Source organism: Primulina eburnea, chromosome 13 (genome assembly GCF_022965805.1).
Source record: "Primulina eburnea isolate SZY01 chromosome 13, ASM2296580v1, whole genome shotgun sequence".
In the NCBI taxonomy this organism is placed as follows: Eukaryota; Viridiplantae; Streptophyta; class Magnoliopsida; order Lamiales; family Gesneriaceae; genus Primulina; species Primulina eburnea.
In genome coordinates, this window is record NC_133113.1 from 21211203 (window position 1) to 21274299 (window position 63097).

At 35.6% G+C, this 63097-nt stretch overlaps 3 protein-coding genes, 1 long non-coding RNA gene and 1 pseudogene across 5 annotated transcripts; 1 reads left to right on the top strand and 4 right to left on the bottom strand.

Annotated features, from left to right (window-relative positions):
• Positions 1-22308: 22308 nt before the first annotated feature.
• On the bottom strand, positions 22309-22908 carry LOC140810350 (uncharacterized). The gene has a single exon (XM_073168223.1). It carries the CDS (start codon positions 22906-22908, stop codon positions 22309-22311), a length of 600 nt encoding a protein of 199 aa, XP_073024324.1.
• Positions 22909-24294: 1386 nt separating this feature from the next.
• On the bottom strand, positions 24295-25125 carry LOC140810795 (uncharacterized). Its single transcript, XR_012113300.1, has 3 exons — positions 24811-25125; positions 24605-24686; positions 24295-24361 (listed from the first exon to the last, which is right to left on the bottom strand). It is a non-coding gene; the product is annotated as an uncharacterized lncRNA (long non-coding RNA).
• Positions 25126-37523: 12398 nt separating this feature from the next.
• LOC140810141 (THO complex subunit 5B-like) lies at positions 37524-39695 on the top strand. 2 transcript variants are annotated; one of them, XM_073167970.1, is made up of 4 exons: positions 37524-37894; positions 38066-38402; positions 38742-39082; positions 39165-39695. In XM_073167970.1, the coding sequence occupies exons 1-4, from the start codon at positions 37703-37705 to the stop codon at positions 39426-39428; spliced, it is 1134 nt and encodes a 377-aa protein (XP_073024071.1). In that variant the 5' UTR covers positions 37524-37702; the 3' UTR covers positions 39429-39695. The 2 variants fall into 2 exon arrangements, with proteins under 2 accessions (XP_073024071.1, XP_073024072.1); XM_073167971.1 differs by having other exon boundaries at positions 38760-39082.
• A 1106-nt stretch (positions 39696-40801) lies between these two features.
• Positions 40802-43482, bottom strand: LOC140810143 (protein DCL, chloroplastic-like). Its single transcript, XM_073167972.1, is given in 4 exon segments — positions 40802-41191; positions 41963-42077; positions 42960-43135; positions 43138-43482. Coding segments are annotated over 4 exon segments (645 nt in total). The 5' UTR covers positions 43315-43482; the 3' UTR covers positions 40802-41014.
• Positions 43483-47627: 4145 nt separating this feature from the next.
• On the bottom strand, positions 47628-48673 carry LOC140810351 (BRI1 kinase inhibitor 1-like; annotated as a pseudogene).
• Between the last annotated feature and the right edge of the window lie 14424 nt (positions 48674-63097).

Sequence of the window (63097 nt, forward strand, 5' to 3'; positions counted from 1 at the left end):
AAGCTTTGGCTCCCTCCAGAAGTACCCTCTCTGGCCTCCTGAAATCCTGGAGTACCTGCCATTGTCCACACACAAAGACAACAACAGCCCCCCTTGGGGGTGAGCAAAGCTCCGTATGGAACAACCAATCATATATACCACAGATATCTAAACAATGATATATGGTATGCAATGCATGTATGTCGTGGAGGTATCAGGTCAAATGCCCTTCCACTGAGCACATGTCAGAATCAATCGAATCGCTATCAAATCAAATCAATGCTCGAGCTGGCACACCGGCCGATATGGGAATACACATATGACAACGTCGACGAAGCGTCGTCAATCCCACATCTCATATCCAATCATATGGGGCCACAATTGTCTATGCTTTACGGGTCATATAATACCGGCATAGCGATTGTGTTCACAAACCCCGGAATCCAATCAAATCATATCAGGGTATCCAAGGATCATAGCTCAACGTGCATGTCATGTATCGATGTATGCATAAAATGATGTGTGTTAACAAAACATTTATTTTATACATCGATACTCAAATCTCAATGTCATGTATGCCACATCAAATCATCAAATAGGCACATAGACATGTATTCCAATCCAATCCAATCAAATCAATCCAATCATATATCATATAATACAGATACCTGTCGTATGTTACCCGGTCGCAACATACCTCAATTCTTCGTTCCAATTGATGTAGCCTGAAGATACTGATATAATACTTGATCTACATCAATAACATATTCATTCCAATCAATAACACGCTTCAAAACCATTAATATGAGTTTCAAATATTATTTGAAACTTCAAAAATTCATATCAAATCAAAATCATATCATAATTCAAGTTCGACTTCGAATACGAGTTTATTGTCGGATATTCTACTACATATCAGAAATTCAACTTCAAATACATAATATTCCAGCACCTTGATATTTAAAGCTGATGGAACTGGAAGAAAATTACCTCAGTCAGAAGCCCTCAACGCGCAGATCACAAATATATAATTTGTTTCGCGTTTAGACAGCGTTTCGAAGTCGAATCAGACGAAAGAAAATGAAAATCTCTCGTGTTCTCTCGAAGCTACGTAAATGAAATGAAGAATTCGAACAGCAGAAATCATTCTTATCTTGCCACCGCTCTCGCGCTCGGGCGGTAGAATTCTTGCGCCCGAGCGCGAGACATTCTGTCCCCGAGTTTCATTTGTGCCGCGCTCGAGCGGTCGAAAGTTACCGCTCGGGCGCCGCATGTTCTGCCCGAACATCACCTTCCAGATATCCTGGCGCTCGGGCGGTAATTTTCTACCGCTCGGGCGCCACACGTTCTGTACAAAAGATTGGTTTTGTATTAAATTGGCGTCCGGCCTCTCAAATCAATTCATACCACCTCAATTCATATACAATATTCGTTTTTCAATCTCATTTCTCAATTCATTGTCACGATATACATCAATATACATAATCCATGACAATTTCATTAATTATCGATAATCATACAAGATTTGCGATAATACAATACACGGTCCTTACATGCTGCCTGTGGAGGAATAACTGAACTTTGTTCTTGCTCTTTTGAGTGAGTGAGCAACTGACTTTCTTCATGTTCAGCAGTTTCTTGGTCTGCTGGTTTTGCTTGTTCGTCAGTTTGAACAACTTGTTCAGCAGAACTTTCTGACTGAACAGGTGCATCAGTTTGAGCTTTTTCTGCTGCAGTTATTTCTTTTTCTGATTTTTGGGTTGGTACTTCAGTTTGGTCTTCTGTTTGAGCAGATATAAATGTTTCATCAACGAGTGATTCAGTTGGTGCTTCAGACGATATCTTAATATCTTGCTGTGGTTGTTCAGCTGAATGAGCAACTGAGTCATACTGAGCTTCTAAGGCAACAACTTGACTGATTTCATCGATGTTTGCCAAGGATAGTTCTTCTTCAGAGTATAACTGATGTTCTGTCTGAGAGGATTTAGGTATTTCCTGAACTGGCTTTTCAGTTGAACGTTGTGGAGATGGTTCTTTTTGTGGAGAGAAGGATAAATCTTTTTCAGTATTTGATTTGAAGGGTTTTTCATGAATAACTAGTTCCTGATCTTCTTCCCAAAATCTTATTTCCCTTTGTAGGCTACTAAGATCAGCGTCCAGTTGAGTGAACACAGCTCTATCATTGTATACAGTTGGACTTGTTGGATGGTAGTTGGACTTCAGCTGTGCTACCATTTTTGCTAGCTTTTTGACCCGAATCTGATCGAAGAAGTATTTTTGCCTTTCCAATGCTTGTGAAATTGTAGCAGCTTTGACTACTTTCATCACGATTGCTTCTAGTTTGATGAGCTTTTTCAGTTGAGATCTATGCTTCAGTTCTTTGGCAAAGATTTTTGTTCTGAAGCTTTTCCAACAGTCAAAAGATTTTAATTGTGATGTGGCAAATGCATTGACCTGTTCCCAAACAAGGTCAATGTGTGTTTGAATGGCATTGGATGGTCGGGTTTCTTCAACTAGCTGTCCTTTGCCTTTGTCAGTTGAAAGAGTGTGAAGAAGATCCATTCCTGAGTGTGTTGATTGCACTGGTTCCCTTAATATTATACCTTTAGATCTGGCCCTATGCAAGATGGTAGGATGATTTACAAGGGTTAATGGGGCTTCAACCTTAGCTGTTGTCTTGGCTTTGGTAACTGGTTCATCAGGTGAGAGTATCTGCAACGGTATGGCTTGAATGGGTTGTTGATCAGCTGATTGGATAACTTCCATTGTTGTTGTTGTTTTAGTTCTTTTAGTCCTTGGTCTTTTGACAAGCCTAGGTGAAGGAGTTTTCTCTGCATCTGATTCACTGAGAATCAGTTTCCTTTTTGCTGTTTTGACCTTCTTGACTGGTGATGACTCAACTTCCAGTTTGGCTTTTGATTGCAAGATGTTTTTGGCAGTAAAGACTTTGAATTTTGATGATATTTCAGCATTTTCAGCTACTAAACCCTTCAGTTTTAACAGATAACTGATTTGTATAGCAAAACCACATGATTGTTTGGATGACTTGAGCATATTCTTCAAGATGTTAAACAGAATATATCTTCAATTTACTTTCTTTTCACTCATGATTATGGTCATTAACTGGAATTTTTCGAGTGTAAGAGCAGCATAAGAACCGGCTTTTGCTAATATTCCCTTTGCTATGATATCAGCTAGCAACTGATTTTCTGGTTTCAGTTCCTTCTTTGGATCGGAAACCTTGATTTTTCGTCCATCAGCAGATAATCGAGACTGCATTTCTTCAATGTCCTGAGTTTTTACTTCAGAAAAATTTACATAACCTTCAGTTGATAAGGAAAAGATTTCTCCGAAAGATTCCTCAGAAAGACGTAGCAGCTGATCATTGATAGTCACGGATACAGTATCATTATTAGTGATAAATCCTTTTCTGTAGAATTCATTGACCTCCTTGAGATATATCTTCTGAGAAGATTGTCCTAAGAACATCCTGAGACCTGTCGACTCAAGCTTTAGAAATACATTCTTAACATCTGCTTCTTGAATCGATAGAACCGAGTTAAAATCGATGACCATTGCATTTAATATGTGAGCAGGAGTTTGAGTCGCCATTGAAAGCTGAATGATTTCCTGTAGAAACGAAAAATATAGATTTCCTTTGAACAGTGAGGATAATCGTGATTGTAAGGAAGACGAACTGAATCAAAGCGGGTAAAGTACTTTTGTTTGTGACTGTTTGAATTATCGGACACGTGTCAGTCCAGGAAAATTTTGAGGAAAAAAAATTTGTGTACGTGTGCTGTAAGCGTGTGTACAATTTTGAGCGGTTAAAAATGTGTCCACGTTATAAACTGAAATTCATCATGATTTGGCAGACAGTCATGTCATTTGATTTGGAATATGATAGGTTTAATTAGGTAACTTACATGAGAAGATTAGTGGAATTAGCAACTGAACGTTCAGTTAGTGAGGCTGAGTTCTTTCAGTTGAAAATACACGAATAACTGTCTTCTCAGTTAACCTTTTAAACCACCATTCCCCATAAATAGATGTGTTATTAAAAACATAAAGTCGATTAAATAAGATAATCCTGAGGCTTAGTAGAGTAATCATCACTTAAGAAAGTGTCCTTTCATTTTCCCGACTTGGCCTATAAATAAAAATAAAGGAGTTAGTCACAAGTATCAGTAAAAATAATGGAAGGAGCAAGTAGTTCAAACGTCTCTCCACTTTCGCTTGAAGCTCAAAAGACTGCCATTGAGGACAAGATTTTTTATGCCAGTCTTTCCTATTGGGAAGAGTTACAGGAGCTGGAGCTTCTGTACAACTCTGGGAGGGTTACCACTTTCAGGCGGATGGCCCAGCTGAGAGAAGTGCGAAGGCACTTAAACATTGCTGTAGAGGTGGATGCTTTCAAGGAGGGCCATCTCTATGAGCTGATGCTTCGCAAGGAGCTGGAGATTCTTAATGGCATTGCTTCTTCCCACAGCTTCTGCAAAACTTCTTCCTCAGATCTAGCTGTTTGGATGAGGATGTGGATAGCTAGTGTAGAAGAAATTTATGAAAATGTAGTTCTCTCCAAAATTTAAGGATAAATAAAATCTTTATTTTGATAATGCGTCGTTTTTCTTTGTTTCTGCACACAATGATCTGTATGAGATTTAAACACATGGAGTAATGACACACTAAGAAACATCAGTTGTGATAAGTAATCAAATGAACTGTTGAGAAACTAATTATCATAAGTTGATGATAAACTGATACTATTTAAACAGCTGTTAAGAACAATCAAACTGGTGTCAGTTGATAATGAACAACTGATAACTTAAAAGTCCTCGGTATATGTGAAATACTCTTTAATTGACTTGAGACTCTTCAGCTTCTCCATTGTCATTTTCCTATAAATAGGATGATAGTGATAAAACATGTGTTTTAATATCAGTTCAAAAATATTTCAATATGTCCGTTTCTGATGCATGCAGCAGCACTCATGTCCATGTGACTGAGCAATCAACCCCTCGTTTAATAAATATCAAAAGAAAGATGGAGATATATGTCCTACAGAAAGTGTTGTCAACATGGGAGAAGATTCATGAATTGAAGATGATTAGTGACAGTGATGCTGTTCCTACTCGTGCTCAGGAGGCAAGAGCATTGAAGTATCTTGAACGTTTTGAAGTTAGGCATGTTAGAGATTTGGTGGAGGACAACTATCTTTTGGAGGCATTGCTGTGGAAAGAGTGGCATGTTGTTGATAAGATTTCGAAATCTAGGGCATTTTCTAGAGTTCGAATTTATGAGTTAAATGATTGGGTTAGAGCATGGCTAGATTCAGTTGATGCCATGATATCTTCTGTAAAATGAGAACGTTGGTATTCATAATAAAGTGTTATTTTCTATTTGTTGTGTTCTTATTTTCTGTATATGATTCTGTTAGTATAACAATATTACTAAAAATTTCTAAGATAAGTCGATTAAACCAAGAATATTTCGAAAATAAGAAAACTTAGCCTCAGGTAATGGTTTTGTGAAGATGTCAGCTGCTTGCTGTTCAGTTGAGATATATTCTAGCCGAATATCCTTTTTTAATGCATGATCCCTGATGAAGTGATGCCTGACATCTATATGTTTGGTCCTTGAGTGAAGAACTGGATTGTAGGTGATGGCAATTGTGCTAGTATTATCACAAAATATGGGTGATTCTGTTGATGTTACTCCATAATCCTTCAGTTGTTGCTGAATCCAAATCAGTTGTGCACAACAGCTACCAGCAGCAAGATATTATGCTTCTGTTGTTGAGGTAGCTATGGATGTTTGCTTCTTGTTGAACCAAGAGATCAGTCTATCTCCTAAGAATTGACAAGATCCACTTGTACTTTTACGATCAAGCTTACATCCTGCATAATCTGCATCTGAGTATCCAACTAAATTGAAGGTGGAGTCTTTGGAATACCATAGTCCAACATTTTGTGTATCCTTAAGATATCTCAGAATTCTTTTGGCAGCTGAGAAATGTGATTGCTTAGGGTTTGCTTGAAATCTGACACACATACAGACAACAAAAACAATATCAGGGCGACTAGCTGTTAGGTATAACAGTGAACCTATTAACCCTCTGTATAATGTCGCCTCTACTGATATTCCCCCTTCGTCAGTGTCTAATTTAACGGATGAGCTCATGGGAGTTGTTGCAGCTGAACATGATTCCATACCAAATTTCTTTAGCAGCTCATTTGTATATTTTGTTTGACTAATGAATATGCCAGTTTCCAGTTGCTTCACTTGCAGTCCAAGAAAGAATGTCAGTTCACCCATCATACTCATTTCAAACTTATCCTGCATTAACTTAGCAAACCTTTCACACAATTTGGGGTTAGTTGACCCAAAAATTATGTCATCAACATAAATCTGAACTAATAAGATATGATTATTTTTAGTAAATTTGAATAAGGTCTTATCAACTGATCCAACTGAAAAGTCATGATCAGTTAGGAATTTTGAAAGAGTTTCGTACCAAGCCCTGGGAGCTTGTTTAAGACCATATAATGCTTTGTTCAAATAGTACACATGATCAGGAAATTTGTGGTTTACAAAACCTGGAGGTTGTTCGACATATACTTCTTCTTGTAACTGACCATTTAGGAATGCACTTTTCACATCCATCTGATAAACTTTGAAGTTTTTGTGAGATGCATAAGCAAGAAATATTCTGATTACTTCCAATCTTGCAACTGGAGCATACGTCTCATCGTAGTCAATTCCTTCTTCTTGCTTATATCCTTGTGCTACTAGTCTAGCTTTGTTGCGTATAACTGAGCCATCCTCATTTAGCTTATTCCTGTACACCCATTTTGTTCCTATAATGGTTTTTGAAGTTGGTCTTGGAACTAAGTTCCAGACGTTATTGTGAGTGAACTGATTCAGCTCTTCTTGCATAGCATTTACCCAGTTAAGATCAGCAAGAGCTTCATCAGTTTTTCTTTGGTTCCAGTTGTGAGACGAAGGCTGAGTGAATAAATAAATTTAACATTTGATTGTGAGTTCTTACAGGATCAGATGGATTTCCTATTACTAGATGAGGTGGATGTGACTTTTTCCATCTGTATTCTGTATTTGTTGCATCAGCAACTTCTTCAGTTAACATCTGAGTGCAATTTTCAGCTTCAGTTAATGTCTCAACAGCTGGTATTTGAGTGTTATCAGTTTCCTTTAATAACTGATTGTTGTCATTGACTTCCTGATCATTTAATTGATCTAAAATCTCTGGTTCTGGTGTTTGGAAGATGTCTTGATTGTTATGACTTTCATCTTTATCATCATCGTCCAAACTTATATCTGTCAATCGATCAGCTAGCTCAACTTGATCATTTGGCTTATCAGTTAGTACAGTTTCATCAAAATTAACATGCGCGGATTCTTCAACATTTAAAGTTTTCTTATTAAAGATTCTATAAGCTATACTAACTGATGAATATCCATGGAAAATTCCTTCTGCAGATTTGGCATCAAATGCCTTTAAGTAATTTTTACCATTATCATGAATAAAGCATCTACATCCAAATATTTTGAAATAGGTGCTTATACTTTTTCTTCCATACCAGATCTAATATGGTGTTTTCATATGATTCTTATTAATCATCGATCTGTTCTGAGTATAACACGCAGTGTTTACTGTCTCTGCCCAAAATCTTTGAGAAAATCCCAGAATCAGCAAGCATTGTTCTAGCAGCTTCTTTTAGGGTCCGATTTCTTCTCTCAGCTACACCGTTTTGCTGAGGAGTTCTTGCTGCTGAGAGCTCATGCTTGATTCCAGTATTTTCTAGAAAATTTGAAAGTGTTTGATTGATGAATTCAGTTCCTCGATCAGATCTGATTCGATCAATCCCAACTGATTTTTCATTTAAAAGTCTTTTGAAGAGTTTAATCAGTTGTGCAGCCGTATGGTCTTTGGATTTTAGAAATATAACCCAAGTAAATCTTGAAAAATCATCTACGACCACCATGGTGTATTTCATTCCCCCTAAGCTCATGACTGGAATTGGACCAAAGAGATCCATGTGCAATAGTTCTAAGCATCGGGATGAAGATTTACAGCCCTTGTTTTTGAAAGAAGATCGTACTTGTTTTCCATACTGACATGCTGAGCAAAGTTTTTCTTTTGAAAAATTTATTTTGGGCAAACCAGTTACAAGTTCATGTTTACTCAGATAAGCAATGGATTTAAAGTTTAAATTATTTTAATCTTTTATGCCATCACCAGTTTTGAGATGAATTTGAAGCAATGAAGCAAACTGGTGCATGAGGCTGTTCATTCCAACTGACTTTATATGTGTTTCCACATCGTTTGCCAGTTAGTATGATTTCATCAGTTGATGTTTTAACTGAGCATGATTTTTTATCAAATTGTACCAAAAATCCATTGTCGCATAACTGACTTCTACTAATCAAGTTATATTTTAGATTTTCTACCAATAAAACATCTTTAATAGTAAAGTTACCATGGATAATCTTACCCTTACCCACGGTTTTACCTTTGGAATTATCTCCGAAACTGATGTTTGGACCACTATATTTGGTCAGTTGAGATAGCATACTTGCATCTCCTGTCATATGTCGTGAGCAACCGCTGTCCAAATACCATATTGAATTTTTATCTGTACCTGTTACCTGCAAGCACATACATAATATGATTTGGTACCGATATCTATTTGGGTCCACGACTTATTAGTCCCTTTGGAATCCATACTTGGATTAGTCTAACTGTCTTTCCAGTAGCTATGTTCCAAATTGTTTTTCTCGGCTTCTGTGTGTTAGGTGTGTGTTGTACAGATGACACAGTATGCATTTTGATTTGGTTCGACTGATTGTTTAGTCTGTATCTTTTCTGGACTGGTTTGCAGTTGTGATAATTCGAATAGTTATTTGAACGATTCCTTCCAAAAATTTTTGATGACTGACTTACTGAGTCAGTAGAGATTTTTGGACTGTAACCAACTCCATGTCTTTTGCCCTTATACATATTCTCAATGGATTGTTCATTCATTTTGCTAGGCTCAAATTTTTCTTGATCTACTGTTGATCTGACAAATTGAATGTACTTTCCTTGTTTACTGTCAACTGTGGTTGTGTATCTTTTGAAAGTGTTTCTCCTTGATTACTGAACCCTAAACCAGTTTTGTCAGAAACTGATTTTTGAGAATTATGCATCTCATTCAATGCAGTAGACGACTTATTCCAAGATTGAATGAGTTCAGTCTGTTTTGAATTTTCAAGGATCAATTTCTGGATCAGTGACTGATCTTTCTTTTTCTCCGCTTTTAGCTCAGCAATTTCCCTTCTTAGACTCAACTCATCAACTGATTCATCAGTTTGGTTTTGTTGTCTATGGGATCATTTTGCTTTGATTTCATTTCCTCAAATGATGATGCAAGTTTCTGGTACTCATTTACCATATCATGCAATGTCAAAATGAGTTATTCTCTTGTAAAATCAATTGAACTAAAATCAAATACCTGTTGACTTGTAGATTCTGCTTCAGCATCATTTGCCATTAGACATTTGACTTCCTCTTCATCACTTGAGCTATATGAGCTTTCTGGTTCTGATTCATCACTATCAGTTTATGCCCATTTGGATTTGTTCACTTCTGCTAATAGAACTTCGTATTTCTTTCTGTTGGTTTTCTTATCATCTCTGGGCCTTCTCTTATGCTCATATGGTTTTTTTCTTTTGTCAGTTGATCCTTGTAGAACTCATCTACTAATCAGATTGATTTTTGAGTGTCTTAGATTCTCAATTTGCACACCTTTGACATTAAATCTTCAGGGAGAGATCTCAAGACTTTGTTCCCAATCTTTCATTGGGCATGGGATCTCAAGGACTGTGAGCTATCCTAGAAAGTTGTTGTCTCAAGCCGGCTATTACTCAGAAGAATAGACTCCTTGTGCCCCCTACCTTCAGTTTCACATTTTGATGTCCACCATCCTTTACTAGTTTTACGCCGCTTCAGATTCCTTCCAATGTTTCTTGCAGCATTCCAATGCCTCTTTAGCACAGACACCAATTGGTGATAAGATTGACATCTCTTGTGTCAATGACAAATATAGCATTGAGAGCCTTGGAATTGAAAATTTGAATTTGGCACTTCAGCATTGTCCATGTACTTTCGGGGTTTTTGAGCGGGTCTCCATCAGCATCTCAGATCTTAGTGGACATCCAACCATCAAGTACACGTAGCAAGCTTTTCTTCAATGGATTTTAAAGACCCCGTCATCTTTACTTTCCCAATGATCGTTGTCCATCACAACCGGAGGGTCTCAAACACAGTATTTGATGATGCTTCCATAATACTTGTTCACTGGAAACAAAAACAAACAAAAAACAGGATCGCATTAGTATGTCAAGCGTAGGCTCTGATACACCAATTGAAGTTTCGTGTTCACTAGACTGAATGAATGACCGCACGTGGTGTGAAGTGATTGTGTATCAAGATATTAGGTGTTGGGAGTAGTGTTGTACACCCACAACAACCACTGCAGCGGAATTATCTCATTTTAAGATACCAACAACACAATTGGACTATAACAGAGCTGCAAGGATAAACTGCACAAGTAAAGTACTGTGCGGTTCCTCAGAGGCAAAAAATTCCACTAGAAACTTTGTAAGTTACAAAAATCATCTAGGGAAAGAAGTAAAACAAACCCCTTCATCAAGGGCGTTAGAGGTAAATGCCATTCCAAAACTTCTACAACCAAGGTGTATGACCGGTATCCAAGAGCATTACCACGAGAAGGAACAAAGTCTCACAAATAAACAACTCAACACAATGATTAGGTGTGGCGTCAAGGATGTAGCACTTCTCGGCAACAATAGTACGATTTGTGCTCCATTGCAAATCTTCCGACCACCATTTATTCTATGTTAATCCCTTTGATGTCCATCTCTAATAACTTCCACTCTCTTACGCCGCCCGCGTTTTGTGCTTGCGCGTCCTATTTAACTTCGCTAGACAAAAAGCAATTTCATTAGGAAAAACAAACTTTTAAAAAATACGGATAATATCTTAAAGATATTGTGAGATCATATCATGAAAGATGTTAAATATCATATCAAACTCTAGGAAGGCAAAATATTAAAGATATCATGATAGTGTTTCCGGAAAAATCCTCAGGCAACGATCGGTCAAGCCTCCTGCAGGTAGATTCAAACTTCTCAATTTCTGGACTAGGAAACAATAAATTGTATTTCTTGGTCTGAATTCGGTATCTAAAGGACTTTCGGCAAGTATTTCTTATCGGATGGTCATGCTGCACACATTGTGGGAAGATCTCAAAGAAAAGATTTCACGCAAAAGTAATGACAAGCATATTTTTCACATTAAGGCGTGATTTATCCATCTGCTCAAGAACCAATTCCATGGGTTGTCTATTTCCCGCAACTCTAAAGCGATCTGAGAAGATAATTGATGAATTCGTAGTACACTCTGTATGTAGTGTGGAAATTCACTTGTGAAGGAGTTAGGGAAAATGGATGATACTTCCGAGGATTACATCATGAATCTTTTCTCATGGTTAAATGAATCTTTTGCTCAAATTCGAATGTCAAATGTTAATACTTGATCCCCTTCCTTCCATCCAAATCGTGTGTTCGCTGGTGTTCCAAAGAGCGTCAGGCGAGCAATGGCTCACGTACTTCGTCCATAATCATTCGAGGAGACATGTCATTTGCTCTCCCAAAACTGATCTATTGAAGATCTCAGTTGTTCATAATTTTTTCATAGATGAAGACCCTCTTTTTTCCATTTCACATAGACAATGATCAAAAGTTAATTCAATATATCTCATTGCGATGTATTAAGCATAATGGCCCATCATTTCGCGTGATTCCCGAGTGTTTGTGTGTAAGTGGGTGAGACATGAGACAAAATATATCATGTTCGGTTTGTGTTATACATTTTTTTTTTATCGTCAAATGAATCAAACGAAAATTTTCTAGCTATTAAAAAATGATGATGCGTTGAGCTTTACCATCAAACGAGTGAAGAAGTAAAATCTTGAAATACCTTCTAGTTTTCTTATTGCAGCTTGCGTTTGCTTTTGTAAAGTTCTCCCCTGCAGTAATTCTGTTCTTCCCTCCGCAGTTCTGAATGTGGTAGCACACATAAAATTACATATGCACTGGCATCCTTTGCCTATTGATCAGATATATTTATAAGCCATACTTGTAATTGTGACGAGCAAAATAGAAAAGGGAATAGTTTGAAGAAGTACGCCGAAAACTATAGAAGTTCTCCATTTACACTTCCCAAGTAGCAGAGCCAACGTTTACAGCTTTTCTTTTCCAGGATTATAGATCACAGCTGCTCTCAGAATTCTTACTCTTATTCTTTTTGGACCCACTCTTGTCATGGTGACTGGTTCATCAACCGGCACATCCCTTGATCTCCAGTTTGGAGGCGTGCATGCTTTCAAATTCTGACAAGGGGTGATAGAAGGAAGTCGAAGAGAGAAGACGATTTCCTCTCGGATGAGGACGTGGGATTTACTACTCTCTGGACTCATTTGGGGGGCCATGTCCCGCCTTTCGAAAATAACAACGATCAGTTTAAACTAGAATAGTTGCGGAAAGTAATATGAATTGAAAGCTTAGAATACGAAAAACTGAAAGAATATGCAAAGAGTTGTTCTGGTGTCGGAGAATTTAATTATCCTACGTCACCCTTCTTATAACAAGGATAGGCATATCCACTATAAAGACTTGATCAAGTACAACACTTGTACAGACCCACTTCATTTTGGACTTACAAAACTGCCAAAACTGACTATTAGTTTACACAATATTTTCAGTAGTAACTGATATTAGCATCAATGATTCGAAACAGCTTTTAGATAGTGCTAATAAGCTGAGAGATTGTAGCCTTGATTGCATCGAATAATTCAAATGAGATTGAGCTGGCTGAGATTTTGACAAGATAAAGCAAGCTTATCGCTCTACTTATATCTGCTGTTTCTTCAGTTATATTATACTCATTTTAACGGTAACTTTGGATAGTATTTGAATTAGTATCCGTTTGACTTGTCCACTTCTCATTCTCTTGGGCAATGGTTCTCTTCATGAATTGTGATTCGGCGTCTTAATTGCAATCGCCGAAACACATTGTTCTATGCTGTTGAATGATTGTTTGAGGTGCCGAAGTTCTTGTAATCTGTTATGACTCCTTTGTTCTTTCCCGAGAGTCTCAGTGAGAAATGATAGAGTTGTATCAGTTTGCATTATGATCATTGTATCAACTTGCTTCAGTTGCCGGAATTGCTTGTGACGCATTAGTTTGATTCCATATTTGTTAATCGATTGATTTATGTTTGTCCAAACTCAGAATCTAGTTTCCAACAAATTTCCCCATTTATGGTGTTTTGACAAGAAACTAAGTGATTTAGATCAATAACTGAGTCCTTTGTAGATTCGCAACTGACTTATAAAAAAACTGGGCAACTGTAGGATAACATAACATTGAGAATATAATTCTGGACTCCTTTGAGTATAATATAAAATCTGACGCAATAATATTGGATGCCTTGAGATAATATAAAAAAGATCGTAAAATATTCTGATTAAATCCTCTTTCAGTGCTTTGTCTTCCCCCTTTTTTCAAATACTCCATTTTGTCTGAAGCCTTCGGGACGTAAATGGATAGAAGTTTTACAGGCTAGGGCTTGCGATGGGACGTGAGGGACGGGATGAATGTTTTTGTGAATGATGCTATTCGATTGAAACAGAGGTTTCCAGCGCTCAACTCCTACTCTGTACATTCTGAGTTGTTGCAGAATGAGTAATAGCCCATTCTTCTTTTCTTGTACTAGGTCCTGCGAAGGGTCCATGTGTGCTTGAATTGTTTCGTTTTGCCTGAGTTCAAATTCAATCGACAGACATCCAATTGACAGTATGCAAAACGCTGTTCGAGTTGGATTTTCTGAATTTCAGCTAGCATTGCTGCATACTGTCTGTATGTTTCTGAATTTCTCAAGAACAGTACCATTTTGTGGATGAATTGGAGCTGCTGGCTGGCGTTTCTGATAGGCTTCGATGATTGTCAACCGAACTTAAGCTTGATGGTCCAGTTCCAACCGTAGACTGATGCTGGGTGGGAATGGTTTCTATTTGAGATATGTTGGTTTGATTTTGATCAAATAATGTCTGTTGGCTGTGAATGATGGAGATGGGTTGTGTTAGCTAGATGCTGCCTGTGGAGGAATAACTAACTTTGTTCTTGCTCTTTGAGTGAGTGAGCAACTGACTTTCTTCATGTTCAGCAGTTCTTGGTCTGCTGGTTTGCTTGTTCGTAGTTGAACAACTTGTTCAGCAGAACTTTCTGACTGAACAGGTGCATCAGTTTGAGCTTTTTCTGTGCAGTTATTTTCTTTTCTGATTTGGGTTGGTACTTCAGTTTGGTCTTCTGTTTGAGCAGATATAAATGTTTTCATCAAAGAGTGATTCAGTTGGTGCTTCAGACGATATCTTAATATCTTGCTGTGGGTTGTTCAGCTTAATGAGCAACTGAGTCATACTGAGCTTCTAAGGCAACAACTTGACTGATTTCATCGAGTGTGCCAAGGATAGTTCTTCTTCAGAGTATAACTGATGTTCTGTCTGAGAGGATTTAGGTATTTCCTGAACTGGCTTTTCAGTTGAACGTGTGGAGATGGTCTTTTTGTGGAGAGAGAAGGATAAATCTTTTTCAGTATTTGATTTGAAGGGTTTTTCATGAATAACTAGTTCCTGATCTTCTTCCCAAAATCTTATTTCCCTTTGTAGGCTACTAAGATCAGCGTCCAGTTGATGCAACACTAGATAGACTGAGGGATGGGGAGGGAGTTGACTAGCTGTGCTACCATTTTTGCTAGCTTTTTGACCCGAATCTGATCGAAGAAGTATTTTTGCCTTTCCAATGCTTGTGAAATTGTAGCCAGCTTTGACTACTTTCATCACGATTGCTTCTAGTTTGATGAACTTTTTCAGTTGAGATCTATGCTTCAGTTTTTGGCAAAGATTTTGTTTGAAGCTTTTCCAAAGTCAAAAGATTTTAATTGTGAAGTGGCAAATGCATTGACCTGTTCCAAACAAGGTCAATGTGTGTTTGAATGGCATGGATGGCGGTTTCTTCAACTAGTGTCCTTTGCCTTGTCAGTTGAAAGAGTGTGAAGAAAGATCCATTCCTGAGTGTGTTGATTGCACTGGTTCCCTTAATATTATACTTTAGATCTGGCCCTATGCAGATGGTAGGATGATTTACAAGGGTTAATGGGGCTTCAACTTAGCTGTTGTCTTGGCTTTGGTAACTGGTTCATCAGGTGAGAGGTATCTGCAACGGGATGGCTTGAATGGGTTGTTGATCAGCTGATTGGATAACTTCATTGTTGTTGTTGTTTTAGTTCTTTTAGTCCTTGGTCTTTTGACAAGCCTAGGTGAAGGAGTTTCTTGCATCTGATTCACTGAGAATCAGTTTCCTTTTTGCTGTTTTGACCTTCTTGATGTGTGATGACTCAACTCCAGTTTGGCTTTGTTGCAAGATGTTTTTGGCAGTAAAGACTTTGAATTTTGATGATATTTCAGCATTTTCAGCTACTAAACCCTTCAGTTTTAACATATACTGATTTGGATAGCAAAACCACATGATTGTTTGGATGACTTGAGCATATTTCTTCAAGATGTTAAACAGAATATATCTTCAATTTACTTTCTTTTCACTCATGATATGGTCATTAACTGGAATTTTCGAGTGTAAGAGCAGCATAAGAACCGGCTTTTGCTAATATTCCCTTTGCTAGATATCAGCTAGCAACTGAATCTGGTTCAGTTCCTTTTTGGATCGGAAACCTTGATTTTTCGTCCATAGCAAGATAATCGAGATCATTTCTTCAATGTCCTGAGTTTTTACTTCAGAAAAATTTACATAACCTTCAGTTGATAAGGAAAAGATTTCTCCGAAAGATTCCTCAGAAAGACGTAGCAGCTGATCATTGATAGTCACGGATAAGTATCATTATTAGTGATAAATCCTTTTCTGTAGAATTCATTGACTCCTTGAGATATATCTTCTGAGAAGATTGTCCTAAGAACATCCTGAGACCTGTCGACTCAAGCTTTAGAAATACATTCTTAACATCTGCTTCTTGAATCGATAGAACCGAGTTAAAATCGATGACCATTGCATTTAAATGTGAGCAGGAGTTTGAGTCGCCATTGAAAGCGTGATATGATTTCTGTAGAACGAAAAATATAGATTTCCTTTGAACAGTGAGGATAATCGTGATTTGTAGGAAGACGAACGAATCAAAGCGGGTAAAGTACTTTTGTTTGTGACTGTTTGAATTATCGGACACGTGTCAGTCCAGGAAAATTTTGAGGAAAAAAAATTGTGTACGTGTGTGTAAGCGTGTGGACAATTTGAGCGGTTTTAAAATGTGTCCACGTTATAAACTGAATTCATCATGATTGGCAGACAGTCAGTCATTTGATTTGGAATATGATAGGTTTAATAGGTAACTTACATGAGAAGATTAGTGGAATTAGCAACTGAACGTTCAGTTAGTGAGGTGAGTTCTTTCAGTTGAAAATACACGAATAACTGTCTTTCAGTTAACCTTTTAAACCACCATCCCCATAAATGAGTGGATTAAACATGTGTATGATTAAACTTAATATTAAACAATGAAAGTCCCTCGACCTTAAATAAAATAAGTTGCCCCCCACATCTTAGAAGGTCCTTAATTTCCCGACTTGGCTATAATAAAAAAAAGGAGTTCACAAGATCAGTAAAAATAATGGAAGGAGCAAGTAGTTCAAACGTCTCTCCACTTTCCTTGAAGCTCAAAAGACTGCATTGAGGACAAGATTTTTTATGCAGTCTTTCCTATTGGGAAGAGTTACAGGATGGAGCTTGCTGTACAACTCTGGGGGGTTACCACTTTCGGCGGATGGCCCAGCTGAGAAAGTGCGAAGGCACTTAACATGTGTAGAGGTGTGACTTTCAAGGAGGGCCATCTCTATGAGCTGATGTTCGCAAGGAGCTGGAGATTCTTAATGGCATTGCTTCTTCCCACAGCTTCTGCAAAACTTTCCTCAGATCTAGCTGTTTGGATGAGGATGTGGATAGCTAGTGTAGAGAAATTTATGAAAATGTAGTTCTCTCCAAAATTAAGATAAATAAAATCTTTATTTGATAATGCGTCGTTTTCTTTGTTTCTGCCACACAATGATCTGTATGAGATTTAAACACATAGTATAGTAGTAATGACAACTAAGAAACATCAGTTGTGATAAGTAATCAAATGAACGTTTGAGAAACTAATATCATAAGTTGATGATAAACTGATACTATTTAAACAGCTGTTAAGAACAATCAAACTGGTGTCAGTTGATAATGAAAACTGATAACTTAAAGTCTCGGTATATGTGAAATAATCTTTAATTGACTTGAGGCTCTTCAGCTTCTCCATTGTCATTTCCTATAATAGGATGATAGTGATAAAACATGGTTTTAATATCAGTTCAAAAATATTTCAATGTCGTCGTTTCTGATGCATGCAGCAGCACTCATGTCCATGTGACTGAGCAATCAACCCCTCGTTTAATAATATCAAAAGAAAGAGTGGAGATATATGTCCTACAGAAAGTGTTGTCAACATGGGAGAAGATTCATGAATGAAGATGATTAGTGACAGTGATGTGTTCCTACTCGTTGCTCAGGAGGCAAGAGCATTGAGTATCTTGAACGTTTTGAAGTTAGGCATGTTAGAGATTTGGTGGAGGACAACTATCTTTTGGAGGCATTGCTGTGGAAAGAGTGGCATGTTGTTGATAAGATTTCGAAATCTAGGGCATTTTCTAGAGTTCGAATTTATGAGTTAAATGATTGGGTTAGAGCATGGCTAGATTCAGTGATGCCATGATATCTTCTGTAAAAATGAACGTTGGTATTCATTAATAAGTGTTATTTTCTATTTGTTGTGTTCTTATTTTCTGATATGATTCGTTAGTATAACAATATTACTAAAATTTCTAAGATAAGTCGAATTAAACCAAGAATATTTCGAAAATAAAGAAAACTTAGCCTCAGGTATGGTTTTGTGAAGATGTCAGCTCTTGCTGTTCAGTTGAGATTATCTAGCCGAATTATTTTTTAATGCATGATCCCTGATGAAGTGATGCCTGACATCTATAGTTTGGTCTTGAGTGAAGAACTGGATGTAGGTGATGGCAATTGTGCTAGTATTATCACAAAATATGGGTGATTCTGTTGATGTTACTCCATATCCTTCAGTTGTTGCTGAATCCAAATCAGTTGTGCACAACAGCTACCAGCAGCAAGATATTAGCTTCTGTTGTTGAGGTAGCTATGGATGTTTTTCTTCTTGTGAACCAAGAGATCAGTCTATCTCCTAAGAATTGACAAGATCACTTGTACTTTTACGATCAAGCTTACATCCTGCATAATCTGCATCTGAGTATCCAACTAAATTGAAGGTTGAGTCTTTGGATACCATAGTCCAACATTTGTGTATCCTTAGATATCTCAGAATTCTTTTGGCAGCTGAGAAATGTGATTGCTTAGGGTTGTTGGAAATCTGACACACAATACAGACAACAAAAACATATCAGGGCGACTAGCTGTAGGTATAACAGTGAACCTATTAACCCTCTGTATAATGTCGCCTCTACTGATATTCCCCCTTCGTCAGTGTCTAATTTAACGGATGAGCTCATGGGAGTTGTTGCAGCTGAACATGATTCCATACCAAATTTCTTTAGCAGCTCATTTGTATATTTGTTTGACTAATGAATTGCCAGTTTCCAGTTGCTTCACTTGCAGTCCAAGAAAGAATGTCAGTTCACCCATCATACTCATTTTAAACTTATCCTGCATTAACTTAGCAAACCTTTCACCAATTGGGGGTAGTTGACCAAAATTATATCCAACATAAATCTTGAACTAATAAGATATGATATTTTTAGTAAATTGGAATAAGGTCTTATCAACTGATCCAACTGAAAATCATGATCAGTTGGAATTTTGAAAGAGTTTCGTACCAAGCCCTGGGAGGGTTTAAGACCATATAATGCTTGTTCAAATAGTACACATGATCAGGAAATTTGTGGTTTACAAAACTGGAGGTTGTTCGACATAACTCTTCTTGTAACTGACCATTAGGAATGCACTTTTCACATCCATCTGATAAACTTTGAAGTTTTTGTGAGATGCATAAGCAAGAAATATTCTGATTACTTCCATTTGCAACTGGAGCCTACGTCTATCGTAGTCAATTCTTCTTCTTGCTTATATCCTGTGCTACTAGTCTAGCTTTTGTTGCGATAACTGAGCCATCCTCATTTAGCTTATCCTGTACACCCATTTTGTTCTATAATTGTTTTGAAGTTGGTCTTGGAACTAAGTTCCAGACGTTATTGTGAGTGAACTGATTCAGCTCTTCTTGCATAGCATTTACCCAGTTAAGATCAGCAAGAGCTTCATCAGTTTTCTTTGGTTCCAGTTGTGAGACGAAGGCTGAGTGAATAAATAAATTTAACATTTGATTGTGAGTTTCTTAAGGATCAGATGGATTTCCTATTACTAGATGAGGTGGATGTGACTTTTTCCATCTGTATTCTGTATTTGTTTGCATCAGCAACTTCTTCAGTTACATCTGAGTGCAATTTTCAGCTTCAGTTAATGTCAAACAGCTGGTATTTGAGTGTTATCAGTTTCTTTTAATAACTGATTGTGTCATTGACTTCCTGATCATTTAATTGATCTAAATCTCTGGTTTCTTGTTCTCAGATTATACATGCGATATGCACGACTATTGATGAATAACCAAGGAATAAACATTTGTCACTTTTAGAGTCAAACTTTGCAAGATGGTCTCGGTCATTCAAAACATAACATACACACCCAAAAACATGAAAATACTTAGGTTCGGCCTCTTTCCCATGATGATTTCATAGGATGTCATAGTAGAACCACTCCTTAAGTACACACGATTTGAAATATGACATGCTGTGTTTAAGGCCTCGGCCCAAAATCTCTTTGAAATATTCTTTGAACTCATGACCCTAGCCATTTCTTGCAGTGTCCTATTCTTCCTTTCGGCTATTCCATTTTGTTGAGGAGTCTTAGGGGCTGAAAATTCATGAGTTATCCCCTCTTTTCACAGAATGATATAAAATGTGAGTTTTCAAATTCTTTACCATGGTCGGTCCTTATCTTACCAACCTCAGATATGTAGATTAGTAATCTTAGCATGTAATTTCTTAAAACATCAAATGTATCGGATTTTTCTCTAAGAAAACTTACCCATGTAAAGCGAGAGAAATCATCCACACAGACACATGTATATTTCTTACCTCCAAGACTTTCCACTTCCATTGGACCCATAAGATCCTGTGCAAGAGTTCGAGACACCGTGTTGTCCCAAAGTGTTGCAACACTTGATGGGGAACACGTGTTTGCTTACCCTTTTGACATGCACCAAAAACATACGGAATTCCAGAGATAAATCCAGGCATACCTCTCACAGCATCGTACATACCAAGATTCTTTAATGTCTTGAAGTTTGCATGTCCCAATTTTTGATGCCACAGGTTCAGTTCACTCACCTTTGAATGATTGCCACATCAGGTCTTCTCCAAGTTGTAACAATTGTCAGCAGACCTTGTTGCCTATCAAAATGCGCGTATTAGCATTATCAAACACTTCACAATTGTCTTTATCAAACTTAACATGCAAACCATCATCACAAAGTTGACTTATGCTTATTAAGTTTGAGTTAAGGCCTTCGACGTAAAGCACATTGTGTAGATTAGGCAGTCCATCAACATTCAAGGTTCCTTTGCCAGCAATTTTTTCCTTTTGCACCTCCACCATATGTCACATGACCATTCCGTAGTTCAACATAGTCAACAAATGGTCCTTAGAGCCTGTCATGTGGCTGTGAACAGCCACTGTCAAAGTACCATATTCCTGCAATGTTAGTCTTTAACGAAGTATAGATAACAGAACATTGAATACTAGCCTTGGGTACCCAAACCTTTTTACCGATGGCTTTCTGTTGGCAGTGTTGCGCCGAGTGTTTGTACAACACCTGTGGCAACACCTGTTCAGATTCCCATCTTTTGTAGTCATCTCTAAGTTTAAAACAGTAGGGTTTGATGTGACCAGGTCTAAAACAGTAGTGACAGATGAAGTGACGTTTCCTAGACTTGGACTTCTTGGTAGATAATTGCCTCTTTGAAGGAGCACCTTTACCAGTGTGTGGATCATTCGGAGTTCAGCCTTTTCCTTGACAAAGACAGTTGGCTTTCTTTCAATATTGGATGATTCTCCAATTTCAAACAGGCTATTTGAATAACCTAGTCCAGCTTTGTCATTCTTTCCATTCATCAGAAGTGAATCAAGTTTAGATGTACTTGTATTAAGCTTAGCAAGAATTTGAGTTGCTTTTTCAAGCTCCTCCTTGACTTTGCATAACTCCAGATCTTTCTTGCTCAAGATTACTTCAAGTCGTGATACTTGAGACTTCAACTCAGTGTTCTCTTTGGATAGAATTGTATTCACTTTATTTCGTTTGATTCAGTCTTCATACAATTCCTCATACATTGTCTGCACACATTCCAGAGTGATCTCATCATCATCTACTTCCTGATTTTCAGACTGACTTGTTTCATCAAGGGTTGTAGAATTAAGACACAATGAATTTGGAGAGATGTTGCGGCCAGGTATTGCAACACCGGTGGCAACACCCAAAGGATTGATTGCAATGAACGCTTCTCCTTGATCACAGCAGACAACGATGTTTGATTTTCAGATTCATTTGATCCTTGATCATCATCAGACTCTTCATCACTCAAGGTGACAGTCATGCCTTTGTTTCTTCGAAGTCGATTGGCACATTCATTGGCATAGTGTCCATATCCCGAACACTCTCTACATTGCACTGAGTCCAGATTTTTGACATTTGAATGGATCTGCAATTCAGTTTTTGGTCGAAATTGTCCTTTCATAGGAGCAAATTTTTGAGCTTTTGTAGAAGTGGTGATATTTGACAACACTGATTTTTGGTCCAAGTTTCTTCTTTTCTCTCATAGTCTTCAAGTAGTCACCAAATTTCTTAGTAAACAGATAAATTGATTCTTCACCTAAATCAGATTCATCCACCTCTTTAGACAGTTGAAGGAATTCATCATAAAATTCAATTGAGGCTTCAAGGGCTATTGTCTTCCCTTTATCCTTCCTTTGTAAATCAAGATTCATCTCAAAGGTTCTGAGAGAACTCATTAACTCATCAGATTGATTTTTGAAGTGTCTTTAGATTCTTCAATTGCACACACTTTGACATTAAATCTCTCAGGGAGAGATCTCAAGACTTTGTTCACCAATCTTTCATTGGGCATGGGATCTCCAAGACTGTGAGCTTCATTAGAAAGTTGTCTCAGCCGGCTATCGTACTCAAGAATAGACTCCTTGTCCTCCATCCTCAAGCTTTCAAATTTTGATGTCACCATCCTTAGCCTAGTTTTACGCACGCTCTCAGATCCTTCACAATGTTTCTGAAGTATATCCCATGCTTCTTTAGCACAGACACAATTGGTGATAAGATTGAACATCCTTGTGTCAACTGAAGAAAATATAGCATTGAGAGCCTTGGAATTAAAATTTGAAGTTTGCACTTCATCAATTGTCCATGTACTTTCGGGTTTGAGCCGAGGGTCTCCATCAGCATCCTCAATCTTTAGTGGACTCCAACCATCAAGTACACGTAGCCAAGCTCTTTCTTCAATGGATTTTATAAAGACCCTCATCTTTACTTTCCACAATGAATAGTTTGATCCATCCAACACAGGAGGTCTAAACACAGTATTTGATGATGCTTCCATAATACTTGTTCACCTGGAAACAAAACAAAAAAAAACAGGATCTCACTTAGTAATGTCAAGCGTAGGCTCTGATACCAATTGAAAGTTTCGTTTCCCTAGAATGAATGCGACGTGGGTGAATGTTGAGTGTATCAGATATTAGGTGTTGGGAGTAGGTGTTGTAACACCCACAACAACACTGCAGCGGAAATTATTATTTTAAGATACCAACACACAACTTTGGACTATAACACGAGATGCAGGATATAAATCATGCACAAGTACAAAGTACTTGTGCGGTGCCTCAGGGCAAAATAATTCACTAGAAAAACTTGTAAGTTTACAAAAATCAATACTAGTGAAAGAATAAAACAACTCCCTTATAAAGGCGAGTAAATTGCATCCAAAACTTCTAACCAAGCGTATGACCGGTATACAAGGGATGCATTAACCGAGAAGGAAAAAGTCTTCAAAAATCAACACACTCAACACAATGATTAGGTGTTGGCGTCATAGGATGTAAGCACTTCTCGGCAACAATAGTACGATTTGGCTTCCATCTGCAAACTCTTCGACCACCTTTTATTCTATGTTAATCCCTTTGCTCGTCCTCTCTAATAATCCACTCTCTTACGCCGCCCCGCGTTTTGTTGCTTGGAGTCCTATTTAACCTAGACAAAAGAGCAATTTCATTAGGAAACAAACTCTTTAAAAATAAGGATAATATCTTAAAGATATTGTGAGATCATATCATAAAGATATTATAATATCATATCAAAATCTAGAAAGGCAAAATATTAAAGATAATCATGGATAGTATTTCACGGAATAAAATTCCTTTCAGGAACGATCGTCAAGCCTCCTGAGGTAGATTCAAATCTTCTCAATTTCTGGACTAGAAACAATAATATTGTAATTTCTTGGATTCTGAATTCGGTATCTAAAGATATTTCGGCAAGTATTCTTTTCTCGGAGTCTGCTGCACACATTTGGGAAGATCTCAAAGAAAGATTTCAGCAAAGTAATGGACCAAGAATTTTTCAATTAAGGCGTGATTTAATCCATCTGCGTCAAGAACAACAATCCATGGTGTCTATTTCACGAAACTTAAAGCGATCTGAGAATAATTGATTAACTTTCGTACACTCTGTAGTTGTGGAAAATTCACTTGTGAAGGAGTTAGGAAAATGGATGCATACTTCCAGATGGATTACATCATGACTTTTCTCATGGGTCTTAATGAATCTTTTGCTCAAATTCGAAGTCAAATTTTAATACTTGATCCCCTTCCTCCCATCAATCGTGTGTTCTCGCTGGTTGTTCAAGAAGAGCGTCAGAGAGCAATTGGCTCACGTACTTCAGTCCATAATCATGCAGGAGACATGTCATTTGCTCTCAAAACTGATCTCTGTGAAGATCTCAGTTTGTTCATAATTTTTTCCATAGAAGATGACCTCTTTTTCTCCAATTTCACCTAGACAATGATCAAAAGTTAATTCATAGATATCTATGCTGATGTAAAGCATAATGGCCATCATTTCGCGATCCCAGTGATTTGTGTGCTTAAGTGGGTGAGAATTGAGAAAAATATATATGTTCGGTTCTGTTTATAAATTTTTTTTTCTCGTCAATGAATCAAACGAAAATTTCTAGCTATTAAAAAATGATGCGTTGAGCTTTACCATAGCAAACGAGTGAAGTAAAATCTTGAAAGTACCTCTAGTTTTCTTATTGCAGCTTCAGCTTTTGCTTTTTGTAAAGTCTCCCATGCAGTAATTCTAGCTTCTTCCCTCCGAGTTCTGAAAGTGGTAGCAACAATAAAATTACATATGCACTGAGCATCCTTTGCTATGATAGATATATTTATAAGCATACTTGTAATTGTGACGAGCAAAATAAAAGGGAATAGTTGAATTAAGTTACGCCGAAATACTATTAGAAGTCTCCATTTACACTTCCCAAGTAGCAGAGCCAACGTTTACAGCTTTTCTTTTCCAGTCATTTATATATCCACCGCTTCTCTCAGAATTCTTACTCTTATTCTTTTTGGACCACCTTGTCATGGTGACTGGTTCATCAACCGGCACATCCCTGATCTCCAGTTTGGAGGCGTGCATGCTTTCAAATTCTACAAGGGGTAGAATAGAAGGAGTCGCAAGAGAGAAGGACGATTTCCTCTCGGATGAGGACTGGATACTACTCTCTGGACTCATTTGAGTGGCCATGTCCCGCCTCGAAATAACAATCAGTTAAACTAGAATAGTTGCGGAAAGTAACTGATTGAAAGATAGAATACGAAACTGAAAGAAATATGCAAGAGTTGTTTCTGGATGTTCGGAGAATTTAATTACTCCTACGTCACCCCTTCTATCACAAGGATAGGATATTCACTAAAAGACTTTGATCAAGTACAACACTTGTACAGACCCACTTCAGTTTGGACTTACAACTGCCAAAACTGAAACTCTTAGTTCTACACAATATTTTCAGTACGTAACTGATATTAGCACAATTGATTCTAACAGCTTTTAGATAGTGCTAATAAGCTCAGATTGTAGCCTTGATTGCTACGAATAATTCAAATGAGAGTGAGCTGAGATTTTGACAGAGTAACAGCAAGCTTATCGTCTCTACTTTATCTGCTGTTCTTCAGTTATATTTATACTTCATTTTCAACGGTAACTTTGATATGTATTTGAATTCTAGTATCCGTTGATTGTCACTTCATCATTCCTTGGGCAATGTTCTCTTCATTGATTGTGATACGGCGTCTTAATTGCAATAGCCGAAACACATTGTTCTATGCTGTAATGATTGAAGTGCGAAGTTCTTGTAATCTGTTATGTCTCCTTTGTTCTTTCCCGAGACGTCTTCAGTTGAGAAACTGATCAGTTGATCAGTTTGCCTTATATCATTGTATCAACTTGCTTCAGTTGCCGAATTTGCTTGTGCGCATCAGTTGATTCATATTTTGTTAATCGATTGATTTATGTTTTGTCAAACTCCAGAATCTAGTTTCCAACAATTTCCCCATTTATGGTGTTTGACAAAACTAAGTGATTTAAGATCAAATAACTGAGCTCTTTGTAGATTACGCAACTGAATTATAAAATAACTGGGTAACTTGTAGATAACATAACATCTGAGAATATAATATCTGGATTCCTTGTAGATAATATAAAATCTGAGAATATAATATCTGGATTCCTTGTAGATAATATAAAAACTGATCATATAAATATTCTGATTAAATCTTCTTCAGCTGCTTTGTCCTTCCCCCTTTTTGTCAAATACCTCCATTTTGTCTGACAGCTTTCGGACGTCAATGGATAGAAGTTTTACATCTGCTGAGAGGCTTGAGGCGACAGTTGTGAAGGAAGTTTGAACTGATGCTATTCGATTAGAAACAGAGGTTTCCAGTCGCTCAACTCTCTGACTGATTACATTCTGAGTTGTGCAGAATGAGCTAACTAGCCCATTCTTCATTTCTTGTACAGTCCTGCTAAGAGAGTCCATGTTGGCTTGAAGATTGTTTAGTTTTGCTGAGTCAAATTCAATCGAAGAATCCAATTTGACAGTATGCAACAGCTGTTCGAGTTGAATTTTCTTGATTTCAGCTAGCATCTGCTGCATACTGTACTGTATGTTCTGAATTTCTTCAAGAACAGTATCCATTTCTGTGGATTGAATTGGAGATTGCTGGCTGGGCGTTTCTGAATGCTTCGATGATTGTCCAAAAAGAACTAATGCTTGATTGGTTTCCATTGTTCCAACCGTAGACTGAGCTGGAATGGTTTCTTTAATTTGAGATGATGATGGTTGATTTTGATCAAATAATTGTCTGTCTGGCTGAATGATGGAGATGGGTTGTTTATGCATAGATGCTGCCTGTGGAGGAATAACTGAACTTTGTTCTTGCTCTTTTGAGTGAGTGAGCAACTGACTTTCTTCATGTTCAGCAGTTTCTTGGTCTGCTGGTTTTGCTTGTTCGTTAGTTTGAACAACTTGTTCAGCAGAACTTTCTGACTGAACAGGTGCATCAGTTTGAGCTTTTTCTGCTGCAGTTATTTCTTTTTCTGATTTTTGGGTTGGTACTTCAGTTTGGTCTTCTGTTTGAGCAGATATAAATGTTTCATCAACGAGTGATTCAGTTGGTGCTTCAGACGATATCTTAATATCTTGCTGTGGTTGTTCAGCTGAATGAGCAACTGAGTCATACTGAGCTTCTAAGGCAACAACTTGACTGATTTCATCGATGTTTGCCAAGGATAGTTCTTCTTCAGAGTATAACTGATGTTCTGTCTGAGAGGATTTAGGTATTTCCTGAACTGGCTTTTCAGTTGAACGTTGTGGAGATGGTTCTTTTTGTGGAGAGAAGGATAAATCTTTTTCAGTATTTGATTTGAAGGGTTTTTCATGAATAACTAGTTCCTGATCTTCTTCCCAAAATCTTATTTCCCTTTGTAGGCTACTAAGATCAGCGTCCAGTTGAGTGAACACAACTCTATCATTGTATACAGTTGGACTTGTTGGATGGTAGTTGGACTTCAGCTGTGCTACCATTTTTGCTAGCTTTTTGACCCGAATCTGATCGAAGAAGTATTTTTGCCTTTCCAATGCTTGTGAAATTGTAGCAGCTTTGACTACTTTCATCACGATTGCTTCTAGTTTGATGAACTTTTTCAGTTGAGATCTATGCTTCAGTTCTTTGGCAAAGATTTTTGTTCTGAAGCTTTTCCAATAGTCAAAAGATTTTAATTGTGATGTGGCAAATGCATTGACCTGTTCCCAAACAAGGTCAATGTGTGTTTGAATGGCATTGGATGGCCGGGTTTCTTCAACTAGCTTGTCCTTTGCCTTTGTCAGTTGAAAGAGTGTGAAGAAGATCCATTCCTGAGTGTGTTGATTGCACTGGTTCCCTTAATATTATACCTTTAGATCTGGCCCTATGCAAGATGGTAGGATGATTTACAAGGGTTAATGGGGCTTCAACCTTAGCTGTTGTCTTGGCTTTGGTAACTGGTTCATCAGGTGAGAGTATCTGCAACGGTATGGCTTGAATGGGTTGTTGATCAGCTGATTGGATAACTTCCATTGTTGTTGTTGTTTTAGTTCTTTTAGTCCTTGGTCTTTTGACAAGCCTAGGTGAAGGAGTTTTCTCTGCATCTGATTCACTGAGAATCAGTTTCCTTTTTGCTGTTTTGACCTTCTTGACTGGTGATGACTCAACTTCCAGTTTGGCTTTTGATTGCAAGATGTTTTTGGCAGTAAAGACTTTGAATTTTGATGATATTTCAGCATTTTCAGCTACTAAACCCTTCAGTTTTAACAGATAACTGATTTGGATAGCAAAACCACATGATTGTTTGGATGACTTGAGCATATTCTTCAAGATGTTAAACAAAATATATCTTCAATTTACTTTCTTTTCACTCATGATTATGGTCATTACCTGGAATTTTTCGAGTGTAAGAGCAGCATAAGAACCGGCTTTTGCTAATATTCCCTTTGCTACGATATCAGCTAGCAACTGAAATTCTGGTTGCAGTTCCTTCTTTGGATCGGAAACCTTGATTTTTCGTCCATCAGCAGATAATCGAGACTGCATTTCTTCAATGTCCTGAGTTTTTACTTCAGAAAAATTTACATAACCTTCAGTTGATAAGGAAAAGATTTCTCCGAAAGATTCCTCAGAAAGACGTAGCAGCTGATCATTGATAGTCACGGATATAGTATCATTATTAGTGATAAATCCTTTTCTGTAGAATTCATTGACCTCCTTGAGATATATCTTCTGAGAAGATTGTCCTAAGAACATCCTGAGACCTGTCGACTCAAGCTTTAGAAATACATTCTTAACATCTGCTTCTTGAATCGATAGAACCGAGTTAAAATCGATGACCATTGCATTTAATATGTGAGCAGGAGTTTGAGTCGCCATTGAAAGCTGAATGATTTCCTGTAGAAACGAAAAATATAGATTTCCTTTGAACAGTGAGGATAATCGTGATTGTAAGGAAGACGAACTGAATCAAAGCGGGTAAAGTACTTTTGTTTGTGACTGTTTGAATTATCGGACACGTGTCAGTCCAGGAAAATTTTGAGGAAAAAAAATTTGTGTACGTGTGCTGTAAGCGTGTGTACAATTTTGAGCGGTTAAAAATGTGTCCACGTTATAAACTGAAATTCATCATGATTTGGCAGACAGTCACGTCATTTGATTTGGAATATGATAGGTTTAATTAGGTAACTTACATGAGAAGATTAGTGGAATTAGCAACTGAACGTTCAGTTAGTGAGGCTGAGTTCTTTCAGTTGAAAATACACGAATAACTGTCTTCTCAGTTAACCTTTTAAACCACCATTCCCCATAAATAGATGTGTTATTAAAAACATAAAGTCGATTAAATAAGATAATCCTGAGGCTTAGTAGAGTAATCATCACTTAAGAAAGTGTCCTTTCATTTTCCCGACTTGGCCTATAAATAAAAATAAAGGAGTTAGTCACAAGTATCAGTAAAAATAATGGAAGGAGCAAGTAGTTCAAACGTCTCTCCACTTTCGCTTGAAGCTCAAAAGACTGCCATTGAGGACAAGATTTTTTATGCCAGTCTTTCCTATTGGGAAGAGTTACAGGAGCTGGAGCTTCTGTACAACTCTGGGAGGGTTACCACTTTCAGGCGGATGGCCCAGCTGAGAGAAGTGCGAAGGCACTTAAACATTGCTGTAGAGGTGGATGCTTTCAAGGAGGGCCATCTCTATGAGCTGATGCTTCGCAAGGAGCTGGAGATTCTTAATGGCATTGCTTCTTCCCACAGCTTCTGCAAAACTTCTTCCTCAGATCTAGCTGTTTGGATGAGGATGTGGATAGCTAGTGTAGAAGAAATTTATGAAAATGTAGTTCTCTCCAAAATTTAAGGATAAATAAAATCTTTATTTTGATAATGCGTCGTTTTTCTTTGTTTCTGCACACAATGATCTGTATGAGATTTAAACACATGGAGTAATGACACACTAAGAAACATCAGTTGTGATAAGTAATCAAATGAACTGTTGAGAAACTAATTATCATAAGTTGATGATAAACTGATACTATTTAAACAGCTGTTAAGAACAATCAAACTGGTGTCAGTTGATAATGAACAACTGATAACTTAAAAGTCCTCGGTATATGTGAAATACTCTTTAATTGACTTGAGACTCTTCAGCTTCTCCATTGTCATTTTCCTATAAATAGGATGATAGTGATAAAACATGTGTTTTAATATCAGTTCAAAAATATTTCAATATGTCCGTTTCTGATGCATGCAGCAGCACTCATGTCCATGTGACTGAGCAATCAACCCCTCGTTTAATAAATATCAAAAGAAAGATGGAGATATATGTCCTACAGAAAGTGTTGTCAACATGGGAGAAGATTCATGAATTGAAGATGATTAGTGACAGTGATGCTGTTCCTACTCGTGCTCAGGAGGCAAGAGCATTGAAGTATCTTGAACGTTTTGAAGTTAGGCATGTTAGAGATTTGGTGGAGGACAACTATCTTTTGGAGGCATTGCTGTGGAAAGAGTGGCATGTTGTTGATAAGATTTCGAAATCTAGGGCATTTTCTAGAGTTCGAATTTATGAGTTAAATGATTGGGTTAGAGCATGGCTAGATTCAGTTGATGCCATGATATCTTCTGTAAAATGGGAACGTTGGTATTCATAATAAAGTGTTATTTTCTATTTGTTGTGTTCTTATTTTCTGTATATGATTCTGTTAGTATAACAATATTACTAAAAATTTCTAAGATAAGTCGATTAAACCAAGAATATTTCGAAAATAAGAAAACTTAGCCTCAGGTAATGGTTTTGTGAAGATGTCAGCTGCTTGCTGTTCAGTTGAGATATATTCTAGCCGAATATCCTTTTTTAATGCATGATCCCTGATGAAGTGATGCCTGACATCTATATGTTTGGTCCTTGAGTGAAGAACTGGATTGTAGGTGATGGCAATTGTGCTAGTATTATCACAAAATATGGGTGATTCTGTTGATGTTACTCCATAATCCTTCAGTTGTTGCTGAATCCAAATCAGTTGTGCACAACAGCTACCAGCAGCAAGATATTATGCTTCTGTTGTTGAGGTAGCTATGGATGTTTGCTTCTTGCTGAACCAAGAGATCAGTCTATCTCCTAAGAATTGACAAGATCCACTTGTACTTTTACGATCAAGCTTACATCCTGCATAATCTGCATCTGAGTATCCAACTAAATTGAAGGTGGAGTCTTTGGAATACCATAGTCCAACATTTTGTGTATCCTTAAGATATCTCAGAATTCTTTTGGCAGCTGAGAAATGTGATTGCTTAGGGTTTACTTGAAATCTGACACACATACAGACAACAAAAACAATATCAGGGCGACTAGCTGTTAGGTATAACAGTGAACCTATTAACCCTCTGTATAATGTCGCCTCTACTGATATTCCCCCTTCGTCAGTGTCTAATTTAACGGATGAGCTCATGGGAGTTGTTGCAGCTGAACATGATTCCATACCAAATTTCTTTAGCAGCTCATTTGTATATTTTGTTTGACTAATGAATATGCCAGTTTCCAGTTGCTTCACTTGCAGTCCAAGAAAGAATGTCAGTTCACCCATCATACTCATTTCAAACTTATCCTGCATTAACTTAGCAAACCTTTCACACAATTTGGGGTTAGTTGACCCAAAAGTTATATCATCAACATAAATCTGAACTAATAAGATATGATTATTTTTAGTAAATTTGAATAAGGTCTTATCAACTGATCCAACTGAAAAGTCATGATCAGTTAGGAATTTTGAAAGAGTTTCGTACCAAGCCCTGGGAGCTTGTTTAAGACCATATAATGCTTTGTTCAAATAGTACACATGATCAGGAAATTTGTGGTTTACAAAACCTGGAGGTTGTTCGACATATACTTCTTCTTGTAACTGACCATTTAGGAATGCACTTTTCACATCCATCTGATAAACTTTGAAGTTTTTGTGAGATGCATAAGCAAGAAATATTCTGATTACTTCCAATCTTGCAACTGGAGCATACGTCTCATCGTAGTCAATTCCTTCTTCTTGCTTATATCCTTGTGCTACTAGTCTAGCTTTGTTGCGTATAACTGAGCCATCCTCATTTAGCTTATTCCTGTACACCCATTTTGTTCCTATAATGGTTTTTGAAGTTGGTCTTGGAACTAAGTTCCAGACGTTATTGTGAGTGAACTGATTCAGCTCTTCTTGCATAGCATTTACCCAGTTAAGATCAGCAAGAGCTTCATCAGTTTTCTTTGGTTCCAGTTGTGAGACGAAGGCTGAGTGAATAAATAAATTTAACATTTGATTGTGAGTTCTTACAGGATCAGATGGATTTCCTATTACTAGATGAGGTGGATGTGACTTTTTCCATCTGTATTCTGTATTTGTTGCATCAGCAACTTCTTCAGTTGACATCTGAGTGCAATTTTCAGCTTCAGTTAATGTCTCAACAGCTGGTATTTGAGTGTTATCAGTTTCCTTTAATAACTGATTGTTGTCATTGACTTCCTGCTCATTTAATTGATCTAAAATCTCTGGTTCTGGTGTTTGGAAGATGTCTTGATTGTTATGACTTTCATCTTTATCATCATCGTCCAAACTTATATCTGTCAATCGATCAGCTAGCTCAACTTGATCATTTGGCTTATCAGTTAGTACAGTTTCATCAAAATTAACATGCGCGGATTCTTCAACATTTAAAGTTTTCTTATTAAAGATTCTATAAGCTATACTAACTGATGAATATCCATGGAAAATTCCTTCTGCAGATTTGGCATCAAATGCCTTTAAGTAATTTTTACCATTATCATGAATAAAGCATCTACATCCAAATATTTTGAAATAGGTGATTATACTTTTTCTTCCATACCAGATCTCATATGGTGTTTTCATATGATTCTTATTAATCATCGATCTGTTCTGAGTATAACACGCAGTGTTTACTGTCTCTGCCCAAAATCTTTGAGAAATCCCAGAATCAGCAAGCATTGTTCTAGCAGCTTCTTTTAGGGTCCGATTTCTTCTCTCAGCTACACCGTTTTGCTGAGGAGTTCTTGCTGCTGAGAGCTCATGCTTGATTCCAGTATTTTCTAGAAAATTTGAAAGTGTTTGATTGATGAATTCAGTTCCTCGATCAGATCTGATTCGATCAATCCCAACTGATTTTTCATTTAAAAGTCTTTTGAAGAGTTTAATCAGTTGTGCAGCCGTATGGTCTTTGGATTTTAGAAATATAACCCAAGTAAATCTTGAAAAATCATCTACGACCACCATGGTGTATTTCATTCCCCCTAAGCTCATGACTGGAATTGGACCAAAGAGATCCATGTGCAATAGTTCTAAGCATCGGGATGAAGATTTACAGCCCTTGTTTTTGAAAGAAGATCGTACTTGTTTTCCATACTGACATGCTGAGCAAAGTTTTTCTTTTGAAAAATTTATTTTGGGCAAACCAGTTACAAGTTCATGTTTACTCAGATAAGCAATGGATTTAAAGTTTAAATGATTTAATCTTTTATGCCATAACCAGTTTTGAGATGAATTTGAAGCAATGAAGCAAACTGGTGCATGAGGCTGTTCATTCCAACTGACTTTATATGTGTTTCCACATCGTTTGCCAGTTAGTATGATTTCATCAGTTGATGTTTTAACTGAGCATGAGTTTTTATCAAATTGTACCAAAAATCCATTGTCGCATAACTGACTTCTACTAATCAAGTTATATTTTAGATTTTCTACCAATAAAACATCTTTAATAGTAAAGTTACCATGGATAATCTTACCCTTACCCACGGTTTTACCTTTGGAATTATCTCCGAAACTGATGTTTGGACCACTATATTTGGTCAGTTGAGATAGCATACTTGCATCTCCTGTCATATGTCGTGAGCAACCGCTGTCCAAATACCATATTGAATTTTTATCTGTACCTGTTACCTGCAAGCACATACATAATATGATTTGGTACCCATATCTATTTGGGTCCACGACTTATTAGTCCCTTTGGAATCCATACTTGGATTAGTCTAACTGTCTTTCCAGTAGCTATGTTCCAAATTGTTTTTCTCGGCTTCTGTGTGTTAGGTGTGTGTTGTACAGATGACACAGTATGCATTTTGATTTGGTTCGACTGATTGTTTAGTCTGTATCTTTTCTGGACTGGTTTGCAGTTGTGATAATTCGAATAGTTATTTGAACGATTCCTTCCAAACATTTTTGATGACTGACTTACTGAGTCAGTAGAGATTTTTGGACTGTAACCAACTCCATGTCTTTTGCCCTTATACATATTCTCAATGGATTGTTCATTCATTTTGCTAGGCTCAAATTTTTCTTGATCTACTGTTGATCTGACAAATTGAATGTACTTTCCTTTGTTTACTGTCAACTGTGGTTGTGTATCTTTTGAAAGTGTTTCTCCTTGATTACTGAACCCTAAACCAGTTTTGTCAGAAACTGATTTTTGAGAATTATGCATCTCATTCAATGCAGTAGACGACTTATTCCAAGATTGAATGAGTTCAGTCTGTTTTGAATTTTCAAGGATCAATTTCTGGATCAGTGACTGATCTTTCTTTTTCTCCGCTTTTAGCTCAGCAATTTCCCTTCTTAGACTCAACTCATCAACTGATTCATCAGTTTTGGTTTTGTTGTCTATGGGATCATTTTGCTTTGATTTCATTTCCTCAAATGATGATGCAAGTTTCTGGTACTCATTTACCATATCATGCAATGTCAAAATGAGTTATTCTCTTGTAAAATCAATTGAACTAAAATCAAATACCTGTTGACTTGTAGATTCTGCTTCAGCATCATTTGCCATTAGACATTTGACTTCCTCTTCATCACTTGAGCTATATGAGCTTTCTGGTTCTGATTCATCACTATCAGTTTATGCCCATTTGGATTTGTTCACTTCTGCTAATAGAACTTCGTATTTCTTTCTGTTGGTTTTCTTATCATCTCTGGGCCTTCTCTTATGCTCATATGGTTTTTTTCTTTTGTCAGTTGATCCTTGACTGTCCTTTTTAGGTTTAGGACAGTCTGCAATGTAATGACCTGTTTTGCCACAATTGTAGCAAGCATTTGTTTCTTCTTTTGAATTATTTTTCTGGTATTGCTTCTGAAAGTTTCCTTGGTTCTTTCTCATGAACCTCCCGAACTTTTTGATGAATAATGACATTGCATCATTGCTTAACTGATCAACATATTTCTCAGCTGAACTGCTTGATTCAGTTCTGACAGCTGCTAAGGCAGTTGTAGTTGTAGGAGTAGATGGTTCTCCTTCTCTGTTCTGCATTTCAAATTCATAAGCTTTTAAATCAGCAAACAGTTCATGAATTTCGATCTGGTTCAAGTCTTTTGATTCTCTCATAGCCATAGTTTTGACGTCCCATTCCTTTGGAAGACCTCTCATTACTTTTAATGCAACCTCTTTGTTAGTATGCACTTTTCCGAGTGCATTTAATTCATTTACAATACTGCTCACCCTTTCATCATACTCATTCATTGACTCTCCAACCTTCATTTTGATATTGTCAAATTTCTGGACAGCAACAGATAGTTTATTTTCTTTTGTTTGGTCATTTCCTTCATATAACTGAATCAACTTCTCCCAAATTTCTTTTGCTGTTTTGCACATCTTTATTTTGTGGAAGGTTTCTTTATCCAGTGTTTTGTATAGAGTATCTTTGGCCACATTGTCAAGATTGGCTTTTCTCTTGTCCTCAGTTGTCCACTCTTCTCTGGGCTTCTGAATTCTCTGTGGTGCCCCTTCAGTTATGGCTATTGCTGTGTTTGCTTTCAGAATCTTCATGGGTCCGTCTGTTATGACAAACCACATATCATCATCTTGTGCAGCTAAGTGAGCTTGCATTCTGATTTTCCAGTCATCAAAATCTTCTCTTGAGAACATAGGAATTTTATTGAAAGAAGTCATGCTAACATATTTATAGATCAGAAGTATTCAAAAACAAGATTCAACTGCTCTGATACCACTTGATAGGATCGGTTCTCGTAATAAGAGTGTTTAGAAGGGGGGGGAGGGGGTTTGAATAAACACTCACACTTAAAAATGTTCTTTAACAATATTTGAGTTCGGTTTGGTGACAAACTGAATCTCGGAATCTTGTTGGTCAATAACAATCAGTTAAACTAGAATAGTTGCGGAAAGTAACTGATTGAAAGATAGAATACGAAACTGAAAGAAATATGCAAGAGTTGTTTCTGGATGTTCGGAGAATTTAATTACTCCTACGTCACCCCTTCTATCACAAGGATAGGATATTCACTAAAAGACTTTGATCAAGTACAACACTTGTACAGACCCACTTCAGTTTGGACTTACAACTGCCAAAACTGAAACTCTTAGTTCTACACAATATTTTCAGTACGTAACTGATATTAGCACAATTGATTCTAACAGCTTTTAGATAGTGCTAATAAGCTCAGATTGTAGCCTTGATTGCTACGAATAATTCAAATGAGAGTGAGCTGAGATTTTGACAGAGTAACAGCAAGCTTATCGTCTCTACTTTATCTGCTGTTCTTCAGTTATATTTATACTTCATTTTCAACGGTAACTTTGATATGTATTTGAATTCTAGTATCCGTTGATTGCCACTTCATCATTCCTTGGGCAATGTTCTCTTCATTGATTGTGATACGGCGTCTTAATTGCAATAGCCGAAACACATTGTTCTATGCTGTAATGATTGAAGTGCGAAGTTCTTGTAATCTGTTATGTCTCCTTTGTTCTTTCCCGAGACGTCTTCAGTTGACAAACTGATCAGTTGATCAGTTTGCCTTATATCATTGTATCAACTTGCTTCAGTTGCCGAATTTGCTTGTGCGCATCAGTTGATTCATATTTTGTTAATCGATTGATTTATGTTTTGTCAAACTCCAGAATCTAGTTTCCAACACAGATGCTAGTCTCGAGCTCAAGTGACTTTTATCCCTGTTTTAGGCGGCTGAATTGACTAGGAACGAATTTAGAATATGCAGTGTTACAAATGAGTTTCAACATCGAATTATGATTAATTTGTATTAAAGCATAATCAAGGACTTTATCTATGCTGCTTGCATGGGTATACAGATAAAGTATAACGAAACCATTAAAAATAAATTATATTAAAATAAAGATTGTTTATTACACTTGAGTCAATAAATTCCCTGTCAATAAATTCCCTAGCCAATTATACAAAAATAATCAATCTATAAGTTTCATTAATAATAATAATTTTTATTCGACGTCATAATGGAGTTTCAAATAAGATGATGTAGAATCCCATTAAACAGAGCAAATTAACTTCCAGACATCCCGACCCGTCACAACAGATATTATCAACAGAATTTTTTTAATAATTATATTTGACACATTGTTTTACAAACCCACCGTAATACGAAGAAGAGTGGACTGGCTGAAAAATTAACAACCCAGTCCACTATTTGGATTTGGCGGGCCAGGCCTCGACAACTTTAGACTCTTCCCTGCGTCGCGAGACAACTTGAACTCGGAGCTGCTTGGTGATTTGGAAAATGGAGGAGACGATGGCGGAGCCTGGCGAGATACTTCTGGATGTCACATGGTGGGAAATTAGGCTGTGAACAGTTCATTGTTAGCTAGAGCTAATATGGTGCAGATTGCTCCGGAAACAGGCAAACAGGTCCATCTTGCTTGAAGAACATCGGGTTAAAGCCGAAACAGAGCGTGCTAAGACCCCGGTGGACTTCACAACCTTGCAGCTCCATAACTTGATGTATGAGAAAAATCACTACGTCAAAGCTATAAAAGCTTGCAAATATTTCAGGACTAAGTACCCCGACATTGATCTTGGACCTGAGGAAGAGTTTTTCTCGAATGCTACAGAGGAGATAAAAAGCCCTGTATTATCAACTGATAGCAACCATGACTTGATACTTAAAAGGCTCAACTATGAGCAATTCCAGGTAAACCTTTTAGTACGATTTCATTTTGTCTTTTGCTCATTTACTCCTTAACTCTTCTTCTCTCCAACATTCCCCCTCTCCTTCTTTGTGTCTGTTAGCTCGTGTGTTAGATAGTCAATGCATTAAATAACGCTGTTGAGGAAATGACGTATTTACATATTTGCTTGTCAGCGTAAAGAATTATGTAAGCTACGCGATAAATTGGAACAACAAAAGAAAGTTCTTCAAGAGACCATTGCTAACAGGAAAAAGTTCTTATCAAGCCTCCCTTCACACCTCAAAGCTCTCAAGAAAGCATCCTTGCCTGTGCAGCATCAGTTAGGTGTTCTGCACACCAAGAATCTGAAGCAGCAGCAATTAGCAGAATTGCTTCCACCTCCTTTATACGTGACCTATTCTCAATTATTTGCTCACAAGGAAGCCTTTGGAGAGAATATTGAACTGGAGATTACTGGAAATATTAAGGACGCTTTGGCTTTTACCCGCCGGCTGGCAAACAAGGACACTGGTAACTATGCCTACTAATCTTTAAGGTTGTTGGGTTACATTACATAGTTTTATGTACCTCTCCATTTCTATGCACGAGACATTACATTTGTTGTTGCAAATGTTGGGGCATTGATTTGTATGTGCTTAGATGTGAATGAAAATATTCGATATTAAGCAGGGAAGAAAATTATTATAACAAGGATTGGAATGCTGTTGACTTTTGTACCATTAGTTTGTTTGATTCTACAAGTGCTCGATCGGGGTTTTAACTTGTTTTATTTTTCTCTAATTTTGTATTTCTTGGAGTACTGCTCTTTAAGCGAATCCAATTAATATTACCTAATCCATTAATTTTTAGCTACATCTACGAACTTAGAGAATTCAAAGTTAGAAGATGATGTGCCTGATGAAGAAGAAGATGATGGTCAACGGAGGAGAAAGCGACCAAAGAAGGTTCCAGGCATGGAAAATCTTGACCAGTCTGGAATATATCAGAGTCATCCTCTGAAAGTTTCCCTACACATCCATGATGATGAGGCTTCCAATTCAAACTCGGCAAAACTTATTACCTTGAAGTTTGAATACTTGATAAAGTTGAATGTCGTGTGTGTAGGAGTGGAGGATTCTGATGAAGTTCTTCCAAATAGTATATTGTGTAACTTGTTTCCTGATGACGCTGGTCTTGAGCTCCCTCAGCAGGTTTGATTGTGAGATTGTGCATTACTGATGAACTTAATGCATGCTTCGTTAGCATTAAAGTGATCAGTTTCAATGTTTGCAGTCAGCCAAGCTCTGCATTGGAAATTCTTGTTCATTTGATGAAAGGAGAACTTTACGACCATACAAATGGGCTCAGCATTTGGCAGGCATTGATTTTTTGCCAGAGGTGTCTCCACTGGTTTCAGTTACTGAAGATCCAAATATGGAAACTGTTAAGCACTCTTCCATTTTATCGGCTCTGTCATTGTATCGTCAGCAGAATAGGGTTGAGACAGTTGTGCAAAGGATTCGTGCTCGGAAAAAGTCGCAGCTGGCTCTTGAGTGAGTCGCTGCCCAGAATGTTTATTGTAGCAATGCATTGTTAAAAACGATAGATCTGTAAGGGTATCAGGGTATGAAAAGAATAAGTTGAAACTGATTGCGCTCTGTGTACCATTTGTAGTGTTGGAATCTGTTTTAATATCATAGCATATATAGATATTTTGGGTCTCTTCCGAATTTGAATTTGACTTTCCTCTGTATCCTACGAAGTGTCTTGTGGAGATGTCTAGTCTTTGTGTTCTCACTTTGATTAATATCTTGAATAGTTCTACTCTCCTGTATCATGGCTTGTTTAATGTTTGTTTAAAGCTGGAAATCTTGGTTGACTTATAGGGAGTTAACATGGGTTATTAGCAATGGTCTCGGCACGAGTCTTCTAACAGGAAAAAGACAAAAGATCAAATACCTTTTTGTAGTTTTTTGGTTCATAACTTGTAAATGTCATCGGTAAGATCTCAATCACTTTATAATAATTGTATCATACAAGTCGTCTATTTCATTGTAAAACAGATCCCAAACTCGTTAAACATATATAGAAATTTAAAAGAAAATAAGTTTTTATTTTCGTTAGTTTACTAATCTCTGAGGGAATGGACCATGAGCAAAATATAATCAATCTCTTTCATTCGGGGAAAAAAGCACATCTTTTTTTTTTTTTTTTGGGTTATAGTCATTTATAAGTTCTGATTTGATTTTTAAGCAAAACTGACAATTATAATTTAAAGCATAATAACCGACTCTGTTATAATACATATCATTATAAATTTATGATCAATTCAACCAAAATTTGGTACTTATGACTTACCAAAAAAAGAAAGTGGATCGGCTTGTCCTAATTATTACCATATTCGCTAGATGGCAAACGATTTAGATAAAAGACATTCTTCAATCAGACGTAATGTGACATAATAGTTGATCTCCATACTCTTTTAAGTAAAATTCATGCACTTTATTAATTATTAAACACCGTACTTATTCAACAACATTATAAGGGAATGTCTACATGACTGGCTTTTGCCTAAGGTTAGAAAACTTTTAACTTTTGGAAAATTATTAATTATGTGAATAAGGGTATTAGGTAAGAAATTGTCCGAAAGAGAATAATATCTTTATAAATTTAAATTTTAGGAATTAATTTATGAAAATAAACAGCTGCATGCCAAGGACTAATTGTGTTTGCCTGGAAAGATTAAGGTTAAGAATGGGTATAGAAAAAAAACAGTAAGACAAATGGAAACATAGCCTGTTAGACATGGAAGTGGGCCGGTCCATGAGTTGAGTTGGGAACACGTGCTTTGACTTTTAGACCCAAGTGCTTTTTATCTACCTGGGTTTTCGGATGGATTTAATGTAAAAATTCATTTATATTTAATAGAGACGAGCCCAATCACATTTATTCTAGAATTAGCTCTCCAACACTGTCTCCTCCATATGCATAGGAGTCGCTCGAATCCTAATTTACAACAAATGATACAAGAGTATTTGGCACAAATATCAAGTGATGCGACCAACTCTAAGACACCCATCAAGTCATAGGCAACAAAAATTTCCGGCCAAAACAGACTAGCCAAGAAGAACTAGTTTACCTTCTCAGTCGTTACGTCTGCGCTTTCTAAAATGTCTGAGAATAAAACTGTCAGCGTATAGAGGATAATTTGTCTGGATCAAACCCTTCAAGCATTTCCAGTAGGAGAAATCCACCAATTCTCCATCTTTACGGACTAGGAATAAACATCTCGAACCCTCAAAATCAGGATGGTACCCAATCTGTCAAGTGCACACAAGAAACAAAGGGTATATTAGGTTATGTATTTTCGAAAAATATTTCCTGAAAATGTATTCTCAGAAAAATGAAACCAGGAACATGATCTACGGTTGGCTGTAATTTTTAAAGGATTTTGTGTTTCCGAGAATTCCATGAAACACAAACTCACAATGTAAAATTTTCGTACCCTTTATTTCATGTAATAGAGCCATCTTTTATTCTAGTACCATGAAACATGTACAGTCAAAACAGAACAAACTTTTAGATTCCTTTTATCCAAGTGCCATGAATAAAATTAATACCATTTTATTTCTGCACACAATCTATTAAGCGCATATCTATCACACATTAAAGGTTATTTTCACACTAGTTATCAATACTCAATTTTACAAGAGATGACCATACTTTTTCCAGAGTTGTTTTAGTTTCCATCAAAACGACAATTTTATTTAATAACCCAAGGATATTCCAGTATATTTTCTCAGTTATAATGTTTCTCGTATTCTTCAATATCTTTAGTTTACATCAAACACTTCTTTTCAATATACATATATATATTGTTTGCTGAAATACTTAATTCAGTATTTCCAAGATGATAGTTAAAAGTCCTCACTTCTGTTCAAAACGGTATTAATCCCCCATTACTTTCAACAATCTACCATGGAATAAGCATCCATTTAATGTTATGAGCGCGCGCGTGTACGCACACACACACACACACACACACACACACACACACACACACATATATATATATAGAGAGAGAGAGAGACCGTGATGTAATCAACTCCACATCCAATCTTCTTTCTATACTCAGGGTGATATGCAAGCAACCTCTCAAGAATTATTTTCTCGTGTTCTGGACTCAATCTATCTCCACTTTCATATCTGCAGAGGAGACAAATTATATGTGTTTGGTCAATACGAATGTAATAAGCACTAAAATCCTAGGCGTGCTGATGCCCTGGAAGACAATCAAGTGTAAAGCTTAAAACCTTGATCTTTTAATAATACACACATGGTATATTTGTAATAGTTACATACACATAAACAGTGTGTGGTAGAAGCAAGGGATACTATTGGAGTTGGGACTGAAATGGTTACCTGGATAGTATTTGAGATATATTACAAATTATGAACGAATATAAATTGACATGTAAATCGAAATCAAGAATCAGACTTCACCATCTTACAAGTTGGAAATGGAAATTAATTGTGAGCATCAAGTCTTGAATAATACCATTCTAAGCACAAACATCATCACATTTGTCATTCTCAATGGACACAATAACTAGAAACAATTGGACCGGTTCGAATACAATTTTTTCCTTGAATGATATTTATTATTTACTATCCATATTCTAACCTATCAATTGTAGAATTCATATCCATTAAACCTATACTCCTACATGTTCCAGCATCAGCTTGGCCATCCAACAGCTCTCAGTTACTTGCAATAACTTCACAATTAAACTATTATGCAACCTTCGTCCATATTCAAAATGAGTAACTTATTCATATGAACAGCTTTGAGGTTTAATAAGACAATTACAGCATCCGAATGGGAATTGGGCATACTCACTGAAACATCCAAATGCGGACCATTTTATCTTTCCGTATCCTTCCTTATTCTTGCAATAATGTAAATAAATTAATAAAATTTAGCAGACAAATGAGCAATCACGCACAAAAATTGCTAAATTTAAAGGAACTGGAACGCAATCCATAAAATATAAAAGATTGCGAAAAAAGAGAGAGGAAAGAGCTTACTTTCCAGAATGCAGGATCATTCTCACAAAGCCCACCAGCGGCACGGTATCCTCCAAAATCTGGTCCTCCCAATCCACCCAGGCATCACCACCTCCACCACCCACTTTCCCACTTGCTTTCTCCGGCATTTCATCAGCAGAGTGTGACACAGCAGGCTTCCTCAGAAAATCCGACCCATACGCCGCCGTCTCCTCGCCACTCCGGACGACCCGGCCTTTATCGTAAAACTAATACGCAATCTTGGACTATTGAATGGAAAAGATAACAAAAATGGAGATGCAGTTAGGTTCTGTGAGATGGAATTTCTTCGAAAGGCACCGATTGGTGGAGGATTCGAAAAAGGAATTAAAGCCATTTTGATGATGAAGTAAAGAGGAAGAGAATTATTTTACTGCTTCACTACATATACTTGACATTTTGTTCATCGTTTGCGGTACTGCCTGTAGAGCTTTCGTTCAAACAAATCATAAGGTGGATTACGTAAGGTGATTTTCATGGAAAAAAAGTCGAGTCTCCTCCTTCCTGTATGCAAATCGGAGATTTGTAACCGAATTACAAACCGCCAATAATTTTGGTATCTAATTTGAGACCGAAGTTTGAAATATCGGTCGCTAAATAAATTAGAGACCCATAGATTTTGTCGGTCACCGATTCTATATATCGGTCTCTAAGTTGAGACCGATATAGTGTATCGGTTTCAAATTAGAGATCGATATAATCTATCAGTCTCTAATTTGATACCGAAGCTTGTAATATCGGTCACTAAATTTATTTCTTCACATTTTTTTATTTAATATTATTTTTGTATCACGACTTTTTATTCTACTTACAAATTGAATACTGAATTTTATTTATGTCTCTAATCGGAGACCGATAAATTTGAGACCGATGACGTTGTCAGTTAGTAATGTGAGACCGAAATACTAAAGTGGTCTTATTTTTCTGTAGACTAATCTGTGTTTTTCTTGTAGTGTTCTCTTTTTCTTAAGCTTTATCGAGCCCATTTATGTTCTCTTTTTTTGTGGGGCTTTATATCTTTTTCAATTTTGTGGCAAAATCATTTCCAAAATTAATGAACTCATACTGTTCAATTGATAGGTCTCTCGATCGGTCGTAGTGTTTGCTTTTATAATGTTTAAATTTTCTATATATTCTAATTTTGTATAAACTATTTAATGATATGCATTTGCGAGCGATAACATCTCCTTAAAAAAGTCAAATTTTCAGTCTACACAAGTTAACGTGCACGACTTTGAAGCAAGAAAAGTGTGGAGTTACGTTCTTCCAAAAGAATTACCCTTTTATTTATAAGTTTTTGCATATAGGAATATTTTATATACACGTTGTTTATTGAAAACCACGAAAGCCACGTGTGATCTCCCAAAAACTGCACATTCCGATCGATAATCATCAAGCTATCAATTTAAACTAAATATTGATAGTTCGTAACTTGTTCAAATTCATGCAAACTAGAAATTATTGGTAAAAAGAATCGAACAGAAATTCAAATTGTAAAGCCTAAAATCAGTATACGTAAATCCATGCATATATTTAATTTATGAAATTTATTATTTTAATTATTTATGTTTATTTAATGTATGTTAAAATGTTTTCTAGAGTTTTATGTTTCAGGCGATTATTCGAGGCGAGATCGAGGAAAGGAGATAGGGACGATTTTTTTTAGTAAATTTTAATACAGTATTTTATTTAAGATAAGGATGGAGTATTTTAAATAATTTAATTAATTTTAGTAATTTAAGAGCTTAATTATTTAAATGATTAATTGATTTTAAAATTTTAGAGTTGTAGTATTTGTGCATCTTATTTAAATTTAAAATTTATAGTGGGGTTAATATGAGATTTATTTTAAATTAGTATGTTAAATGTTTTTAAATAGATTTTTAGTATATTAAATACATATGTTACAATTGTTTATATATATGTAGGTATATATATATACACATATATATATCAACACACAAGCACACACACTTTGACTCACACACACACTCACACATTTACACACACATATACACGTACACACACACACAACACAATACACAAAACAAAACATGCTATTAAACTTTTTGACTAAAGAGAAGGTTGTGTTTTTAAAACACTCCTCTCTCAATTTATTTATTTCATTTTCTTCCTTCTTTTTTTTTTCATTCAACGAGCACATCTCCTCTAAAAATTTCCAGCATATATTTAGTAAGTTTTCTTTGAAGAAATTGAGCCAAGTTCGTCCCGGATCGTCTCCCGTATCATCTCCGCTTCGGTATCGTCGTTTCGGTATTTTTAAATATAAAAAAGCACGTATATTCTGTTCTTGAAGCATCGATCTTGTCATATTATGCGTTGTGTTGTTATTTATGCAAAAATTATATGTGCGATGCGTAGAAGTTTGAGCAATCACGTCTAGATCAAGTTTGAAACAATTTTGGATCACCAAATTCACGTTTTTGTTGTTCTATAAAATATTGCGATTTTTCGGTACATATTTTGAGAAAACTTTTAATTACAAAAACGTATATCTTTTCGATACGTTCGATTTGATAAAAAATTGAGTTATTTGGATTAAAAACGAGTGAGTTATGGTGTTTTTAGTATGACTGCTATTTTTAGATCCGAAAACTCATGTTTCGCTGTTCTTTCGAAAACTGTGATTTTTCGGTACATATTTTGAGAAAACTTTTAATTACAAAAACGTAGATCTTTTCGATACGTTCGATTTGATATAAAATTCGAGTTATTTGGATTAAAAACGAGTGAGTTATGGTGTTTTTAGTATGACTGCTATTTTTAGATCTGAAAACTCATGTTTCGTTATTCTTTCGAAAACTGCGATTTTTCGTTACATATTTTGAGAAAACTTTTAATTACAAAAACGTAGATCTTTTCGATACGTTCGATTTGATATAAAATTCGAGTTATTTGGATTAAAACGAGTGAGTTATGGTGTTTTTAGTATGATTGCTCAAATCGTGTTTCAAGAAAGTTATGAATTTTAATATGTTCTTGAAGTTTTTATGTTGCAAGCTTTGTTGGGGATCGACGAGTGATCGTTGTTGCATATAAGAAAGTTAGTAATGATGTTTAGAGTATTTTTGAGGTTTTGATTCATGTCGTTAAGAGCTTGAATTACTAAGATGTCGTAAGAAATAAACTTTAATATAAATGACAATATTTTGGGTCGTATGAATTGTAGGGTGATTATAAAAGTTTAGTTCATTGTTATGGTGTCCTAGAATGGTCTCATAGTGATGAATCTTGATGCCTTATGTGTTAATTGGGAGAATAGACATGTCGCAAAATTTTCATAAAATAATTCGTCGAACAGAGCGGACACGGACCCGGACACGGAGGTAGGCACGGTGTCCGTGCCTTCTTATTTCATCACAACAATTTTTAAGCGCACGGACACGGACCATGATACGGACCTAGGGACGGGGTCCGTGTACCTTCAGATTTTAGGTATATTCTTTTATTATTTAAGGTTTGATTTGAGGTTTTATACCATGGTTTAATATGATGTTTTACAGGGTTATGTCATGGGAAATTATAGAATGTTCTAAGAATTTATTTAGCTTGGGATTAAGCATGACATTTACGTTTAAGTTGTACAAGTTAAGTTTATGTATTCATATTAGTATGTTGCAGCAACAACCCGATTGACATCCAACGAATCCCTCAATGCAAAGTAAGTATGTATGACGTGCAAAGAAAATATTTGAAGTTTTTGAGGTATGCTAAATGTCTTGTGACCAAAAGTGAATGGGTTTGGAAGTCGGTGAACGTGGCCGAGGACCTCTCCACCCCGTTAAATTATGAACGGGTTTGAAGTTAGGATTGGAAAGCGTTAAATGATGAACGGGGACCAATCCGCCCGTTAAATTATGAACGGGTTAGATCATGGTTGTGAAGCGTTAAATTATGAACGTGGATCAACTGGCCTGTTAAATTATGAACAGGGATCTCATGTATGTGGCAGTGGATACGTCCCTGTCAGCCCAGTACTGTGGTTTGTCTGATCAGATATTTATTATGTTATGGGTCACTTGCTTTGAAACATCCTCTACACAAAATGATGAAGTTAAGTATGTTGAAGTATGAAAGCATGTTAAAGAAAAGTTTATGTGATGGCACGTCATATTATGTATGCAAATATGTTCAAAGTTTATGTAAAGAGCAAGTTTATGAAAGTTTAAGTTTATTATGTAAAGTTCAAGTTTGAAGTATGTACGATCTATTTTGAAGTTGTATGCGATTATATTATGTAGTACTCGTTATTCCCAGTTTATACGTGTTGAGTCTTTAGACTCACTAGACTTGATCGATGCAGGTGAGTATGTTGATGAGGAGACAGGAGGTGGCGACCAAGGGGCAGGCTTAGACTGAGTGGAAGGCTAAACCCAAGGACCCCTATGTTTATGTTTTATGAAAACTTTAAAAATATTATGTTTTTATGTTGGTTGTGAGATAATTTGGAATAAGTACTTTGTTGGAAAATTTGAGTATGGGGTGTTGATTTTAAATATTATTATGTTGAATGATAAGTAACGACTGTATGAATTTTATGTTTAAGAAAATTTTTAATTTTTCCGCAAATTTTGAAAAGTAGTAAAGTACGGTTCGTTACACAAATACTATTTAATTAGACAAGGTAAATTTTGTACATACATATATATAGCCAATTAACTATAAATTATTTCACATGTATTGTTTCTTTAGCAGCAACGGATTTCTTGCAATGAGCAATTGCGGATTGAATTGCGGCCTGTAATTCTTCCATGGTACTGTCTCTTGCAGTAGGAGTAGAAGTTCCACTTGCCATCAAAAGGCCACTATTTATTTGTAGGAGAATTCCTCATTGAAGCTGGTGCTGAGAATTCTCCCTCTCAGTTCCTTCTTGTTTCTTACACGTAAATTCCCCGAAATTGACAAATAAGTTTGACGTGGAACTGACCTGAGGATTCATTCTCCTGTTTCTTAAAGAAAGAAATGGATTTATGAATCTCATGAACCTTTTCTTAAGTTGAACTTGGACTTTCTCTTCTGTTTTCCATCTGTTTCTTGTCTACCCTTGTCCTGTTTTTCTTCGCACCCCTTTCGAAAACCCAAAGAAAGAGAAGGATATTGGTTTCCTAGGTCTCCTAGCTTCTTCTTTCAAAACAACTTTCTTGGCTAGTGGGATTAATATGATCAATGCTGATGTATTCTTTCTGGTCGGTGTAAGTATTGGAGCTCGAGTTATGTTCTCCAGGAAGTTCTTCAATTGGGAGGGTGAAACTGTCGAATGAATCGGTGGAGGAGCGGGGGTAGATAGGGTGATTAGAGAGGTAGTGCAAAGGAAGTAAATGCCCATGGAAGAAAATTTTGTCTGCAGGCGATAAGTTGATGGCAAATGAAGGGTTGGATTTGTTTTGAAAGGGAACTTCCGACTGCGGATGGAGGGAGGTTGTGAAGGAGAATTCATGGTTAGGAGAGGATGTTGGTGACAGTGGATTGAATTTGTATCCATTAGGGCTCTCTTCTTCTGTATTTCTTTCGATTTGAGACTGTATTTTCATTGCTATCTGTGCTGCCTTTATGGTCACAAACGGTAGCAAGTTTTGTACGAGGGAGAGGATAACGATATGTTCGTATGTGGGAAGAGGGTTGGCGTGTACGAGCAAATTATTTTGTATCTCAAAAACTAGTTAGTGCATGTTGAGTTATCAATTGTATTTATAGAGCTGATAAATGTGGATATATATATATATATATATATATATATATATATATATATATATATATATATATATGTTGTATGGGGTATTCAAAAATGAGAGGATAAGCAAGAAGAAATCAAAAGAATATGGCTTGTAGAGGCAAGTGTTGAACACTTTCTCCTTAAGAAGAATTTGCCCCTCACAATGTGCTAGAGGTTGGTGGCAATCTTCTCCCAAGATACAACTACAACTCTTGAATAATGAGCACTCAAATATTCAAGTTCTAACACAAGGAAATGAAGAAACTCTCTCTTGTTGAAGAAGGAAGAAGAAGATGCAAAAAGATGAGTATGTTGTGTATGTTATGTTTTATTTTCAAAATATCAAGCATTTAATGTTTTTCATGCAAAAGACATGATTTTTCATTCATAGGGAGTGTCCCTTGGCTATTGTAACTGATCAAAATCATCAAACAATGCCAAGAAGATGAAAAAACATCAGAAAATTCGAAAAAACCCGAAGGGACGCGTCTGTGCGCGCAGGGGCGCACGCCCGCTCGCACGCTGCCGAGCGCGCTCGGCAGCGCCTGCCGAGAGCACTCGGCAGGTGCGCGCACATGCGCGCAGGCCCGCGCGCATGTGCGCATGACACTGCCATGCGCGCGCACATGCGCGCGGACCCGCGCACATGTGCGCGCCGGCTACTGTTCATGCCGAAATTTTTTATTTTTTTTTTCCGATTTTTGTCCCTTACATGTTCCGACTACTCGTTTTAAGTTCTTTCAACATTTGATGAACTTTTCTCGAGTTTAATTCAGAACCACCGAACTTGATATTCGTTCATTAAGTTTCGTTCTTCGTTTCGAATTTTTCCAAATCAAACACATTGATTTATTTGCTTAATTTTCATTCATTAAGCACCAAAATTCCAACAATCCCCCACATGAATGAAATTAATGCATGAATGCTCGTGATGCATAAGAGAGAGTATATACGAAAAATTATCACATCAGGAGAGGTAGCTTTTGGCTTTGAACCTGCCGTAGTGGAATACAATCGGATTTACTAGGCCATGAAATGAACGTGATGTCTTGAACTTCTTGGCGGTTCATGTAAACCCAGACAACTGTAGCCACATGATAACCTTTCTTCCATTTCCATTTTGTGTTATCGGTTGTGTCCGTTTTGGCCATGGAACACATCTTGGCTTCATACGTTTTTCATCGAGGCGGCCCATCCTCACACGTACATAGGTGATCTCCTTGTAAAAGGTATCCTACTTACCCCGCTTTTGCAAGCTACGGAATCATTAAAAGTACAATACTTAACCTCACTACCTTTGTAGGTAACTTCACTCATTGTCTTAGGAATGAGGAGTGATTCCACAAGTTCTCATAATTTAGTTGTCCCATTGAACCAAGATCTTGGGATCTCCAATCTACAAGGTTGGGTTGCCACTATGAAAACTTTATTTGGTAGGTTTTAAACCCATTCCTCTTGACAGAAAGTACATTTGATCTCTATTTAATGCTTTTGTAAGCGGATCCGCTAAGTTATCCTTTGATTTAATATAATCAACAGATATAACTCCATTAGAGATCAACTGTCGCACAGTATTATGTCTTCGACGAATGTGTCGAGACTTGCCATTGTACATTGATAAAGATAAAAAATTGTACATTAATTAAATGTTTTATAATATAAATATATAGTTTTTGTTATATTAAATGTTTAAATATTACATGTTTTATAATAAATTGTATAAAATATAAGTTGTGTGTAATTATAAGTTTTTACTATTTTTTACAGGTTCGATAAAACAAGAATAACCTTGGCGTTGCAAATGAGATTAAGATGATTCTTGGACCTGTAGAAAGTTGATTATAATATCTACAATATTGTTGACAAGCATGAGATAAAAATCCTCTCACAATTGGGATCAAATTAAGCAACAAAGAAAGTTACCAAAGGAGTGGCAGTTTTACCATGCTCTAGTATTTTGACCATATCTCTCAAATTACTTGGTCAAATATTCTGAAAAAAATACTACAACTAGACAACTCAATTATCCACATGTTTCTTTTTATGTGAAGAAGCAAATTCGGAGAAGAAGATTTTCAAAAGTGATGTGTAATATAATATTAATTTCTTGGAACGCCAATGAAGACTTATGTGTAAAAAATAATATTTTATTTGTGGTTGTCTCCCCAAATTTGGCTATAAATAGGGGTGCATTGTAATGTATTGAGATATCCCTCATTCTATGAACAAACCTTTGAGTTCATAATATTTCTCTCTATATTTTTCCTTTATTTCTTCATTTAAATATAATTAGCATGTTAATTTCATATTCAAAGTTTTACACTTTGAATAATGAATAACTAACTTCCTAAAGTTGAGATGATAATGTGAAACTCTTGGCATGATAATAAGGTTATTAAAAGGTAAGAATCTATGTTTTATATTATTTAATCATTATTTATTGTTTATGTTATATTTATTTCTTTAAGCATTTTTATACCCTACTTATAAGTGGGAGTTTTGATTTATTGTTGCTATATGTTACACTAAATTCTTGGAACCATTTAAATGTTAGTTTGGTATTACCAACCATTTAAAGTGGATGTCTTGATTTATTATATATAAATATATTATAATATTAAATTCTTGGAACCATTTAAATGTTAGTTTGGTTTTACCAACCATTTAACTTGGATTCCTTGATTTACTATATATAAATATATCATAATAATATTTTCTTGGTGGTCATTTAAATGTTAGTTTGGTTTTACCAACCATTTAAAGTGGGAACCTTGATTTAGTGTTTACAAATATATATATAGCACAATAAATACTTGACCACATTTATAAGTTTTGGTATATATTATATATTTATGAGATAATAATTTATAACATAATATAAATATGATTATTTAATATATTGGAACCATTTTATTAAGTAGATTTCAATATTGTTTGTTAATGTTAACTTTATTAAAATACCAAGAGTGGATCCTTTAATCTCAACTACTTAATTAAAATTTGAACAATTAAAATTTACCCATTAAATATTCAAACAATTAAAATTAAAAAGAAACAAAAACAAAAACAAAACAAAAAGACATTGTAGTGGACTTGTAATTACCTTAGCTTCCCTGTGGATACGATGTTCGGACTCACAGAATTATATTACTTGTGGACAACATGCTCTTGGGAGTGCAACAATCAAAGTCGCAACAAGTTTTTGGCGCCGTTGCCGGGGAAGTATAATTTAATTTCAAGTCTATTTAATATTGTTTATAGTTTATTTTTGTTTATTTGAATTTTTATTGCTTTTGTGTGTTTTTTTTCTTTTTCTTTTGCATTTGCATGAGCATTTGGTCACGTACACTTAGTGGTCGACTCAGTTCGAAACAACCCTTTATTTTTACAAAACATGGCGGAAGAACCCATCCAAGAAAATGAAGATGAAATTCAATCTCAACATGATCATGATAGACGAAGAACACTTAGAGATTACATGAATCCTACACGTACTAGTACACCTTCATGTCTAGTTTTTCCCCATGATGCATCTCATTTCAATTTTAAGCCTGGTATTATCCAACTTTTACCCAACTTTCATGGCTTAGATTCTGAAAATCCATACATGCATTTACGAGAGTTTGAAGAAGTGTGCAACACATATAATGATCTAAATTGTAGCATGAACACCATTCGACTTAAGCTTTTTCCTTTTTCTTTAAAAGATAAAGCTAAAACTTGGCTACAAAATCTTAGATCGGGATCCATTCGAACTTGGGATGAATTGCAACAACAATTTTTGAAAAAGTTTTTTCCATCTCATAGAACAAATTCTTTCAAAAGGCAAATCATCACTTTCACTCAAAAACAAGGAGAAACTTTTTATCAGTGTTGGGATAGATACAAATAATTGCTTAATCTTTGTCCACATCATGATTTTGAAATTTGGAGAGTTGTTTCTCAATTTTATGAAGGCTTAACACCTAAAGATAGGCAAATGGTTGAATTTATGTGTATTGGAACATTTGAAGATAAAGATCCAAACGAAGCAATTGAGTATCTCGATTCATTAGCTGAAAATGCTCAAAATTGGGATACTATAGGTACAATTGAACCATCAAACAAGATTCAATCTCCTACATCTGGTGGAGGTATGTACACTCTCAAAGATGAACATGATCTTCAAGCTAGATTTACCTCTTTGGCAAGAAAAGTTGAGGCACTTGAATTGAAAAAGAATGGTCAATTAAAATCTGTTCAAGAAATTGTGTGTCACATATGTGATACAAGTGATTATTTTACAAAAGATTGTCCCACTTTACCCTCTTTTAAAGAATGTCTCCATGAACAAGTCAATGTTTTGAACAATTTCAAAAGGCCAAATTTTGAACCATTTTCTCAAAATTACAATCCTGGTTGGCGAAATCATCCAAATTTTAGTTGGAGGAATGATAATGTTGCACAATTTCCGCAACCAAATTTTCAAAATCAACAAAATTTTCAAAATTATGCACCTTATGTTCCTCCACCTAAAAGGAATTTGGAAGATTTATTGAATTCTTTCATTGCAAAGCAAGAGTCTATCAGTACTCAAACTGCTCAAACCATGACAGATTTGAAAAATACTCTTGCTAAATTTGCATCTGCACTTAATGTTCATGAAAAAGGTAAATTTCCTTCACAACCTCTGCCTAATCCCAAGGATCATCATTCACAAACTGGAACTTCTGGAACTCAACCGATGGATCAGGTAAAATCTGTTATTACCCTTCGAAGTGGTAAGGTTGTGGAAAAATCCATTCTTGAACCTTGTGAAGATGATGATAAATCAACTTCAAAGGGTAAGGAAGTGGAACCCGATAACTTCCGAAGAGGAGGTTCAACAGACAGTGTCACCACCATTCCCTCATGCATTAAAAAATACAAAAAAATCAAATTGGAATTCTGATATATATGATATTTTTAAACAAGTAAAAGTTAATATTCCTTTATTAGATGCAATAAAACAGGTACCATCATATGCCAAATTTTTGAAAGACTTGTGCACTGTGAAAAGAAAATTGAATGTGAAAAAGAAAGCATTTTTAGCCGAACAAGTAAGTGCAATCATTCAAAATAATAATACTTTGAAATACAAAGACCCTGGTTGTCCTACTATTTCATGTATTATTGGAGAACGAAAGATTAAAAAAGCCTTGCTTGATCTTGGAGCTAGTGTTAATTTACTTCCATATTCAGTTTATCAAGAACTCAATCTAGGCGAGTTAAAATCTACTTCGGTAACACTTTTACTTGCTGATAGATCTGTTAAAGTGCCAAGAGGTATGGTAGAAGACGTGTTGGTCCAAGTTGATAACTTTGTATATCCTGTCGATTTCATAGTTTTAGATACACAACCTATCGAAGCTTGTAATGCAATTCCTGTAATTCTGGGTCGTCCATTTTTAGCAACTTCTAATGCTCTTATAAATTGCAGGAATGGAATAATGAAGTTGTCATTTGGTAACATGACCTTGGAGCTCAATGTTTTTAATCTTTGTAAGCAACCACATGACAAAGGAGATGAAAGTGAAGATGAAAATCTTATTGAAACTCTTGTGGAAGAAAACATTCAAGAAGGGAGTACTCGTGATCAATTAGATATTTGTTCAATTGAAACTGTTAAAGAAAATATTGAAATTGATCTTGATGATTTTATCAGGTATCACTCGTTACCAGGATCAGAGAAAGAATTTGATGCAAAATATGAGAACAAAGACGAACCACCAATATTGGAGTTAAAACCCTTGCCAGAAGAATTGAAGTATGCATTTCTTGGAGAAGATGAAACATATTCGGTGGTAATTTCTTCCAAACTAGAAAGTGATCAAGAAGGTAAATTAGTTGATATGCTTAAAAGACATAAAAATGCAATTGGGTGGACACTAAAAGATCTCAAGGGCATTAATCCACTAATTTGCACTCACAAAATTCACTTAGAAGAAAATGCAAAAACATCTCAACAACCACAAAGAAGATTAAATCCACACATGAAAGATGTTGTGAAAACTGAAGTTCTCAAACTACTTGATGTTGGGATTATCTACCCTATTTCTGATAGTAAGTGGGTAAGCCCAACACAAGTAGTTCCAAAAAAATCTAGCATCACAGTGATAAAAAATGAAAAATGTGAATTGTTAACAAGTCGAGTCCCATCTAGTTGGCGGATGTGTATTGATTATAGAAAATTAAATGACGCCACTAGAAAAGATCATTTTCCATTACCATTTTTGGATCAAATTTTAGAAAGAGTAGCAGGTCATCCATACTACTGTTTTCTTGATGGATATTCAGGTTATTATAAAATTCCCATTGCACTCGAAGATCAAGATATAACTACATTCACATGTCCTTTTGGAACATTTGCATTTAGAAGATGCCATTTGGATTATGCAATACCCCAGCAACATTTCAAAGATGTATGCTAAGCATTTTTTGCGACATGGTTGAAAATTGTTTGGAAATTTTCATGGATGATTTAACTGTCTTTGGGAATACATTTGATAATTGTCTTGAAAATTTGGAAAAAGTTTTAAAAAGATGCGAGGAAAAAGGTCTTATTTTAAATTGGGAAAAATGTCATTACATGATTACTTCTGGGATTTTTCTGGGACATGTCGTGTCATTTCATGGAATTGAAGTTGATAAAGCCAAAGTGGATGTCATTGCAAATTTACCTCCTCCAAAAACCATTAAAGAAATTCGCTCATTTTTGGGACATGCTGGATTTTATATGAGATTTATAAAGGACTTTAGTTTAATCTCTAAACCCATTTGTAACCTCTTAACAAAAGACAGTGCATTTGAGTGGACTCAAGAATGTCAAAATGCTTTTGATAAAATCATTCGACATTTAACATCAGCTCCTATCATGCAACCTCCTGATTGGTCTTTACCATTTGAAATCATGTGCGACGCGAGTGATTATGCAGTCGGTGCAGTACTGGGTGAAAGAAAAAACGGCAAGCCTTATGTGATATATTATGCAAGTAGAACTTTAAACAATGCTCAAATGAATTACTCCACAACTGAAAAAGAACTACTTGTTGTAATATTTGCATTAGATAAATTTCGTTCTTATTTGATTGGATCAACAACTATTGTGTTTACTGATCATTCTGCTATTAGATATTTGTTGACGAAACAGGATGCAAAGCCACGATTGATACGATGGATTTTGTTGCTCCAAGAATTTGACATTGTGATCAAAGATAAAAAATGAACCGAGAATGTCGTAGCCGATCATTTATCGAGACTAGTAACAGGATCATCTTGTGAAATGACACCAATTAACGATAATTTTCCTGATGAACATCTATTTTCAGTTACTACTACACCTTGGTTTGATAACATAGTAAATTTTCTTGTGATAGGAAAAATGCCACCGCAATGGAGTTCTCAAGATAAAAGAAAATTTTTGAATGAGGTAAAAAACTTTTATTGGGATGATCCGTATCTGTTCAAGTATTGTCCGGATCAAATTTTTCGACGTTGCATACCCGAAAATGAGGTAAGTAGTGTCATTAAATTTTGTCATTCAGAAGCATGCGGAGGACATTTTTCTTCAAAGAAAACGGCTGCAAAAATCTTGCAGTGTGGATTTTATTGGCCCACTTTGTTTAAAGACACCCACGAAATCTGCAAGATCTGTGAAAATTGTCAAAAATTGGGTGCGATTTCAAAAAGAAACATGATGCCTTTGAATCCTATCATTGAAATTGAAATTTTTGACTGTTGGGGAATTGATTTTATGGGACCTTTTCCACCGTCGTTTGGATACTTGTATATTTTAGTTGCAGTTGATTATGTTTCCAAATGGATAGAGGCAATTCCATGTCGAACAAATGATCATAAAATCGTCATCAAATTTTTGAAAAAAAATATTTTTAGTAGATTCGGAATTCCTCGAGCTATGATAAGTGATGGGGGAACTCACTTTGTTAATAAACCATTTGCTTCATTAATGAAGAAATATGGTATTACTCACAAAGTAACTACTCCTTATCATCCTCAAACAAATGGACAAGTTGAATTAGCTAATAGGGAGATAAAGCAAATTTTGGAAAAAACTGTTAACTCAAATAGAAAAGATTGGTCTCTGTGACTTAATGATGCACTTTGGGCATATCGAACAGCTTTTAAAACATCATTGAATATGTCTCCTTATAGGTTGGTTTATGGAAAACATTGTCATTTGCCTGTAGAATTGGAACATAAAGCTTATTGGGCGATCAAAACTTTAAATTCAAGCATGGATGATGCCAACAAATTGCGTAAATTGCAACTTAATGAACTTGATGAACTCAGGAATGATGCGTATGAAAATTCAAGGATTTATAAAGCAAAAATCAAATCATTTCATGATAAAACAATTCTTAGAAAATCTTTTGAGATTGGTAAAAAAGTTTTGCTTTATAATTCTCGACTTCACATATTCCCAGGAAAATTACGATCAAGATGGACAGGCCCATATGTTGTAAAGCATGTGTATCCTTATGGAGCTGTGGATATTGAAAATCCTAAAAATGGTGATGTTTTTAAAGTGAATGGACAAAGGCTTAAACCATTTTTGGAAAATGAAATCTTTCAAGAAGAGTTTATTTCTCTTTCTGATCCTTAAATTTTTATGTTGCATTTAATTTTGTTTGTTTTTATTTTAGGTTTCCTTAATCTTTTTATTTTCCCGGTTAAATGGCGGATAACGGTACTCCGTGACTCTCATAGTCGGTTAAATCAGTTTCCCACAATTGCTGATACAAAAATAAAAAAAAAATCATTTCTTTCCTTTTCAAAATGGATGAAATTCTCTAAAAAATTTATAAATATTTTCCCTCTGTTTCTGAAAATGTTCTAAGAAAAATTTATGCAGGAAGGTGTGAAAGATTGAGATTGCTAATGCAAAAAGGAATTCCAGAAGATATTCGTCTTGTAATTGAAGCTAAGGTCCGATTAGGAGGAGAAGTTCCACAATCATTGCTCATTCGGTATTTGCCTGGATTAGGAAAAAGCACTTATGCGAAAAAACGAAGGGCCAAAAGTTTAGGGGTTTGTCATAAGTGTGCAAGATGGACTTGTGACAAACGATGCAGATCTTTGGGATGTGTTTTCAATAATAGAGAAGATAAAATTGATTTCATTAAGAATGGGCTGAGTAAGGAGTCTTTAGATAACATCTTATTGACTCTTGAGACGCATTCTAGTGGACATGTGCATATTGAACTTCTCCGATTATGGAAACAATTCCAAGATGAGCGTCATAGTCTTGGGAATCTGACTAAAAAAGACCCTGTTTGCCAATTTATAAGAAAATTGGATGGGAACCATATCCTCGACTCATAGAAGGCGTTGAAGCCGTTTCTGGACGTAAAACCAGAGGAAAATTGTGAGCCACAATCACACTACTGTTTATATACATGTGTGTCATTATTGTTTTTACTATTTATTCTGTTTACAGCTGTGACCCATAGTTTTGTCATGATAACATATTACCCCTATAAAATCTCTCATCTTTCTCTCTATTTTCGCAGAAAAAAAAGGTAAAAACATGGCTCGATCCTCTACACAAACATTGAAAAATATTTGTGTATTTTGTGGGTCGAGTCCTGGAAAAAGTGAAGTGTTTGTAGAAGCAGCGAATAATCTTGGAAAGATATTGGCTGAGAGAAAAATTCACTTGGTATATGGGGGAGGTAATATTGGGTTAATGGGATCTGTTTCAACATCTGCTCATCTTGGAGGTAGTCAGGTTTTGGGTATTATTCTTACAGCTTTAGCTGAAGGAAATATTACAGGTGTTACGATTGGGGAAGAATTAAAAGTTTCTTCTATGTATGAAAGAATCACCAAAATGATTGAAAATTCTTATGCTTTTATCACACTACCAGGTGGTTTTGGTATATTAGAAGAAATTTTTCACACTGTTTCTTGGGCACAACTTAATATCCATAATAAACTTGTGGGCTTGATGAATATCAATAATTATTATGACAGTTTGTTGACATTTCTTTATAAAGTTGTGAAACAGAATTTCATTTCAGAAAATTCACGACGGATGCTCATCTGTGCTTCGACTGCTGACCAATTAATTGATGATTTGGAAGCTTTTGTTCATAAGCCTGATCCGATGATAGAAAATATCAATTGGTCGCAATCAAGCAGTAAGAAAAGGAAGTTGGATCATTGATTCAAACGTCGTGGATTGGTTTGCGTTTGTTTCAGTTTGTTATCTTCAATAAAATTCCAGGTGATATCTCTTTCATTATGTACTCTTTATTAATAGCTATTTTGACATTAGGGACAATGTCATATTCTGGTTGGGGGGAGAACAAATTTTAAAAAAAAAACAAATTTAAAAAAAAATTAAATATTATTTTAAAATAAAACCATGTTTATTGTTTGTACCTTGGTAATTTTTGCAAAAATGTCATACTTTACATATTTGAAATATTTAAATTAGAACATGTATTAATCTATTTAAGAATGTTTAAATTTTTATTTGAAAAAAAGTCATTTTTAATATTCTGATCAATATAAAAATATGATTTATGAAATCTTTTTGAGTGATTAACCATTGTGATAAAATTAGGTATTAAAGTATATGGCCCAAGATATACCTTATAAGAGTGCCTAAAATTTTAAACTCACACATATTTTGTGAGTGAGTGGAGAGGACTGAGAAAACAGCTTTCGATCATTTATTGATCATGAGAGAGACTATCTATTGTTTAGATATTGAGTTCTTATTTTGAAAAAAAAATGATATTTCCTGAAAAAAAAAGAGGAGAAAAAAAAAAGAAAGATATTGAAGATCTATGTAATTTTTAAGTTATATGCTACGACCCATATATCTCTCATAAAAAAAAAGAGAGAGAGAAAATTATTGTACAAATTAAATAAATATGTGGTGAAGAAGCATAAACTTAGTCTGATTCCATGATGTTATGAAAAAAAAATTAATAATAAATATTATCAGAAAAAAAATATAATAAGAACAACTAGATTTTGAATCAATGGATTTTCTATCTTTTGATTAGTTTGGCTCGTTTGTCTGTCTGCATTCTGTAAACCATTTCCTTGAGCATTTATCTGTATTCCAACTCCATGAGAGAAATCGTTGCCATAAATTTGAAACATTTATTAACCTGTGAGGATATGTAGTTGAGACTCTTACTAGGAATTTCTAAAGGCCGTATACATTTAACTACCTGAAATAAACTTTGAATTGATCATCTCAAATTATTTCACAAATTATAATTATGATGATGTTGATATAACTTTGACAGTTTTCAAATTTAATTTTAACACTTAGATAGTTTTGATTACATTTCTATTTAAATTAATCAATATGTTTGTATTGCTATTAACGCTTAAATTGCTAGGGACTAGCAATATGCTGGTTGGGGAGTGTGATAAAGATAAAAAATTGTAAATTAATTAAATGTTTTATAATATAAATATATAGTTTTTGTTTTATTAAATGTTTAAGTATTACATGTTTTATAATAAATTGTATAAAATATAAGTTGTGTGTAATTATAAGTTTTTACTATTTTTTACAGGTTCGATAAAACAAGAATAACCTTGGCGTTGCAAATGAGATTAAGATGATTCTTGGACCTGTAGAAAGTTGATTATAATATCTACAATATTGTTGACAAGCATGAGATAAAAATCCTCTCACAATTGGGATCAAATTAAGCAACAAAGAAAGTTATCAAAGGAGTGGCAGTTTTATCATGCTCTAGTATTTTGACCATATCTCTCAAATTACTTGGTCCAATATTCTGAAAAAAATACCACAACTAGACAACTCAATTATCCACATGTTTCTTTTTATGTGAAGAAGCAAATTCGGAGAAGAAGATTTTCAAAAGTGATGTGTAATATAATATTAATTTCTTGGAACACCAATGAAGACTTATGTATAAAAAATAATATTTTATTTGTGGTTGTCTCCCCAAATTTGGCTATAAATAGGGGTGCATTGTAATGTATTGAGATATCCCTCATTCTATGAACAAACCTTTGAGTTCATAATATTTCTCTCTATATTTTCCTTTATTTCTTCATTTAAATATAATTAGCATGTTAATTTCATATTCAAAGTTTTACACTTTGAATAATGAATAACTAACTTCCTAAAGTTGAGATGATAAGGTGAAACTCTTGGCATGATAATAAGGTTATTAAAAGGTAAGAATCTATGTTTTATATTATTTAATCATTATTTATTGTTTATGTTATATTTATTTCTTTAAGCATTTTTATACCCTACTTATAAGTGGGAGTTTTGATTTATTGTTGCTATATGTTACACTAAATTCTTGGAACCATTTAAATGTTAGTTTGGTATTACCAACCATTTAAAGTGGATGTCTTGATTTATTATATATAAATATATTATAATATTAAATTTTTGGAACCATTTAAATGTTAGTTTGGTTTTACCAACCATTTAACTTGGATTCCTTGATTTACTATATATAAATATATCATAATAATATTTTCTTGGTGGCCATTTAAATGTTAGTTTGGTTTTACTAACCGTTTAAAGTGGGAACCTTGATTTAGTGTTTACAAATATATATATAGCACAATAAATACTTGACCACATTTATAAGTTTTGGTATATATTATATATTTATGAGATAATAATTCAAAACATAATATAAATATGATTATTTAATATATTGGAACCATTTTATTAAGTAGATTTCAATATTGTTCGTTAATGTTAACTTTATTAAAATACTAAGAGTGGATCCTTTAATCTCAACTACTTAAATTAAAATTTGAACAATTAAAATTTACCCATTAAATATTCAAACAATTAAAATTAAAAAGAAACAAAAACAAAACAAAACAAAAAGACATTGTAGTGGACTTGTAATTACCTTAGCTTCCCTGTGGATACGATATTCGGACTCACCGAATTATATTACTTTGTGGACAACCTGCTCTTGGGAGTGCAACAATCAAAGTCGCAACATACATACTGTTTTGTGCCCTTGCAATTGCCGACTGACTGTCGCAATGTATCATAATTGCTGGCACTGGACTTGTCCAACATGGAATGTCCTCTAGAAAGTTGCGAAGCCACTCAACTTCTTCTGCAGCTTTATCTAGCGCTATGAACTCCGATTCCATAGTAGACCTTGCAATGCAAGTTTGTTTCGATGACCTCCACGAGACTGCTCCTCCACCAGTGCTAAATACATAGCCACTGGTGGATTTGGAGTCATTGGTATCAGAAATCCAATTTGCATCACAGTATCCTTCAAGTACTGCTGGATACCTTGTGAAATGTAGCACATATTCTGAGGTGTGCTTTAAATATCTAAGCACCCTTGTCAACGCCTTCCAATGTGCATCACTAGGATTACTTGTAAAACGACTTAACTTGTTAATCGCACAAGCGATGTCAGGTCTAGTACAATTAGTGATGTACATAAGGCTTCCAATAACTTTGGAGTATTCCAGTTGGGAAACTGGTTCTCCACGATTCTTCGCCAAATGGACATTCACGTCTAAAGGCGTTTTTACTGGGGTAGAGTCATAAGCGTTAAACTTCTTTAACACTGTTTCTACATAATGAGATAGAGATAGGACTATTGCTTCTGGAGTTCTAAAGATTTTAATCCCTAGAATTACATCAGCAATACCCATATCTTTCATATCAAAATGTTTTGTCAACATTTTCTTTGTACCCTTAATCAACTCTTGGCTATTCCCCATTATTAGCATGTCATCCACATATAGACATACCATCACATAAGATTCTCGAGTGCCTTTAATATAAACACATTTGTCACACTCATTAATCTTAAATCCATTTGACAATACTACCTTGTCAAATTTTTCGTGCCACTGCTTGGGCGCTTGTTTAAGTCCATATAGAGACTTAATTAAACGACAGACCTTTCTTTCTTGTCCTTTAACAATGAAGCCTTCAGGTTGCTCCATATATATTTCTTCTTCAAGTTCACTATTTAAGAATGCAGTTTTGACATCCATTTGATGTATCTCAAGGTTATGCAAAGCTGCAATAGCAATGAGCACACGGATGGATGTTATTCTTGAAACTGGTGAATACGTGTCGAAGAAATCATGACCTTCTCTTTGTCTATAGCCTTTGGCCACAAGCCTGGCTTTGTATTTTTCAATACTTCCATCAACTCTCATTTTCTTTTTCAATATCCATTTGCATCCCAATGGCTTGGTACCTGGTGGAAGATTCACTAGTTCCCAAGTATGGTTTTGCAAAATGGAATCCATTTCTGAGTTGATGGCTTCTTTCCAATAAGGAGCGTCAGGGCTAGCCAGAGCATCTTGTATGTTCTTTGGTTCATTCTCCAACATAAAAAGT

Excerpts from the sequence above, each read along its gene's own strand:
- LOC140810350 (XM_073168223.1), bottom strand. The coding sequence starts at position 22,908 with ATGGAAGCATCATCAAATACTGTGTTTAGACCTCCTGTGTTGGATGGA.
- LOC140810141 (XM_073167970.1), top strand. The coding sequence starts at position 37,703 with ATGTATGAGAAAAATCACTACGTCAAAGCTATAAAAGCTTGCAAATAT. Across the intron at positions 37,895-38,065 it reads TCAACTATGAGCAATTCCAG|CGTAAAGAATTATGTAAGCT; the intron begins GTAAACCTTTTA and ends TTTGCTTGTCAG. Across the intron at positions 38,403-38,741 it reads GCTGGCAAACAAGGACACTG|CTACATCTACGAACTTAGAG; the intron begins GTAACTATGCCT and ends ATTAATTTTTAG.